Raw genomic sequence first — 72,089 nt, 5'->3', positions numbered from 1 at the left:
CAAAGGGGGGTGTTGAGTCTGCAGATGTCTGTAGTGTTAGCATTAGTAGGAGGCATCCAAAGGTGGCGAGGACCATGGCCATTTTCTATGATTATCTGGAAGACAAAAAAAGAAAAGAAAATGTCTCATGGGAAACTACTTCCTGGAATTGTAATCATGATCCAAGGCACACTGATCATTATTTACTTGTTTAACCAAGCGTTCTGGGAGCCATTGGGCTCCCCCTTCTTATGTATCAAAAATACAAGCAGAGCCCCTGCCCCAAATAAGAAGAGGGTCAGGGCCATTCCACTTAGAAGTGAGGGTATCTCACCATATAGCAGTGGCATAATTTTATTCTGTCTCTGGATGCCAAAAGCGATTGGAAGCAGATGTGCCATAGGCATCTAATTTAAGAAAATTAAGAACAAATAATGCATGATGTAGGATATTTTGAGGAGTGCCTGTGGTAGGGTAAAATTCACTTCTTTTTAGTTTTTGAATGGTAATTTTAATGGTCTCATGGGCTCTCTCAACAATGCCCTATCATTGTGGGTTATATGGTATGGATATAAACCAGTAACATGTTTTATATCTAATTGTAAATAAAAGGATTGGAAATTCTTTCCAATATATCCAAGGCCATTGTCAGTGTTAATAAACTTAGGTCTCCCCATGAAAGAAAGACAATTCAGGACATGGGTGATCACATTTTTGGAAGCTTCTCCAGCATGTAAGGAGGCAAAAATGAATCCACTGAACGTATCAAATAGTAACATGTAAATATTTAAGCTTGCCAAGTTCTGGCAGGTGTGTGACATCCATCTGCCAAATGTCATTAGGGACTAGGCCATGAGGGTTAACTCCCAAATTGGGTGTAGGCAAAAAAGTAAGATAGCCTGGGCATCTTTTAACAATTTGCCATGCCTGGTTCCAGGTAATTTTTAAAAGTGGGTGAAGAGTTTGAGCATTTAGATGATGTAATAAATGAGCCCTTTGAGCCGGCTCCAAGGATTCAATCAAGACTGGGATAGTGGGTCGAGTGGCAGCATCTGCCCGATTGTTGCCGTGGGCATGAGGTCCAGGCAGATTGGAATGAGCTCTAAGGTGACAAATGAAAAAGGGGAGACTCCTAGTAATAACTAAATCTTGTAATTCCTGGAAAAGTGGGGTGACATTGGTAGAGGGTTTAATAAAGGCTACAGTTTCCAGTGAAGGAACTGAAAAAGCAACATATACACTATTAGTATATAAATTAAAAGCATCGTTAGGTAATGTTTTAAACACTTGTATAATGGCAAGTAATTCAACCAGTTGGGCAGACTTATATGGTGTTTTAAAAGTAAAGGTTTGGTTATCTATAACAAGGACAGCTATGTTGGTCAAGAACCATCGGTAAAAACCAAATGAGCATCCTGAAGGGGTTTTGAATGAGTTCTAACGGGAAAAACAATTGAATTTTAGCAATCTGTAACAGTTTGTTTGCATGATAGTGATGATCTATTTCTCCTCTAAAAGAAGGGCAAATGGTCGGCCGATCATCAGTGGTTTGCATCAACCAATCTATTTTTCCCTTTGTAAAGGGAACAATTAGTTTACCAATATCCTTGCCAAAGTATTGGTGGCTCTGTTATCTACCCAATCGAATAAGGGAAGCAACTAAGCATGGAAAGAGGTCTAAAACATGGGAGGGTGAAACAGGGAGATGTATCCACAGGAGAGGCCCCTGTGACTACCAAAATACCCCTGTGGGTGAAAAAGATGTTGCACAAATTATAAACAACAAGGGCTGTTGATAACAGAGGAAACACCACCTCATTGCTGAATGGCAGAATTTATTGTTTCTAGGGCCTTGGCCAGAGGTGTTAAAGTTCGAGAAGTTGGGTCAGTATCACCCTTAAGGATGTCACATAAAGGCTTGAGATCTCTAGTGGTCAATCTCAAGAAATGATGGATCCAATTAATACCTCCCAATAATCTTTGAAAATCATTTAATGTTTTAAAATAATCAACCTTTAAGTGAATTTTTTGAGGAAGTATTTTGGAACTTCTTAACTGAAAGCCCAAATAAAAATAAGGGTCACACAATTGAACCTTATCAGGAGCTATCTGGAGGCCAAGAAGTTGAAGTCTTTTTGCTCAATCTTTATAGCATAATAAAAGGTCTAATGCATTTTGTCTAGGCAAGAGAATATCATCTGTGTAATGTACAATGTATATAGAAGGCCAAGCTCCATGAAGAGGGTCAAAAGCTAAAGCAACATATTTCTGGCAAAGGGAGAGACTGTTAGCCATAACCTGTGGAAGAAAACACCACTAGAACCAGGGCATAGGTCCTTTAAAATTAATTACAGGAATGCTAAAGGCAAAAACGGCGATCACTTGGGTGAAGTGGGATGGGTGAGAAAACAGTCTTTAAGATCAATTATTATTTTATAATTATAAGAAGGAATAGCCACTGGGATGGGCAGGCCAGGTTGTAAGGCCCCCATAGCAACCATAGTTTTATTAATTTCACTCAAATCCTGCAAGAATCTCTACTTTCCTGATTTCTTTTTAATCACAAAGATAGGGGTGTTCCAAGGTTAAGTGGTAGGCTCAGTATGACCTGCATCAAGTTGTTCCTGCACTAACTGAGTACTGGCAGCCAATTTTTCAAAAGATAATGGCCACTGTGCAACCCACACAGGGGCATCATTTTTCCAAGTAATTTTATCTGCATGGGATGCAGGGATGTTAATGGCCATCAGGGTAAAATTTTCATGCCTAAGCCTGCACACCCAGGGTTTTTTACTATTTGAATGGGATCAGTGATGCCCTGAGAGAACTTTCCCAATTCTTGTCCTGGTCTGAACTCCTGTTTCAACATCTATTGAGTCACTACTTCATTAGGGCTATACATCATTACACCCACTTGAGACAACAAGTCACGGCCCCAAAGGTTAATTGGGAGGCCTGGAAAAACACAGGGTCTGACTGAGCCACTGTTCCCTTCGTTATCTGTAGGGAACTGATCATTTCCAAGTAAGAAACTTAGTACTTTGCTGAGGATTAGCAGTTTGGCTGATGCCTTTAAAATGAGTCAAGGATGTGGTTAATGGCCATGTTGAAGGTCATTTATTTAATGAGATAACAGTGGCATCAGCCCCTGTGTCCATAACTCCCTCAAATTCTTTGTCACCAAGTTTAATTTATAAGGACTGTCTTTCTTTAGTAATGGGTTGGATCCTATAAATATCTGATGAACCTAAGCAATCAGTGCCCCTAGCAGTTCTAATAGATGCATTGTCACTGGGAAAAAAGGAAACAAAAGGAACTGAGCAATTCTTTGGCCTTTATGGATGGGAAGGGGTCCCAAGGGGGAAGAAGCCAAAATTTTGATCTCACCTGTATAATCATTGTCTATTATTCCAGGAAAGATGTGAAGTCCCTGTAATGTTAGGTTGTCTCGTCCCAAAACTAATCCTTCCATTTTGGAGGGTAGTGGACCAAAGACTCCTGTGGAGAGTATTTGAACTCTCATTTCTAGAGTCAAAATTATGTCTAAGGAACAGCTGAGGTCCAGTCCTGCACTACCTATGGTTGCCCGGCAGAGGGCAGAGACGGGAAACCTGTCCGTGCCTGTGCCTGCATTTCTGGAACAAACCCAATTCCTCTAGGGCTCATTCCTGAAGTGGGGGCCAGGGTTTGCCCCCGCTGGAAGTTTCCCTACCTCTGAGGAAGAATATTGCCCTGTGCATCTACCCAAAAATGGCATTGAGAGATGCGATGTTTGCCATGTCTACAGCGTGGACAAAAGGCTGCAGGCTGGGGCAGTCCCAGAAAAATGTCCAGGTTGTTTGCAATTGAAACAAAGTCTGGGCCTATCTTGTGTCATATTTTTCTTCAGTGCAACTCCAATGGCTAATCCCATAGTGTGTGCTGAGTCTATTCCACCACAAAATTTGATCTGAAATCTCTACTCTGCTGCTGTGGTGTGGTAGTATAGCAGCTTGACCTGCCAGGTTAGCATTCTTGAAAGCGAGATGCTTTACAAAGGCACTTTCGGTTTGGTTTCATCTTTGCCTACAAGCCATTCAGCAGCAGCATTAAGCCTGCTGATGAAATTGCTGTATGACTAGTCAGGACCCTGTCAATTTTTAGTAAGAGAGGTGGTGGCTGAGCCCTCAGTGGGAAGGTGTTTCAATGCTTTAAGTCCAGCATTTTGTATCTGTGCTAACAGCCCCTGCGGGAAGGTGGGCTTGCACCTCATTGGTGTTATAAGGGTTGCGCCCTAGAAGTTTTTCCTTAGTCAAGGTCTGAGAAGTTTTGCTTTCCTTATTATGGAGCTCAATATCTATACAGTTTTTCACAAAATCAGTCTTCCAAAGAACATAATCTCCACCAGATAACACCACTCTGGCCAAAGAATACCAATCATTGGGACAAGCCATCAGTCACTGATGATTTCCAAAAGGGATAATGTGAAAGGAGCCTTGGGCCCATAATTAGAAACTGCCACCTTTAATTCTTTTACATACTTAAATCCCAATCTGGGGTATTTCTGATCAGTAATTATGTTTAGCTCCTGTTCAGGGAGCCCCTTCCTCAGCTTCAAATCCCCTAGATTCTTTGCCATCCCCTCCTGAAGCCTCTATCTTCTCAGGAGTGTCTTCTTCCTCCCCATCTCCATCAGCCTCTGAGGGGTAATCTCTGTGATCTTTGCTAGTACTATCACAGACTCCTTTAGCCTTACAACAGGTGGCAGGAAAGGAAAGGACTGACTGTTTTTTCTTGGTAGTCTTTTTTAGCCATCTTAGGAGGGTCTTTAGATGATCCCTCAGCCGACAAGGTTGTTAATTCTAAATCTAGTGCCCTAAGTTCTTTAATAAGTTGAAGGTGTTCTCTATTTTTCTCTAACAACATTCATAAAGAAGCTGTATCAGTTGAATGTTGGGATTTTGCTTGAGAAATTAAATCTTGACCCAAACTGGGCTGAAGCACTGGTACTGCCAATGAGTTTGCAGGGGAAGCAGAAGGCAATGGAGGAAGAAAAGTCTTAAAGGTAGGAGGTGGGGTCCAGTCAGGAGTGGCCTCAGCAGGCAGCAAGGGCTCATCCATTTTTAGCAAAGGATAAATCTGGGGCAGTGATTTGCTTTGTGTAAAATTTTCAGGGGGAATTGGAGTAGGTAATTTATAAGGAAGTTCTTGGCCAGGCTGTATGGGGAAATCTTTATTACCAGTGTCAGGAATCTCAATAGCCACTGAAGAACAACGTGAGGTGGGGGGGCGGGTAAAGAAGTCTCAACAAGGACACTTTCTCCCTCAGTAACTACTTTTTTTAAAGATCAGAATGATGATTAAAGATTTTTAAAACATCATCAATAAAGTTCTAATAAGAAAAGGCCTGAACTTGAATGCTCTTGTGACCAAAGGTAGCATAATAGTCTTGTAAGGCACCAACAAGCTTCCAGCGTCCCTCACTAATGGTGGCTTCTTGAGGAAACCAGGGGCAGACATCAGAAATTAAAAACAAAAAAATTTGCATAGTTCTTTCTTTTTAACCATTATTTCCCTCGTCTTGAGGGCCTCCTTGAGATCATTAAGAAAAGCCTCATGCTTATCTAATACCTGTCCCATAATGCATCACCTGACTTACTCCAGATCTCCCACAGATGGGTGTTTCTGTGGTGACCAACTATCAAAGATCTCCCACAAACAATCAGCTCAGTGGTGGCCAATTACCCTAGATCACCCACACGGGACAAGCGTATCCATGGTGACCCATTATCCTAGATCACCCACTGACAAGCATTTCTGTGTTGACCAGTTACCTCAGATCTCCCACAAGTGAGTGCTTCCGTGGTGACCAACCATGACCTGAAAAGTCAGTGGTTCCAGAAGATGAGTGGCTGCTCCTTTAAGACAACTTCCCTGTGATCCTTAATCAGGAAGGGGTCCCAAGTTGGGCAACAGTTGCCCTGGCCTGCCGGCCTACCAGGTTTTTCGACAGGGAACCCTAAGAGAAAAGGGCAGAGAAACAGAGGCAAGAGACACAAAGTGTAGCCACCCGCGGCCACATGTGAACTGGATACCTGGAAAAGAATTCTGGGGATAAACGGGAAGGGGACGAAAGGGAATTGAGTCAAGACGACAGTTGCCGATAGAGACTGACTTTACTATTATTTAGCCAATATATATAGTCTTTAGAAAACAACCCTGCCCCCCAAATGGCCGCGCATTCCTTGGTTCTTCTTCTCAGCGGGTCGCCTGCTTCCAGTCACGTAGGTTTCTGCTGGTCTCCAGGTGAGACTGCCCTGAGGCAGCCTTGAAAGTTAAGGTGAAAGCGGCTGTATTGTTCCCAATGGAACAAGGGCCGGAGATAAAACCAGGGGAAGGGTGGAGGCTGCCGGCCATGAATGTCACAGCTAAATGCTGTGGGGGAAGGGACAATTCCCCCTTAATATTTAATTTTTAACAACTCTGGATATAAATATATTCATCCATTGGATGATGGGCTTTTACCAGTGAGGGAAAACAGAGGTCTGACCGCCTTAAACATTAAACGACATCTTTTTCAGGGGAGGGGGAAATAGACTGCCTTAATAATTTAAGGACAGTCTCTCAATGTCAAACCCTATGCAGCCGGATGTGCTTTTCAGGGAAATTTGGAAGCAGGATTTTTTCCTTTTCCCTTGTAGTGCCTTGCCTCGCACCTCAAACTGATGCCCATGTTTGTTATATTAACAAACATGCATAGTTCCGAATACTATGCAGCCTCATTTTTGAGGATCCACTGGTAAAGTAAATGCTCTGTGAATATGAGCTGGCTGGCTGGCCTTTATAACCACCCATCCTTGTCCTGGTGGCCAATGCTGTAGAGGCTGATCTTCTGAGTGTTGAATCTGAGAGATACCTGCTTGAAGCACACAAGATTAAGAGAAAAAAAACCTGTCTGGTCAGTATCAAAAGGCCCAAGGCAGTCAATTTGATTGCAAATTTGTGGCTCAGGCAGGAGGCCTGGCTTGCAAATTAAATGTAAGAACACAAAGGAACCTTTCTTCCCAAGTAAGTGAGAAGTGGCTTAGGGAATGCCTTTGTGAATAAATTATACTTACCAGCATCTTTAGGGTGTGTTTACCTGTCTTACAAATCTCTCTGGCAGACAACGTGCTCCATCTTCTCCTTGAGAAAAAATACAAACTGACCCTCTCCCCCAAATTAAAACAGGGTCTGGACCATTCCATGTATTAGTTAAAGGGTCCCACCACTTAACCATGGCATAGGAATTGGAACTGGTGGGGTGCCAGTGCCTGTCTGGTGCAGATAGACGATTCCTTGACCCATTGGGTTATAAGGAATTCTACTTTTATGTTTAATACCAAATTCTTTACAAAATGAGATAAAGTTCTTACCAGAATAGGCTGGTCCATTTTCTGTCTTAATGACCTTGGGTAATCCCATGGTATTAAAGGCTTGTAAACAATGATCGATTACATTTTTAGTGGCTTCGCCCGAATGTAGGGAGGCAAAAAGAAGTCCTGAGCAAGTATCAATGCAAACATGTCTACATTTTAAGTTTCCAAATTCTGCATAGTGAGTTACATCCATTTGCCAAATTTGATTGGGCATAAGGCCATGTGGATTAACCCCTAAATGGGGAACTGGTGCTAAAGTAAGGCAATTTGGGCATTGTTTTACAATCATTCTTGCTTGCTCCTTTGTTATCTTATGACGGAGTCTTAATGTGTGGCTAGAAAGATGAAATTTATCATGATCACATTTAGCCATTTTTACAGGTTCTAAAACTAAAGCCTCTCCTATAAGAGCTCTGTCAATGCACTCATTGCCCTGAGCCAAAGGTCCAGGAAGACCGGAGTGAGCTCGCAATTGTGAAAACAAGGATCCAGCTGGCGTATTAAAATTAAATGTGCCACAGGTTTCTAATAAGGGGACAGATTCGGCAACATACAAACTGTCTGTAAAAAGATTAAAAGTACTATCTACAGATTGAAAGACACTTAATATCGCTGTCAGCTCTGATAACTGAGCAGAAAGCCCAGGGGTCTCTATAACCACCTGTTGATTATTAATAAGATATCCAGCTCTTCCTTTGGAAGAGCCGTCTGTGAAAATTAAAAGAGCATTATGCAACGGCTGTAAAGGTGTCATTTTAGGAAGTACAACCTCATGCATATTTAAAAACTTTATCAATTTGTCTTGAGGATAATGATTATCTATAGTCCCTTCAAAGCCTATCTGAGCAAGCAACCAATCTGTGCTATGATGTTTTAACCAAGCATCTTGATCTATGTTATAAGGCTGAAAAATAACGTCTGGTTCTTTGCCAAAATAGGTTAGCGCCTGCTTTCTTCCAAGCACAATTACTTGGGCTACTGCCTCATAATATGGCAAGATATTACGCCTTGAAGACTCCCTCAAATGAATCCACATCAGAGGAGCCTTTTGCCATAATAAACCTGTAGGCAAGTGAGTCGTATTCAAAATTAGCAGATACAAAGGTAAAGAATAATCTATATAGGTAACAAACTGATTTTCAATAGCTTTCTCTACTATCTGTAAAGCCAAAAGTCCTTCTGAAGTTAATAATCTAGGGGATGTAGGATCAGTATTCCCCTATAGAATATCAAATAAATGTCGTAATTCTCCTGTAGTAAGCTTTAAATATGGCCGAAGCCAGTTAATGTCACCCAATAACTTCTGAAAATCATTTAAAGTTTTTAAATTGTCCCTGTGAATAATTATCTTCTGGGAAAAATTAGCTTGATCTGTAAGATTGAAACCCAGATAATTATACAGATCCTGGGTTTGTACTTTTTCTGGAGCTATTTTCAATCCTTTAGTGGCTATAGCTTGCTGTAAATCCTTAAAACATAAAAGCAAAGTCTGAGGATTTTTTCCAGCAACAAGAAAGTCATCTGTGATAAAGGTCTCTCCCCCACACTTAGGACAGTTTTCTGGGGAGCAAACTGATTGCCCACTTATAGCACCCCTGTTATTAGGGCAATCACTTTTAAAATGACCTAGACTACAACATTTAAAACACCTTTTATTTCCTCGTCTCTGCAAGAGTATTCCCTGGATGGTGGTTCCCTGCAATGCTGCAGCCATTGCTAGACCCTGATTATAAGAGGGGCCAATTTCAGAGCAGAGACGAATATAAACAGCCAAGTCTGTCTTCCCCCTGTGAGGTCTGATGGCCTTGCGGCAGGCTGCATTAGCATTTTCATAAGCTAGCTGAGTAACCAACGGATTTTCTGCCTGAGAATTTCCAAAAATTCTGTTAGCTATTTTTAACAATCTATCCACAAAATTCTGAAAAAGCTCATCAGGAGCCTGTTTGACACCTGTTAAGTTTCCACTAAGATCTCCCTTTGATGGTAAAAGATTCCAAGCACAGCGGGCAGCCATCACAATCTGCGCATATATTGCAATGGGAAACCCAATCTGATTAGTATTTCCTGCATATACACCTTCTCCCAGTAACATATCTGCATTCCATGCTGGATGGCCTGCCTGAGTTTTTACTGTGGCAGTTCTTTTGCTAGCCTTACACCATTCACAACTCCAAAGCAAGAAATCTCCTCCTGACAAAGTAACCTTACACAAAGTTCTCCAATCCTGTGGAGTTAAATTTGACTCTATCACAGTATCTAATAAAGCTTGTGTAAAAGGGGCTGTAGGGCCATATTGAGCTACAGCTACCTTTAATTCTTTTATCACTTTGAATTCCAATGTCTGATATTGTCTAATCCTATTCTCCTGGTCTTCGATCTCAAGGACAGGAAAAGCTAAGAGTTCTGACGTATCCTGCCCTTCTCCACGAGCCTGGCTTATTGCTCTTTCTAGTGGCGATTGGCACGACTTGAGATCATCGTTCTCTCTAGTATTTGATACCCTTTTTAGCTCCTGTAATTCATTAGTCAATTTCTGAAATTTAATTTCAAACTCCAACTTTTGTAACTGCATATCTCTCTTAATCTCGTCTCCTGCCATCAAGGTCATAGGCAGAGCAGATGGCACAATAGGGGCCCATTTTTCCCCATGAAATTTAGCTGTTCTCTTTTTGGGATGAGCTGCCTTTTCTATAATTAGCTCATCAGCACTATCTCCGCGTTTTTGTAACTTAGGGTGGGGAGTCAAACCCTTTCCCTTTTGCCTGAAGCAGCCCTAGGATGCTGCAGGGCACTAGTTTCCGCGCGAACTTTCCTATCCCATTTTTCCCTATCTATCTATCCCAAGCAGCTACTATGCCGGGCCAGCACAATTCTGCTTGCCTAGCCGTATCCATCTGCACCCACAACAATAGTTTCAAAGGATAAAATTTTACACTAGCGCTAGCATTTAACTCCTATATTTGTTTACCGTGCAGATACCATCTTCTTTCCAATTTTTCTGCTAAGCTTTACCAGATAGGGTCACCTCAGGAAATTCTCCCGTATCAGGACTGTCTGTGTTCAAGGCGCCACTATGTAGCCGCCCGTGGCCACATGTGAACTAGATACCTGGAAAAGAATTCTGGTGATAAACGGGAAGGAGACGAAAGGGAATTGAGTCAAGACGACAGTTGCCGATAGAGACTGACTTTACTATTATTTACCCAATATATATAGTCTTTAGAAAGCAACCCTGCCCCCCAAATGGCCGTGAATTCCTTGGTTCTTCTCAGCGGGTCACCTGCTTCCAGTAACATAGGTGTCTGCTGGTCTCCAGGTGAGACTGCCCTGAGGCAGCCTTGGTAGTTAAGGTGAAAGTGGCTGTATTGTTCCCGGAGATAACACCAGGGGAAGGGTGGAGGCTGCAGGCCATGAATGTCACAGCTAAATGCTGTGGGGGAAGGGACAACAAAAAAGAAGGCCAAGACCAACTTTGTTCTAGGCCCCCAAAACTGTATTTTCTCAAACAACTTATACAGGCAGGGAAAAAATTAAGGCAAGTGGGATTCTTCACTTAGCCCAGGTGTTCAGCCAAGGTGAATCTTTGACAGCTTCAAGATGTTTTCTTCTTCTGGCAGGGCACCATTGACCACTCGATTTCTCCAAGGTCTGTAGCTAAGGAGAACTCAAAACCTAAGCATATTTTTAAAATGAACTCTAACAGAAAGTAAGATCAGTTTGGCTCCTGGCACCTCTGTTCAATTTCCTGATCCTCTATACATCTTCTCTATCTCTTCCCATACCTGATGCTTCCTCTCTTTTTCACCTCTCCCTCTTTGCTTCCTAACAAGTCCCTCTTACCATCTACTTCCCATGATTATGTTGTTCCCCCTTCTAACTTGGACGGAAGCATCGACTCTTTGGTCTTCCTGTTAACCTTCATGTGGTTCAAGAGTTGGATCATGGCTATTCCATGCTCTTTGTCTAGTATCCAATTATCAGCAAGTATTTGCCATGTTTGTTCTTTTGTGATTGAGTTACCTCACCTAGGATGATATTTTCCTGATCCATCCTTTTGCCATTAAATTTCATAAAATCATTGTTTTTAATAGCTGGGTAGTATTCCATTGTGTAAATGAACCACATTTTCTGTATCCATTACTCTGTTGAAGGCCATCTATGATGTTTCTAGCTTATGGTTATTATAAAAATGGCTTCTGATGATACCAAGTAACCATGGTTTTGTTAGCTTATGTTGATGTCCTTGCCTCTTGCCATCTGGTTAACTCTGGTGTTAGCTGGTCTTATGTTTCTGATTGTAGCTTGTCCCTCCAGTAATCCTGTGCTTTAGCCTTCCTGGGAGACCAATTCCTTCTGGGAGGAATTCGGGTATGGAGAGCTATGGCACATGATTAACTCTGGGGCACAGAAGTAAACCAGAAGGATCCCGATCCTGCCTGTTCCTTGGTTCTTCTGTTCTGATGGCTTTGGGAAGGTCCCTCTTTGGCCTGGCATTTGAGCAGAAGTGGTGGTCTCACCAGCATGTGCTATCATTTGATTTTTTAATCTTAGCAATTCTGACCAGTGTAAGACAGAATTTCATAGTTGTTTGGATTTGCATTTTTCTGGTGACAAAGGATTTTAAAAGTTTCTTTAACATGTTCATGGCCATTTGAGACTCTTCTGTTGAGGATTATGTCTCATTTTTTAATTGGGTTATTTGTGTTGATTAACTTCTTGAGTTCTTTGTAAATTTTGGAGATTAGCTTTCTGTTAGATGTAGGAGTGGTAAAAAGACACTTTGCTGAATGTTGGCTACCATTTTATCCTATCAACAGTGTCCTTTGCCTTACAGAAACCTTGCATTTATATTAGTTTCCATTTATCAATTTGTGATCTTAGAGCCTGAGTCATTGTTGTTCTGTTCAGGAAATTGTCTCCTGTACCAATTCATTCAATGGTACTTCTCAATTTCTTTTCTATGTGATTTAGTGTATCTGGTTTATGTTGAGGTCCTTCATCCACTTGAATGTGGATTTTTTGCAGGATGGTAAGTATGAATCTGCTTTCATTCTTCTAGAAATAGACATATATTTAGAACAGCACTATTTAATAAAGACGCTTTCCATTGTATGGCTTGATGTTGTTCATTGTATGGCTTGAGGTTCTTCATCAAATTTCAAGTGTGATAGGAATATTGGTTTATTTTTGGTTCTGTGATTTGATTACCTTGATCAATGTATCTGTCTGTGTACCAATACCAGGCAGTTTTGTTAAAATCAATATTGCTCTGTAGTATTTGAGATCATGGATTGTAATTTTTCTTTATGTTTTTTATTGTTCAAGATTGTTTTGGCTTTCTTCAGTTAATTATTTTTCAATGTGAAATTAAGAGTTCTTTTTATAAGGTCTATAAAAAATTGGGGTGATATTTTGATGGGAATGGTATTGAATCTGAAGATTACTTTTGTTAGGATGGTCATTTTCATTCTTAATCCTACCAATACATGATGATGGGAGATCTTTACATCTTCTGGTATTTCCTTCCATTTCTTTCCCCTGGGACTTAAAGTTCTTATCATACAGATTATTCACTTGTGTGGTTAGAGTTACACCAAGATATTTTATAATATTCATGGTTTTTGTTAAGGGTGTTATTCCCAAATTTTGTTCTCAGTCAGTTTATTATTTGTATAAAGAGAGATACTGATTTCTTTAACCTATTTTTGTATCCAGTTACTTTGCTGAAGCTACTTATACGCTGGTGTTCTCTGGTGTTGTTTTGGGGTCACTCACATATACTTTCTTATCATCCACAAATAGTGATCAATTGATTTGTTCTTTTACAATTTGTATCCCCTTGATTTCTTTTAGTTGCCTTATTACTCTAACTAGGACTTTAAGTACTTTATTGAATAGATAGAATGTCAATGGGAAGCTTTGTCTTCTCCCTGAATTTAGTAGAATTGCTTTAAATTTCTCTCCATTTTGCTTGGTGTTGGCTATTGGCTTACTATTACTTTCCTTATGGTTAGGTATGTGCCTTATATCCCTGATGTCTCTGATATTTTTAACCTGAAGTTGTGTTGACTTTTTTCAAAGGCTCTTTCAATATTAGTAATGAGATATTCATGTAAAATTTTATTTCACATTTTTTATATGTTGGATTATTCATGGATTTTTCATACACTGAATAATCCCTGAATCCCTGGAATGAAGCCTACTTTATGATGATGGATGATGTTGTTTTTTGTTTTTTATAAAATACGTCCTGGATTTGGTTTGCTAGTATGTTATTGAGTATTTTTCCATCGATGTTCATAAGAAAAATTGATCTGGCATTCTCTTTCTTTGTTGAGTCTTTGTGTGGGTTTAATGTTAGGGTGACTATGGCTTCATAAAAAGTTTGGCAGTGTTCCTTCTGTTTCCATTTGATGGAATAATTTGAGGAGTACTAGAATTATCTCTTCTTTACAAGTCTGGTAGAATTCTGTGTTAAAACCATCTAAATCCCTGCTGTTTTGGGGGGGGTTGGGGGAATTTTAATGACTGATTCTTTTACTTTGGTGGTTATAGGGCTATTTCAGTAGTTTACCTGATCTAGATTTAAAATTGGTAAGTGGTATTTATTTAGAAAATTATCCATTTCATTAAGATTTTTCCAGTTTTTAGATTACAGTCTTTTGGGATAAGAACTAATGATTCTTTCAATTGTTTCATTAAAAATTGTTATGTATCTCTTCTCATTTGTAATTTTGTTTAATTGGATTTTGGCTCCGTGTATCTTGGTTAGTTTGGTTAAGCATTTCACTATCTTGTTGATTTTTTTTTTTTGTTTCATTGATTCTTTGTATTGTTTTCTTTGTTTCTATCTAATTGATTTCAGCCCTGATTTTGATTATTTCCTGGCTTCTACTCCTATTTGGCCTGATAGCTTCTATTTTCTACAGCTTTCAGGTGTACTTTTAAACTGCTGGTATTTGACATTTCTAACTTCCATTTTGGAGTACTTTATAGTTACTATGAAGTTTCCTCTCAGTACTGCTTTCCTTTTAAATGTTCCATTAAGTTAGGTATCTTATGCCTTCATTTTCTTTTTTCTAACGTGTTTTTACTTTTTTCCTTTTTGAATTAATTATTCAATTTATTTACAACTCAAATAATATCTAGCTTACTGGTTTCTCCTACTCAAACCCCCAACCCACATGTGCCCTCTTCCCCCCTCCTCTTTGTCTCAATGAGGGTTTTCTCCTACCCACCCACATTCTCACTCTTTAATGCTCCAGTATGGACCTATGATGGGGCATCAAATCTCCACAGGACCAAGGGCATCCCCTCCCATTGCTGTCTGACAAGGCTATCCTCTTCCATATATGTGTCTGAATCTATGGATCCCTCTCTGTATTGTCCTTTGTTGGTGGTTTATTCCCTGGGATCACAGGGTGTTCAGTCAGCAGTGTTCTTCCTATGGGCTTGCAATCTCCCTCTGCTCCTCCAGTCCTCTGCCAGTTCCCCTACCATAGTCCCTTAGCTTACTGTGAATGTTGGCTCCAAGCATGCACAATTTCAATGGATATTTCCTGGAGTACCCTCGAAGGAACAGTCATACCATGTTCCTGTCAGAAAGTGCCACTTGGCAACAGCACCTGTGCTGGCCTTTGGTGTCTGCAGAAAAGATGAATCCCCAGGTTGGGCAATCCCTTGATGACACTTTCTTTAGTCTCTGCTCTACTTTTTCCCCCTTCCTTTCCTTTGGACAGTCACATTTATGGGTTAAAAACTTTGAGATTGGTGGGTGGCCCCTTCCCTTGACCTATCTACTGCAGGTGGTCTCTACAGGTTCTCTCTCCCATTTTCTGTGCATTTCAGGTATAGTGATCAACTTTGGGTGGGGAGCCTCTAAATTCTCTGGCGTCTGTGATCCTCCAGTGTTCTGCATTCATTGAATGCTAGAATGTCTTTAAGTTCCTTATTTTTCACCTGAACAAGGGATAATGAGTAGATAGTTGTTTAATTTTTCTGAGTGTGTAGGATTTTTTGTGTTTCTGTTGTTCTTGAAATTCAGCTTTAACCCTAGATGATCTTATAATCTACAAGGCAATGTTTCAATTTTCTTCTCTCTGTTGAGGTTTGCTTTGTAACTATGAGGTCAGTTTTGGAGAAGGAACCATGAGGTGTTGAGAGGTATATGTGTGAAATTTTCTGTAGATATCTGTTAGGTCCATTTGATTCATACTATCTGTTAGTTTCATTATTTCTGTTTATTTTTGTCTAGATGACCTGTTAATTGGTGAGAGTGGGGAGTTGAAATCTCCCACCATTAATGTGTGGAGTTCAATGTGCAACTTAAGCTTCATCAATGTTTCTTTTAAAATGTAGGTGTCCTTGTGGTTGGGGTTTCAGGGTTTAGTATTGAGAGTTCATTTTGGTAGATTTTTCCTCTGATAAGTATGATGTGTTCTTCTCTGACTCTTTTGACTAATATTGGTTCAAAGTCTATTTTCTTAAATATTATAATAGCTACTCCAGCTTGCTTCATGTGTCCATCTGCTTAGAAAATTTTGCTGTAGCCCTTTACTCTGAGGTAATGTCTATATTTATTGCTGAGGTATATTTCTTATATGCCAGAGAATAAATCCTTGTTTTCATATCCATTCTAGTCGCCTCTATCTTTACTGGGAAATTAAGTTCATTAGTGTTGAGAGATATTAATGACCAGTGATTGTTATTTTCTCTAATTATGATGGTTTTGGTGGCTGTGGTGCCGGTGCTGCTGCTGATTGTGGTAGTGCTGTGTGTGTGTGTATGTGTGTGTGTGTGTGTGTGTGTGTGTGTGTGTATGTATGTTTCTTTATGTTTTGCTTCCCTTGGTTTTGCTGGTATAAAATTACTTATTTACTGGGTTTTCCTGGATACAGTTATCTTCCTTTGGTTAGAGTTTTCCTTCTAGTATTTTCTGCAGTGCTCATTTGTGGATAGATACTCCTTGAACTTAGATTTGTCTTGAAATATCCTGTTTTCTCCAATATATGGTGATTGAGAGTTTTGCTGGATATAGTATTCTATGTAGTCCCTGCCATTTTTTAGAGGTTGCAAAATATCTGTTTAGATCCTTCTAGTTTTTAGAAGCTCTGTTGAATAGTTAGGTAAAATTCTGATAAGTCTGCCTTGTATGAAAGCAGCCCTTTTTCCCTTGCTGCCTCTGATGGCATAGGTTTAAACTTGACCAGTCATTGGTTGGCACCTCCCATAATTTCTGTGCCATGCTTATGCTAGCCCATCTTCCAGACAGGATAAATTGTAATTTGAAAGTTTTGTGGCTATGTTGGTGTTCCATTCCTCCCATGGAAGTCTTGATTGGTTATAGGAAATAACCAATCAAGGTTTCATATCTCCCATTGATAAAAATCTTAGCCAGGGTTACCCTCATTGAGTCCTGGGATTTTCCATTGCTCTTGGCTTCTTTCTTGACTCAGAGACACCCCTCCCACCATTTTTACTCTCTCATTTACTATCTACTTCCCTCCTAACACATGGTCCCTTGTATTCCCCTTAAACAGAAAATTATTAAATTCCTTAAATATATCCAGCAAAATACTAATAGGTGAAGGAAATTAATAAGATTTCCAAAACCTGAAAGTGGATATAAAAACAATAAAAACCCCCACACAAAGTGGAAGAATACTTGAAATGTAAAATCATGATGACCAAACAAAAATTTCAGATACAAACATTACCAACAGATTCAACAAATGGAATATAGAATCTAAAGCATAGAAGGTATGATAAAAAAAAAATTGGAACATTGGTCAAAGGCATTGTTGAACATAAAATGTTTCTGACACAATTTCCTGAAAATCTAGGACAAAATGAAAAGACAAAATATAAGAATAATAAGAAGACAACTTGGAAAGATTCCCAAATAAAAGCCCAGAATATATTTTCAATAAAATCATGGAAGAAAATTCCCCTTAGGGCCCATGCCCTACATGGGGATTACAACAGGGAGTGACTCCCTGCCACCATCTCTGCTCCCTGACAGAGCAGAAAGGCAGCACCAGGTACTGATATATCCGGAGTTTAAGATCTCTGGGGTCACAAACCACCCAGAGGCTTGTGCACAGGACCTGGGCAGATAGGCAGTTCGTCTGTGTGCCAGCTTGTCTTGGGGCCTGCTTCCTACGTGGTGATCGGCATTTGTAGTGACTCCGCACCACCATCTTTGCTCCATGCCAGAGCAAATAGGGAACACCAGGTTCACTGAGACAACCCAAGGATAACATTGCTTGGGGCAAGACACAGCAGGGATCCAATGGCACACAAGAGGAGGGCAGCACATCAGCAATCTGTTCCAGGGGAAACCAAGTCATTCAGTGTTGTGGAAATAGCCTTACAGGCTCACAGGCAGTTGAAGTACCAGACAGTAACAAAAAGACCAACTAACACCAATGAGAACTAGATGGCTAAAGGCAAATGTAGGAATGTAACTAACAGAAATCAAGGCAATATGGCAGCATCTGAACTCAATTCTCCAACAACAGCAAATCCTGGATACCCCAAAACACCAGAAAAACAAGATTTGAATTTAAAAGCACTGGTCATGATGCGGTTAGAGGAACACATGAAGGACATAAATAAATCTCTTAAAGAAATTCAGGATAAAATGAATTAAAAGATAGAAGCCATTACAAGGGCAACACAAAAATCATTTAAAGAAATTCAGGAGAATATGGGTCAAAAGATAGAAGCCAATAAGGAGGAAATGCAAAAATCACTTACATACAGGAGAACTTTAGTCAAGAGGCAGAAGCCATGAAAGGAAATACAAAAATCTCTTAAAGAATTACAGGAAAACACAAACAAGCAAGTGAAGGAACTGAGAAAAACCATTCAGGATCTAAAAACAGAAATAGAAACAACTAAGAAATCACAAAGGGAGACAACTTTGGACATAGAAAACCTTGGGAAGAAATCAGGCGCCATAGATGCAGATATCAACAACAGAATACGAGAGATAGGAGAAAGAATCTCAGAGCTACAGATACCATAGAAACCATGGACTCAACAGTCTAAGAAAATGTAAAATGCAAAAAGCTTTTAACCCAAAACATCCACGAAATCCAGGACACAATAAGAAGACCACACCTAAAGATTATAGGCATAGATGAGAGTGAGGGTTTACAACTTAAAGGGCCAGCAAATATCTTCAACAAAATTATGAAAGAAAACTTCCTTAACCTAAACAGAGAGATGCACATGAATATACAAGAAGCCTACAGAACTCCAAACAGACTTGACCAAAACAGAAATACCTCCTGTCACATAATAATCAAAACGCCGAATGTACTAAACAAAGAAAGAATATTAAAGGCAGTGAGAGAAAAAGTACAAGTAACATATAAAGGAAGACCTCTAAGAATTACACCAGACTTCTCACCAGAGACCATGAAAGATAAAAGATCCTGGGCATATCTCATGCAGACTCTAATAGAACACAAATGCCAGCCAACACTACTATTGCCAGCAAAACTCTCAATCACTAGAGATGGAGAAAACAAGATATTCCAGGACAAAACCAAATTTACACAATATCTTTCTACAAACCCAGCCCTACAAAGGATAATAAGGGGAAAAACACCAATACAAGGAGGGAAACTCTATTCTGGAAAAAGCAAGATCGTAATCTTCTTTCATCAAACCCAAAAGAAGATAACCACTCAAATATAAAATTAGCATCAAAAAATGACAGGAAGCAATAATCACTACTCCTAAATGTCTCTTAATATCAATGGACTCAATTTTCCAATAAAAAGACATAGACTAACAGACTGAATACAAAAACAGGAACCTACATTTTGCTGCATACAGGAAACACAGCTCAGTGTCAAAGACAAAAACTACCTTATAGTAAACGGATGGAAGACAATTCTACAAGCAAATGGTCTCAGGAAACAAGCCAGAGTAGCCATTCTAATATCAGATAAAATTGACCTTAAGTCATCAAAAGAGACAAGGAAGGACACTTCTTGCTAGTCAAAGGAAAAATCTACCAAGAACTCTCAATTCTGAACATATATGCTCCAAATGCAAGGGCACTCTCATTTATAAAAGAAACTTTACTAAAGCTCAAACACACATTGCATCTAACACAATAATTGTGGGTGTCTTCAATACTCCACTCTCCTCAATGGACTGATCAGGAAAACAGAAACTAAACAGGGACACAGTAAACTAACTGAAGCTTTGGACTAACTGGATTTAACAGATATATAGAACATTTCATCCCAAAGCAAAAGAATATACCTTTTCTCAGCACCTCTTGGTACCTTCTCCAAAATCAATCATATAATTTGTCACAAGACAGACCTCAACAAATATAAGAAGATCGAAATAAACCCATGACGCCTATCAGATCACTACGGAGTAAAATAGTCTTCAATAGCAACAAAAACAACAGAAAGCCCACATACACATGGAAACTTAACAATATGTTACTCAATGAAACCTTTGTCAAGGAAGAAATAAAATAGAAATCAGACTTTAAAATTTAACAAAAATGAAGGCACAACATACCCAAATTTATGGGACCTAATGAAAGCAGTGCTAAGAGGAAAACTCATAGCCCTGAGTGCCTCCAAAATAAAAATGGAGAGAGCATACACTAGCAGCTTAATGACACAACTGAAAGCCCTGGAACAAAAAAAAGCTAATTCACACAGGAGGAGAAGACAGGAAATCATCAAACTCAGGGCTGAAATCAATCAAGTAGAAACAAAGAGAACCATACACGAATCAACGAAACCAGGAGCTGGTTCTTTGAGAAAATCAACAAGATCAATAAATCCTTAGCCAGACTAACCAAAGACCACAGAGACAATATCCAAATTAACAAAATTAGAAATGAAAAGGGAGATATAACAACAGAAACTGAGGAAATTCAAAAAATTATCAGATCCTACTATAGTCAACACAACTGGAGAATCTGGAGGAAATGGACAATTTCTTAGACATATACCAAATACCAAAATTAAATCATGATCAAATAGATCATCTAAACAGTCTCATAACCCCTTAGGTCATAGAAGGCCTTTCAACCAAAAAAAAAAAGCACCGTACTAGATGGTTTTAGTGTAGAATTCTATCAGACCTTCAAAGAAGACTTAACACCAATACTCTTCAAACTATTCCACAAAATAGAGACAGAAGGAACACTACCAATCTCATTCTATGAAGCCACAATTACACTGATACCAAAACCACACAAAGATCCAACAAAGAAAGAGAATTTCAGAGCAATTTCCCTTATGAATATAGATGCAAATATACTCAATAAAATTCTTGCCCACCGAATCCAAGAACACATCAAAACAATCACCCACCATGATCAAGTAGGCTTCATCTCAGGGATGCAGGGATGGTTCAATATCCAGAAATCCATCATTGCTATCCCTACATAAACAAACTCAAAGACATCTTTACAGATTCTCTAAAGGACAGAATGACCTGGAAAAGAGTCATTCAGATTCTAAGAGACCACCCGTGTTAGTCAAGACTCAAAATTTTCAACCACCACAATTGGAGAACAGAAAAAAAATTTCATGAAAAATCTAAAATTAAACATCCATCTAAAAAAACCATCCTTTCAGAATGCACAAGAAGGAAAACTCTAATCCAAGGACATTAACTACGTGCATGAAAATGCAGGAAATAGATAATTGCATGCTAGCAAAACCAAAATGAAAAAATCATGAAAGTACACACACACACACACACACACACACACACACACGCATGCATGCACATGCACGCACACATACACACACGCACACACTCATATACAAATCTGCACACTATCACAACAAACATCACAATAAGATGTAACAATCACCAAATGCAGATACTATTGTGGATGCCACGAAGCACATGCTGACAGGAGCTGATATAGCTGTCTCTTGAGAGGCTCTGCCAGAGTTTGACATGTAAAGAGGTGGATACTCACAGCCAACAATTGTACTAATCACAGGGTCCCTAATGGAGGAGTTAGAGAAAAGACTGAAAAAGCTAAAGGGGTTTGCAACCCCATAGGAAGAACAACAATAAAAACCAGCCAGACTCCCTAGAGCTCTCAGGGACAAAACCATCCAGCAAGGAGCACACATGAAGGGACTCATTGTTCCAACTGCATATGTACCAGATGATGACATTGTCTGGTATCAATGGGAAAAAAAAGGTCCTTGGCCTAGAGATAGCTTGATTCTCCAGTGTAGTGGAATGACAGGTCAGTGAGTGGGAGTGGGTGGGTCAGTACACTCATAGAAGCATGGGGTGAGGGAATGGGATAGGACAGATCTGGAGAGGAATCTGGGAAAGGGGAAAGCATTTAAACTGTAAATACATAAAATAGTCAATAAAAAATACACAAGTGGATATTTGACCCAATATAGTAATCAGAAATAATGTTTTCTAATGTAAGCCTTTTTCTTTTCCTTACAGAAATACACTAGCATGATACTGATGTTAAATAATTAAGAGTCCATTCCTTCTCCTCACAAACACTGAGCCCTTTGATGCCTCCTTCAGATGACTCTTCATGACTTAATTTTGTTTACTCTGGTTAGTCTCTCTTTACCCTGAGAACTGGACAAGTCTCAACTCAGTGAGTGTATATACCCCAAAGGTGTTTTACAAGACTTCACCTTTTTCTTAAGTGTGTGTTTTCCTGGGAATCAGGATTCCCAGGTGCCAAGAGAGAGGTTCCTGAGCCCTTGGAGACTCACAGTGACTCTGTGAAGGGGACATAATCTAGGGCTAAGAAAGTATAAAACAGATTGGACTCCAGGGAACCGAGGGAGTGTTTGGATACTGGTGGGCCTGGACCAGGGCAAAACGATGCTTTATAACCTTGATCCACATGGATCAGCCAGACATCTTTTACCAGTTTGTTGATGTGCTCCCAGGGATGATTAGTCCAAGATTCTCAACTGAATAGATATCTGGATATTATCAATTATTTATTAATGCAATTATGAAATTACTCATTGCTTTCTCTCTCCTGATTTTTCTCATTGTATTCCAGGAACAAATTTCTTGTTTCTCCTTAAGTATACCTGCTTCACTTGGTTACTATCAAGATGGGCATTTTGTTATTGGAGGACTCTTTTCCCTCAGAGTGACTGCTAGAGACAGTAGAATTAAATTTGGCTTTAATGATGCAATGAATATACCTGAAGCTGTTTTGTAAGTGCTTGGCTTCTCTTTTTTAAAAAAATATTGTTTCAGGATTTCATAGATGTAAACAACATATCTTGATCTCACCCTACTCTACTGCTTCCCTTCCAATGTCTCCTGCCTTCATCTTCATGGGGTCTTTCTGTCTGTCTGTCTTTCTTTCTCTCAGTCTCTCTCAAACTTTAACGTATTGAGTTCTTTTAGGCATGCCAATACTGCAGGAGTATAGTGCATTATCTAGAGTCTAGGCAAGCTACTAGACAAACCTCCTAATGAAACTGACTGTCCCTTCCCCAATAGCCACCAAATGCCAATAGCTACTCAGCCATGACTGTGTGTCTCTCCTGTACACACACTGAATTATCTTAAACATGTAAGAAGTTTTTGAAAGCACTTTGGTTGTAAAAACAATTTTTTTTTTTAGTTGTTTAGTGTATTGTATTGAGAAGATTTTACTTTTCCTGTTTTTAGTTACGTTTGATTCTAGTTTTTTTTTTTTTCAGTTGCTATTGGTGATCAAGTGCTATGTATTTTCCTGAGGTTTATTCTATTCTTTGTAGACTGCATGAAAAACTAAGATTTAATGTTTGCTATTTCCCACATGCTTTACTCTTCCATTTTATTTCTCAGACACAGATTCTACAGTAAATATTGAAAAATGTATATTTGATAGTATGTGGTGGTACAAAACTTTAAACTCAAAACTTAAGAAGCAGAGGCAGGTAGATCTTTGTGAGCCTGAGTTTAACCTAGAATACATAAGGAGTATAAATTAAACCTTCTTTGAATAAGTGAGACACTGCCTCAAAAAATTCAAAAACAAAAATAATGGATTTAATAACAAGTTGTACTATGAATATTCTTTTTAGCACAATTTTCTCCATATTTTTAATATTAAATATATTTACTGTTTCTTGGAATAGCATGTACAATTTTTGTATGAATTACATGGTTATAAATAAAAATGCAGAATTTGAGAGGTAGAATGGGAGGAGCTACATAGAGAAAAGAGAGGGAGGTAAAGAATGTAATTACATTTTAATTACTTTATTAAAATATAGGAATTAATATAAGTAATAATATTATATAAATTAATATAAAGTACACAAATTAATTAAAATAATTAATATTATTAATTAATATAAGATGAACACAAAAAATGATCTTTCCAATTTTTCCTCCCAGCAATCTCACCAAAAATTATCAGCATCTGTTGGCAATGGTTTTTGGTATAGAAAAAATCAACAAGGACCCAAATATTCTATTCAATATGTCCCTGGGATTCTATCTCTTCAATGTTGACTTTTTTGAAACAAAAGCCATGGAAAGTTCTATGGCTTTGCTCTCAGGAGAGAGTCCCCCAATTCCTAACTACAGCTGCAGGCCTGAGAAGACTGATAAGCTGGTTGCAGTGATAGGAGGCATTTCAACAGGAATATCAACTCAGATCTCCCGAGTTCTAAGTCTCTACAATATCCCACAGGTACTAAATGCTAATTAATCCAGTTATTGATTATTTATGAGGTACGTGACTGCTTAATAATTTACTATTTTGTTATAATTCTTAACTCTGAAGAATAATTTCTTAAGATAAAATAATATTTGTAAAATAAATTTAATTTCAAAACCTTTAAAATTAAAAAAAATAAGTAAAAGTAATAGCAACCTGTATTCTTACCACTCCAAGAATATTTCTTTTGCTATTTACCATTTTCATTACTGTCTTTCTTTTGTCCAGTTTTAGAGCATCACAAAGCATGAGAGCTATAATAATTCTATGCAAATATGTACACATTAACTACTAGGAACATATTCCTGATTATTTTACTGTGGTATCAGCTCATATTGCCACAGAAGATTCGTTTGTAATAAGAACCATTTGTCCTGTTTGTCATTTTCTCCTGTTGATAGGAAAGTGTTTAATTTTGTCTTTGTTTAAAAATCTTTCTGTTGATCAATTATGATTTCTTATAAAAAAAAGGCTACAGAGGTAACATTTATAAGTCAATTCCATCTTAGTCATAAACTTGGAAAAATTTACTTAGAAATAAATTAGCAGATAACAGTGATCCAGTGGTTAATGTTTCCTACTACCCTCAGTGAAATAACATAAATCTTAGTAAAATGAATGAGGCTACCATGCTGTTTCATTTTTATTATTAATTTTTACTTAGTTGCTTATTTTTGAGGCATTCTCACTATGAAAATTTGCCCAGTCTTGAACTTTCTTTGTAGCCCAAGGTAGCATTAGAGAGATCCTCACGCCTTAGCTTACCCAGGACTGGGTTTAAAATCAGACCCCATCATGCTTGACTAGATTTTTATTTTTATAAGATTTTATGAGTTATTTTTTGAATATTTGTCTTTTTATTTATTTACATTTCAAATGTTTTCTCCCTTACCAGTCTCACCTCCCCAAACCCTCCACAGCATCCCCCTTCCCCTTTGTCTCTAAGAGGGTTATTCTGCAACCACCCACCCACTCTGCCCTCACTCCTCTAGCATCCTCCTTTACTTGGACAACAAGCCACCACAGGACCAAGTGTCACCCCTCTGTTTGGTGCCAGATAAGGCATTTCTCTGATACATATGTAGTAGAAGCCATGGAACCACCCATGTATGTAGCTGTGTCCATGGGATCTCTCCAGGGTCCAGTTAGTTGATATTGTTCTTCTTATTGGGTTGCCATCCCTTTCAGCTCCTTCAGTGCTTCCCCTACTTCTTCCACTGGGGTCCCCAGGTTCAATCCAATGCTTGGCAGCGAGGTTCTGCATCTGTCTCCACCAGGTGCTGGCAGAACCTCTCAGAGGACAGCTGTACTAGCTCCTGTCTGTAAGCATTTGGCATCAGCAATAGTGTCAGGTTTTGGTGTCTGCAGATGTGATGGATTCCAAGGTGAAGCAATCTCTGAATGGACTTTGCTTCAGTCTCTGCTCCATTTTTACTTTTTTGCCCCAAGTTTGCTTCATACAAAAGGATTCTGCATTAAATATTTTGAGATGGGTGAGTGGTCCCAGGTCCCATCCCTCAACTGTTAGCCATACCTATCTTCTGGAGGTAGTGTCCTCAGGATCAATCACCCCTCCTTTGGGTATTGTAGATAATGTCATCTCAATTGGGTCTTAGGAGCCTTTCAAATCCCTGGAATTTGAGACTCTGGTGGTTTTTCCCACCTGCCTGTTCCCTACCATGGAATATTCTGAATTTTGGGGCTAATATTTATTTATCAGTGTGTGTATACCATGCATGTACTTTTGGGTCTGGGTTACTTTACAGAGGATGATATTTTCTAGTTCCACCCATTTGCTTGCATAATTTGTGAAGTCATCATTATTAAGAGCTGAGCAGTATTACATTTTGTAAATGTACTACAGTTTCTGCATCCATTCTTTAATTGAAAGACATTATGGTACTTTCCTGCTTATGGCTATTATAAATATGGCTGCTATAAAAATAATGGAGCATGTCCTTGTTATATGTTGGGGCATCTTTGGGGTATATGCCTAGCAGTAATATAGCTGTGACTTCAGGAAGTTTATTTCTTCTTTTGAATATATTATTTTTGAAATATGTTTATTATGACATAATAAATACAATTATTTATAAGAAATGTGTATATAACTGTACTTTGCTCATTTTGGTCACAGATTTATTTACATTCTAAATGTTTTCCTGGTCTCCCTCCCAGAATTTTTAACCCCATTCCCCCTACCCTTGGCCTCTGAGATTGTGCTTATCCATTCCTACCACCCACAACCTGTGCCCCATCATCTCCTTTCCCTCCAGCATCCAGTCTCTACAGGAATAAGAACATCATCTCCCACTGAGACCAGAGTGGGCAGTTCTCTGTTACATATTGGATATGGGTCCCTAGACCAACACATGTATTCTCTTGGGTTGGCAGCCTAGTCTCTGGGAGTTCCCCGGGATCTGGGTTAGTTATACTTTTACTCTTCCTATGTTGTTGTCATCTACTTCAGCTCTTTCAGTCTTATTCCTATCCCCTCCATAGGGTTCTTCAACCTCAATCCAATGGGTGGCTGTAAGTATCTGAGTCTGTCTCAGTTATCTACTGAGAGTCTCTCAGTGGATAGCCATGCTAGATTCCTGTCTGCAAGTACAACAAAACATCACTAATATTGTTACAGTTTGGAGGCCAACTGTGTGATGGATCCCTTGTTGCCAAATCACTGACTGGCCTTTCCTTCACTCTCTGTTGCATTTTGACCCTGCCTTTGTTTTAGACAAGAACAATTCTTAGTCAAAAAATTTAAGGGTAGTTCAGTGATGCCATTCCTCTACTTGGGACCCTGTCTATTTGGCTAATTCTAATTCGAAGTAATTCTGTACTTTTTGGCTAATATCTACTTATCACTTGGTATACACCTTTTAAGTATATTCTATTGGGTCTGGGTTACCTCAACCAGGGTGATATTTTCTCGTTCAATTCATCGTCTTGTAAAAGTCATGATGTCCTCCTTTTTTTTATTCAATATATTTTTTATTTACATTTCAAATGATTTCCCCTTTTCTGGCCCCCCACTCCCCGAAAGTCACATAAGCCCCCTTCTCTCCCCTTGTTCTCCCACCCACCCCTTCCCACTTCCCTGTTCTGGTTTTGCCTTATACTGCTACACTGAGTCTTTCCAGAACCAGGGGCCACTCCTCCATTCTTCTTGTACCTCATTTGATGTGTGGATTATGTTTTGGGTATTCCAGTTTTCCAGGCTAATATCCTCTTATTAGTAAGTGCATACCATGATTGATCTTTTGAGACTGGGTTACCTCACTTAGTATGATGTTCTACAGCTCCATCTATTTGTCTAAGAATTTCATGAATTCATTGTTTCTAATGGCTGAATAGTACTCCATTGTGCATATATGCCACATTTTTTGCATCCATACTTCTAAACAACCTCAGCAAAGTGGCTGGTTATAAAATCAACTCAAGCAAATCAGTAGCCTTCCTATACTCAAAAGATATTCAGGCAGAGAAAGAAATTAGGGAAATGACACCCTTCACAATAGCCACAAACAGTATAAATTACCTTGGGGTTACTCTTACCAAACATGTGAAAGAGCTGTATGACAAGAACTTCAAGCCTCTGCAGAAGGAAATGGAAGAAGACCTCAAAAAATGGAAAAACCTCCCATGCTCATGTATTGGAAGGATTAATATAGTTAAAATGGCTATTTTCCCAAAAGCAATATACAGATTCAACACAATACCCATCAAGATCCCAACTCAATTCTTCATAGAGCTAGAAAGAGCAATTCTCAAATTCAACTGGAATAACAAATACCCAGGATAGCTAAAACTATTCTCAACAACAAAAGAAATTCTGGGGGAATCAGTATCCCTGACCTCAAGCAATACTACCGAGCAATAGTGATAAAAACTCCATAGTATTAGTACAGTGACAGGCAGGCAGATCAATGGAACAGGATTGAAGGTCCAGAAATGAACCCACACACCTATGGCAACTTAATCCCCGACAAAGGGGCTGAAAACATCTAATGGAAAAAATGATAGCCTTTTCAACAAATGGTGTTGTTTCAACTGGAGGTCAGAATGCAGAAGAATTTGAATCTATCCATCCTTGTCTCCTTGTACTAAGCTCAACACCAAATGGATCAAGGACCTCCACATAAAGCCAGACACTCTGAAGCTAATAGAAAAGAAACTGGGGAAGACCCTTGAGGACATTGGTACAGGGGGAAAGTTCCTGAACAGAACACCAATAGCTTATGCTCTAAGGATCAATAATTGACAAATGGGACCTCATAGAATTACAAAGTTTCTGTAAAGCAAAGGACACCATCAAAAGGACAAATCGGCAACCAACAAATTGGGAAAAGATCTTCCCCAACCCTACATCAGATAGAGGGCTAATATCCGATATATACAAAGAACTCAAGAAGTTAGACCCCAGAAAACCAAATAACCCTATTAAAAATGGTGTACAGAGTTAAACAAAGAGTTCTTACCTGAAGAACTTTGGATTGTTGGGAAACATCTTAAAAAAATGCTCAACTTCATTAGTCATCACAGAAATGCAAATCAAAACAACCCTGAGATTTCACCTTACACCAGTCAGAATGGCTAAGCCTAAAATCTCAGGAGACAGCAGATGTTGGCGAGGATGTGGAGAAAGAGGAACACTCCTCCACTGCTGGTGGGATTGCAAGTTGGTACAACTACTCTGGAAATCAGTCTGGCATTTCCTCAGAAAACGGCATGTCACTTCTGAAAGATCCTGCTGAACTACTCCTTAGCATATACCCAGAGGATTCCCCAGCAGGTAATACGGATATATGCTCCACTATGTTCATAGCAGCCCTATTTATAATAGCCAGAAGATGGTAAGATGTCCTCCTTTTTAATAGCTAAAATTCAAATTTTTCTTTTCCAATGATGGCTACCTGGCTGCCTGTGACTATGAAACTTAGGCACGTAGCCTAACATAAGTTCAATATAATCACAATGTCCTGAGACATTTTTTATAATTTCTTTTAAATGAGTAATCCACTCATACTTCTTAAGCATGAACTGTGGAGCTGGCAGTGCTGTATTGTAGACCATATTCTATTCATGTTTCTTTTCTAGTATCATATTGGCATTTTTGTTAGTGTTTTTCTGTGTAGAATAAGTACACCGTCTTTAGTGTATGTAAATGAATCCCTAGTATATATAAACATTTCCAACTTTACCTGTGATAGATAATCCCTTCTTTCAATTTCTTGTCTTCTCCAGCCTAAGTGCTGTATGTCTGTTCTCAACTAGTTCTGGGTGTTAGGTCCTCTGTATGCTGAGTCTTACATCTTTCTTTCTTGATTAGTTTTCAGTTTCAGAGCACATTCTTGAGTTAGAAAGGTTGTTCTGCGGTGGGTATTTATTTAACTTACTTGGATAGTACTTTTCAGCAGATTTATTTAGTTACCTATTTTTACTTTCATTTTTTCCCCCACATTTAAAAATTTCTCTAGGAAATGCCTGTTTGCTAAGTTCAATTTAGATTCAGAATTGATTCTCTTATTGCATGTACCTGCTTATGTCAGCATTGTTTATGATGTTTTATGAATATTGGTTACTCTATGCAACAGAGTAACATATGCCATTTTTCTTACTCTCTTTGATTTCTAATACTGACAAATTATGGCCTCATGGTGGTGTCATAGTTGTTTGTTCTGTCTCTCTCTGAGTCTCCCTCTCCTCCTTTCTGTCACTGTCTCAGTCTCTTGTCTCTCTCCTTCAGTGTGTTTGCCTGTGTGTTTGTGTATGTATATATGGCTGTGTGCTTGTGTTTGACCATGGGCATTAATGTTTGTGTGTGTGTGTATGTGTGTGTGCATGCATGCTCGTGTGGGTGTGCATGAGTATATGTGTGTTTGTGTGGTATATGTGGCACATATGATATATGTCAGGAAAGCATAGGTAGGCATGTCAGTACACCTGACATTCTTCCTTCATCACTTTCTCCACTGTTGTTTGAAATCAGGGTTCTGAATCTGAAACTTGAGATTTTGAGCTGACTAGTAAGAAAGCTATAGGGATTTGCCTGTCTCCACCCTACTATGTTAGGATACAAGCAAACACAGGCAAGTCTGACTTGTTATGGGAATGCTGAGGATTTTATTGCAGGCCCTTCTGCTTGTAGAGCAAGCACCTCAAACCCACTTAGCCACCTTTAAGCCTCATGATTATATATATATATATAATGTGTGTGTATATATATATATATACATATATATGTGTGTGTGTGTATGTATGTATAAAATCATACAATATAATGAATTTGTCATAACATCTTCATCCATGTATAGCATTTTATACATTGTTCTTCAGTCTCCTCAGTTCTGGCTTTGGCCTACTGGACTCTAGAGTTATAATATAATGTTGAGGTTAGCTCCTAGACACCAAAACAGTGAACTAAATCTTCCCTTCATAAACTACCTGAGCCAAAACTCTTCTTACCTAACTATTCAGTTTCTTCCATTGTGACCTTCCATTTTGATCCCTTCCTCTGGGGCAACTTCATCCAGGCTTGTTCACTTTCCTGCAGACTCTGTGAGGTGCTGTTACTCAACATTCTCAGCCCCTACAGTAGTTCAGCGTTAGATTATCAGTTCTCTCCTGGGAGGACAGTCTGCCACAGCCTTCTGAGTCATAGAGAGTGACAAAGTATAGCTGTTCATTTTTTTCAACCCATCTCTCTGAGGAACAGCATCTTCTTGAGAGACACACCTGTATTGGAAGCCAAATGTAGCCTGGCCTTGTACTGTGAGCAGGACAACAAATCTCTCCAGCACAGACTCTTGCCATTTTTTTTTAATGTCATCTGTCACAATCCAGACATATTTTTTAAATTTATGGTTTAAAAGTAGTACATTCAGATTTTTAGAAATATGTTGAGTTAACATAATGGATGGAGCTAGAGAACACCATACTCAGTGAGGTAACTCAGTCTCAAAAGATCAATCATGGTATGCACTCACTAATAAGTGGATATTAACCTAGACAACTGGAATACCCAAAACATAATCCACACCTCAAATGAGGTACAAGAAGAATGGAGGAATGGCCCCTTGTTCTTGAAAGACTCAGTGTAGCAGTATAGGGCAAAACCAGAACAGGGAAGTGGGAAGGGGTGTGTGGGAGAACAGGGGGGGAAAGAGGGCTTAGGGAACTTTTGGGAAGGGGAGCCAAAAAAGGGGAAATCATTTGAAATGTAAATAAAAAATATATCAAATAAAAAAATAAAAAAGAAAGCAAAAAAGAAAACATAAATCAAAAGAATTTTATTAAATAATTTGTTTTCGATACTCATTATCTGATTTTATTAATATAAAAAATTTTATTATCATGCTTCATCTATTTAAATTTCTTACTTTCGTGCATTTACTACATATTCAATATTTCTTTATGCTTCTGTTTCCTTCCTCAAATTATTCATATTTTGTTACTCCTCTGTCCCTGTCAATTAATATATATATATATATATATATATATATTGAGTGTGTGTAATCAATTATCATGATTTTGGATTTAATAAAGTGAAATGTTTACTAAATATTTTAACTCAGATGATTGGGGAGAAGTCAGTGTATAGAACCAGTGTATGAACTGTGGTTTAGGGCATGACCTAGTGGGCATCTGACTTTAGGAGATTATTTTTTAGGGAATTTGTGTGGAAAGGAGACTAAGTTCCAGTGTGAGCCATGGATATTCTGATATCACCAGTGTAGAGAGTGATAGAAGATTCAGTAAGTCAGACCAATTGTGTTGGCCAATCCTTGGAGATGCAAAGAATCCTGGAACTCATAATAGAGCACATAATTAGGAAAAGGACTGTTTTATGCCAATATTAGATTAAGGGAAGGGAGTAATTTCATATAGCAGATTAGGTAATTAATGTTCTAGCCTGTCCCCTTTCCAAATGGTAATGCCCTAAATCCTTAGGATGACAGTGTAGACAAATCAACTGAAGTATTCTGGGAAGAAGCATAGCAACATGATGGGTTACCAGAGGGTCCTCTTAAAAGAGACTTTATAACAATCACTGAGGTAGATAGTCAGCCTTCAAACCTAAGCAACCTTATTTTAAGACAGTTGACTACAGATTTAAAAAGGCAAAAGACTTAGGAACTTGAATATTAGACTTTACAATGCTCCATAGATTCCTCTTTATTAGTTCATTATGTTTTTGTGACATCAAGTAAATGGCCTTTATTGTTAATGTTTCTCCACTTCTATTATCAGGAAGAGGAAAGTTTTGAAGTGACAGAGTTGCAAATGGTTGTGTTTTACTGATATTCCCTGAGTGGAGATCAGGTGATAGACACTCTGTGGCCTTTTTTCATATGTTCTATAAAAGCACAAAGGAAAAGGTACATTTTTTTTTTGTATGCAGTGAAGCAAGTGACATAGGTAACAAATTGGTATTATTTGGTAAAGTTCTTTAACTGTTCAATTTTTCCTAGAGTGCATAAGCAGAAAAGGTAAACCAAATCATTTGAAAGTAAATCTAATTGTGTTGACTTATGTAGGAACTTTCTTTCTTTTCAGATCAGCTATGCTCCTTTTGACCCGAGTCTTGGGACCAGAGTCCAGCTCCACTCTCCTTACCAGTTTCCTGTGCACACTGTAGCTCTGTACCAGGGAATTATTCAACTGCTGCTATACTTTACTTGGGTCTGGGTTGGTCTGGTGGTTCCAGATGATATGAGGGGAGAACTCTTCATTAAGGAAATCACAGAGGAGATGAACCACCATGGAATTTGTGTTGCATTTGCAAAAAAAGGTCCAGTATTTCCTTCTGGTGGTGGAGTAGGCTGGCACCAATTAATAGTAAGTCTCATATTGACACGTGTTGTCATTGCATTTGGTGACACTCATGATTTTCTGATGCTTGTCCCTCTCATCATTTGCTGTGCTACTTTTGGTAATATCTGGATCACAACTTCTGATTGGTATACTACCACATTACCATTTAAAAAAAATCAACTTTATACATACCTTGATGGAGCATTATCATTTTTGGTTCAGGAGGATGAAATTCTGGGATTCAAGGATTTTCAAAGACGTGTTCAACCTAGAAAATACCCTCATGATATCTTCATCCAGCATGTGTGGTCAAGTTTATTTGAATGTGCACATTTCTATGAGCATGGAGTCAGGAAACTAAGTCAATGTGAGCAAAATGGCAGCCTGATCACACAATCTCTGAATGGTTGGGATATGAACACCTCACCATTGAGCTACAAAGTCCATGCAGCTGTGTATGCCATTGCCCAGGCACTTCATGAGGAGCTGTCACGCAGTGCGAATGGAGACTCATTTTATAAAGGTGGACTCCAGGCTCTTCTCCCATGGAAGGTACCAATAGCTATGTTTCTGCTCTCCTAGAGTATTGGGACCTGGTTTTTAATTTCTGCATTTTGATTCATGATCTGTCATAGTTAGTGTTAGAAAAACATTTCTTATGCTAACATGCTTCTTTATGCTACTATCTCCTCAAATTATTCATGTTTATTCAAGAGCATAAAGTAGAATAAAAAACAATTAGAAAAGAACATGTCATAGGGTTTAAAGTTGAGCTAACATTTCTATCAGAAAATAATATATGCATGATGTTGAGAAAATGGTATTCCTAGTTTAAGCAAATTCAAACAATAATATTTATATTATTTAATTTTCATATCTTTTATTATTGCTTTCAATATTCTTTGAAGTAATATTAATACACAACAGAAGAGATTTGTGCAAGTATAAATGTGGCATATTTTAAGGATTTTAGGTACATTTGATACCAATAGTTTGTTTTGGTTTGATAAAGAGACTCTAGAAAATATAGCTTTTATAAGACTAGACAATATCATCCATGACTGTTCTCCAGCCTATGGGAGGCTGAGGCAGAAAGATCATGAGTTTGAAGCCAGTCTGGGCTGTACAGGATCCCCTTGGTTGCAAGATGAAATATCTCTGATGAAAACCAGACTAGGAACTGCTCTATGACTATAGCAGAATATCCTTAGAATTCTGTTCTTTGACTTCTTGCTGTTTTGTGGTCTATTGTATTTGGTTCTACCTTAGGTCTCTGAGCCACCCAGCCTCAGATTCCTGGCAATCTAGGCAGTGTCTTTCATGGCTTGCCTCTCATGTCTTGAGCCTCAAGTTAAAGCAGTCATTGGTTGGTCTGCCCCACACATTCTGAGCCACTATTGCCCCGGTATATCTTGTGGTCAGGACACATTGTGAGTCCAAGGTTTGGTGAATGAGTTGTTGTCCCACATGCACCACTAGAAGCCTTGCCTGGTTACAAAAGATGGCCAGGTCAGGTTCCATAACCTCCATTACTAAGTTCTCACTAAGGTGACCCTCATAGGTTTCAGGAAGTGTCATTTCCTTAGGTTTGACATTGACTCTAAATGCTCCAGTATTCCATCTCTCTCTGGGTCTCTCTGTTCATACCCTCTCACTGTTTACCTATGTTCCCAAATTTTTTCCTTCTTGTTCCCATCTCCACACACACTCTCCTACCCAACAAATCTTTTGCATTCCCAGGGATATTCATTTTACCTGTCTACCCCCCAGCCAAAGAACCAACCTTGTTATTTATACTCTCTGGAGTAGTAATCCATTACTTTAATGTAGCACATTTTCGTTATCCATTCTTCCATTGAGAAACATCTACTTTTTATCTAGTTTCTTGATATTTTAAACAAAGACACTATGAACTAATTGAGCATGTATCCTTGTGGTAAGATGTAGTTTCCTTTGCATATATGCTCACGAAAGGTATGGCTAGGTCTTGAGGTAGATAGATCCCCAATTTTCTGAGGATCCATCATAAATATTTCTATAGTGGCTATAAAAGTTTGTACTCCCCTAATCAATGTAATTGTGTTCCCCTTACTCCATTTCCTTGCCATCATAAGCTCTCACTTTTATCACTAATTTTAGGCATATTGACATGTGTACAATAGAAGCTCAAAGTAATTTTGTTTTGCATTTCCCTAATGGGTAAGGATGTTGAATATTATTTTTATATGTTTCTCATACCTTTGAGATTCCTCTATTGAGAATTCTCTTTTTAACTCCATAACTAAATTTAAAAATTAGATTGGTGGTATGTTGATGCCTTGTGTCTTCAGTTCTTTATATATTTTGTGAATGATATCTCTGTAAGAATTGGAGTTGGTAAAAAATCCTTTTTTCAATATGTTGACTGCCCTTTTGTCCTATTGATGTTGTTCTTTGCTTATGAGAGGCTGTTTGCTGTTATGAGGTCTTATCTGTGTTCTGTTTTAAAAGTTTCCCCTGTGCTAGGATGTGTAGAATTAAATAATTAAATAAGCTTTCGCAGCACATTCCATACTACATTCGCTAGAGCTCTGGGTTCTCAAATGAAAGACATATACTCAGCATTTATAATTTAATATGCTTAAAACATCTCAATGGTAGAGCCACTTCCTAACCTCCGTTTGGCTTATCAGCCTCCCTCTGATAATCCAGAGTTATCAATGTTCACTACTTTTTCTTCCATCAAGGTTTGGTTTCCAGCAGCTATGTGCATGTAAATTTTCTCAATTAAAGTTTTTTTTTTCAAGAATACAACATTTTCAATGCAAATCCCTATTTATCTTCCATAAGATTCAGTGTTCCATTAAGTGGGTTTTAATGTTGTGATCATCATTTAGCCTTGGTTTTTGAACAGGGCTAATATGGATCTAGTAGTATTCTTCAACAAGAAGATAGCTAGTTAGATAAGCACCATTTTAAAATATACTTTCTTTTTTTTTCCTAATATGTGTTAAGTGATCTTTATAAAAAAAATAAGGTGCCCATACATGTGTGGATTTATGTCTGGGTTTACAATTGGATTCCATTGCTCACCATGTCTGTTTTTCTGAAAATGGTTTGTGGTTTTCATTACTATAGCACTGTGGTACACTTTAAAATTGGGGATGGTGTTTCCTCTGGAAGTTCTTTTACAGTTTATTATGTTATTCTACTGATCCATGAGCATGGGAGATCTTTCCATCTTCTGATATGTTCCTCATTTTCCTTCACAGACTTAAACATTTTTCATTCTTAACTTTTGCTTCCTTGATTTTGCTACCCCAACCTGGTTTATATACTTTGTGTTTATTGTGAAGAGTGTTTTTTCCCTGATTTTTCACCATATGTCATTTGTATGTAGGAAGGGTACTAATTATTTCTTTGAGTTAATCTTGTATCCAGGCACACTGCTGAAAGTGATCTCAGCCATACAAGTTCCCTGTAGAATTTTGGGGTTTGCTTATGTATACTATCACATTATCTCTAATAATGATATGTTGAATTTTTATTTTCTTGCTTTTATCCTTTGATCTCCTTCAGCAAACTTACTGTGTAAGTCCAATTTAGTAATAACATTTCGTAGCTCCGGTATTTATTGAGTTTTTGTCTGGTTGACTCATGCATTTGTGATAGTGGGGTATTATAGTCTCTCACTATCAATATGTGAGTTCCATGCGTGATTTGAGATTTCCTGGTTTTTCTTTAACAGACTTACATTTAGATGTTTGTGGCATAGTTGTTGATAATTGGGATGTCATCTTGTGGATTTGTCATTTGATGAGTATGAATGTTCTTTCCCATTTCTTTTGAGTAAATTTCATTTGAAGTCTATTTTGTCAGATATTAGAAAATCTCTACTGTACCTTAACTTTTAGGTCCATTTGCTTAGGAATCCTTTCCCCAACCCTTTACTCTGAGTTAACAACTATCTTGATTTTCAGCTGTGTTTCATATATGCTTTGAAAGGTTGGATCTTGTTTTCAGATCCATTCTGTTAGCCTTTTGGTTTTTCTGCTGTGCGGTTATGTATTTCCTATGTTTTCACTGGCATATTTTTTTCCACTAGGGTTGGAGTTTTCGTTTTAGCACCATCTTTAGCAATGAATTTCTGCATAGACATTATTTCAATTTGTGTTTATCACAGAATATCTTGTTTTCTCCATCAATGGTGATTGAAAGTTTTGCTGGGTATAGTAATCTGGGCATCTGTGGTATCTTAGAGTCTACAATGTAATTGCCTTGAACTTTCTAGCTTTTAATGTCTCCACTGAAATGTTTGTGCAATTTGAATAGGTCTACCTGTATATATTACTTGGCTTTTCTCCTTGAAATGTTAAGCATTCTTTCTATGTTCGATATGATCAGTGTTCTGATTATTGTATAGCAGAGTGAGTTTATTTTCTGATCCAATCTATTTATTATTCTATATAATTCTTGTACCTTTATAAGCATTTTTTGGGGAATTAGGTAATTTTTATTTTATGAGTGTGTTAAATATTGCCCTTCGGGCTAGGATCTTCTTGTTCTATTCCCATTATATTGATTTTTATTTTTATTAAATTTGTTTTTTCTCAATTCTCCATATTTCCTGCATGCTTTGTATCAGGAACACAGACTCTCCCTGTGGATTTTATGTTAACTAGCACACTGTCAAGTCTTGACAACTTTTTGTTTGTCTAGTTGAGTATAGTGTTTTACTCTAATTTGCTTCTGTTTTAAATTCATGCATTTAGTGAGCTCACCTTAAATTCACTATTAATCTTCTTAATAATGTCTATCATGTGAGAATTTTCTATATGGAGCAGTTGACCTCTTTTGTTCATTAATTATCTGACTTCTTTAGATTCAATCGAATATGTTCCATTTGACTTTTTCTCTAAGAATATCAGTTATACTTAAAATATTCTAGTGGCTTTCAAAAAGGTTTAAGACACATTTGCAAGTACTGCTTATCAGTAATGCTGACACATTCAGTAACTCTTCTGCTTCTTCTTTTCCATCTGTTGCAGTAGCGTTGTCAAGTGTTTCATTCATCAAAAGACATACCCAGGTAGTATTCCATTCACTCTGTGCTTTTGAGCAGATTATAGCCTACAACAAAGAAATAGAAGATAAAATGCTCAATTTAACTGTGTTATTATGCTTCTTTGCTGTTCTTGTCTCTATGTCAGTTTAATTTTCTAGATAACAAAATTTCCCTTTTCTATAAAAGTTTCCTTTAACTTTTCTACAAGGGAGGAACAGAATAAAATTTTACTCCTGAGTATTTTTTAAATGCGATCATATTAATTTTCCCTTCACTTGAAGAGGAGAGAATTTTGCTGATTCAACCTTAAAAGTAAATCATCCTCCTCTCTAAGGAAGGGATTTTTTTACTTAATTCTTCAGAGAATTGGTTTTTTGTTTGTTTTAGTTTAAACTATTAGGTTAGATGTAGTTGTTTGTATGTCTACCATATATAGTCTATTAAAATAATGTATTCTTTGACAGCTACAACAAGCATACAAATACATAATGCTTTTCTTCATACTCACTTCTCTCGATCTCTCAACTCTCTGCATACTCACAGATCCTCCAGTCTCCCACTATCTCCCTATTCTATATTCATGTCTTTGATTTGTTTTTTCTTTCATGACCCACCCATGAGTCATGGATTTATGACTCACAGGACCTTCCATATGGGCATCAATATGCAGATGCACAATGAGGCAGAAGGAAATCAAAAGTGTTGGCATTTCTTACTACAATGACTTCCTCTCCTTTAGAATCTTTTAAATTCTTACATTGCTCATGTGATGGGCTTGACCTCATAGCCTCTTCCCTCATCTGAGGTTATACATTTTTATGGGCTCAATCTTGTTCTGTTTCTGTACAGGCAAACTTAGCTACCATGAGGTCCTGAGTACCATGATCATGTCACACCTAAATGACAGTATTTCATGGAACTCATACCAAGAATCTGATTTGTGCATTCTCTCCATCTTTCCTAATGGTTTCCATGATTTGGGAATCCTCTCTTTGCTGTCCTATTTCAATATGAACAATTGATAGTCATTTTTTTCTCAAGCACTGATATTCTTGGCATACAGAAATTCTCTGATATAATCTGACAATGGCAGGATTCTATGTATATAAATATTTGGGAGAAAATTTAATAATGTGACTTCTTAGCCAAACAGAAATAGTAGGCACACCCATAGGACTTCTGATCTCCCAAGACATTGATCTTAAATAGGTTTGTAGTAACAGGCATTAGTCCCTCTTATAAGGGCATCCTCAAATACCATGAGCAAGAAGTTGTTTATTCCCATAACAGTTGTGCCAGTATTTCCCCAGTATGCACATCATGTCTGGAAAGTCAATATTATAGAATGCAAGGTTGACATTTGGGAAAGGCCTCTGCTGGATTTACTTCTTCAGAGGCTTGTAGTTCAGCTTCTGCCAGACTGAAAAGTGGCAGACAGACAGACAGACAGACAGACAAGCAGAATAGACAACAGGGAGAAAGTTTTCACATTAGTTCTAGCCTCACTGTTGTGTTCTGTAGCAAAGCTTTGTGGTGTCTTCATCAGTATGGTCTTACCATCTTATTCTTATATGTAACCAAAGGCAATGATCATAACCTGCATTGTCTTTTGGGTACATCTTAACTGCCACAAGGCTATTTTATAAATAATAATTTATAATACCTCTGTTTACTTTCTTTTTAAATTGCATGTTCTTGTAAATAGCTTAAAGTATTAGCTAAATATGTCTTCTTTATAATCTTTGAGTTTGGTTAACTTACCCTACTCTATTCTCTCTGACACCCATCCACCTTTACAGCTCTCCATCTCATGTTCCTATACATTTCTGTACCATAGATGTTCTTTTTCGCCTCCTTCCTTATTTACAAATTTCATATTTTAAAATCTGAAAATTTTATTTTATTTAAACTTTCTTCAGTTATTTATAGTGCTAAAAATTGTGTTTTACTGAAAAACTGTTATGCAAACGTTTAAAACACCTCATTCAAATTGTTTTTATTTTTCATAATTTTTCAAATTGTAATTTCCAAAGTTTAGAATTTTGATTGCCAGAGTCATCACTGAGTAACTGAGAAATGTTCAGAAATCATATCTGAATAGTGGTGATAGAGTTGGTGAAAATCATATATCTATGTTAATGTCTTCTTATAGCCCTACATGTACTAGCCTTGATAAATGTTTGATAAATGAAACAAAAATCAAATCTACAGAAACAAACAGTGAGTAAAAGTGAGAGCAGTTAAAGTAATCAAGTTTATTTCAGTGAGTTATACTGCAATCTCTGACAGTTATTTTCTCTTTTAGCTCCATCCATTTTTACAAAGGGGCCAAGTTGGGAGAAACATCAATGAGAAGAATGTTGTGAACCAAGAACTTTCAGCAACCAAGATCAACATCTTTAATTACCAGTCTCTGCAGAGTGGTACCAAAGCTCAAGTGAAAGTTGGCGAGTTTGTCTTTGGATCTCACAGTGTTCAGCATTTTTCCCTAAATAACAAACTAATAAATTTGGGTGAACACCACAATCAGGTGAATATCTTTAAAGTCAGCACTTGTGGGAAAAAATGAAGGAGAGTCTGCAGGCAACAGTGGCAGCAGGTCCTTCATAAGAGAACTCTGGCACACAGGTCCTGAAGGGATAGGAAAACCAGCAGGACCAAACATATAAAGGGTCCACAGGACAAGAGCTGCAGAGCTGGCTAGCACAGCCCTGAATACCTGTTATGAGTGAAGCTGCTTAGCTGTGAGGGGGCTCTGCAGGCTGAGAGGAGGCTGGCATGGACCCTTTCCCATGGCGGCTGGAAATGCTGAGACTTGCTCCTTTCTTTTATGTGGCACATTTAATAAAAGAGACAGTTTATAGTTTTATGCTTTGTTATTGAAAGAATAAAATGAGAAAAGGAGAAAGAGAAGATAGAGAGATGAGAGATGACCATGACCATGTGAAAGAGAGAATGAGAGAGAGAGAGAGAATGAGAGAGAGAGAGACAGAGAGAGAGAGAGAGAGAGAGAGAGAGAGAGAGAGAGAGAGAGAGAGAGGGAGGGAGGGAGGGAGGGAAAGAGGGAGGGAGGAAAGGAGAGAGAGGGAGGGAGAGAGAGATGGGAGGGAGATAAAAGAGAGCTAGGAGGGGCAGGAAGTATTCATTTATACTAAGCTGGGTTATGAGCTGTTGCCAAGTAACTAAGGGGCAGAAAAAGTGGGGTTGTAGCCAGGTGACTGCAGAGGTGGAGTCCAACTAGAACACTAGGGAGTGGGTCATGCCACATGTGACTGATGGCCACAGGATTATGGAGTTGAGTCTCCAGAGTGACCTTGTCCAGTCAAGCTACACACACCAAGGTCCCACAAGCACTGTGTGCTGTGCTCAGAGTGTAATTCCTCATGGAACAGGGTTAAGGGAATGTTGAGTGCCATCAGGCTGAGAGTGCCCTTATTTTGTCCTTTCTAATGGTGAATACCAGAACTTCCTGCCTACAAATCACTGTAAGAATTACTGATTCATTTTGGATTAATTCTTCAGATGGTTTCATTCTTGTAATGATCAGATACACAAATGGCTTACCTAGGAAGAAAAAAAAAGAAAAAAGAAACAACATCTTGAACAGCTATTTGGATGGATCATAGGGGTCAAGGCTTTAGTGGAAGTAACAGCCTTCAGTAAATAAATAAAATAAACACATGTGGATGAAACCAGTCTCCACAATGAAAGGCTTACAAATGTAACTTTGATATTTATGAAGTTAATTGTCATCTCAGAGGCTTACTGCCACCATCTGCTATCCTAATCCTAGTTCAGGATGCTTCTAGACTCCTATAGTCTATTCTAGTTCTAGAGCATTTATAGCTTTTGAGATTTAAAGCTGAAGAAGTTTCCCATCTCTACCTCTTTCTGAGTTCTGACTGGCTGGTTCAACTCAGGTATTCTGGCTCAATTTCTTCTTCAAGCTGACTGTTTCAATCTTACTTCTCTCAGTTTCTAACTAAATTTGTTCTGTTTTGTTCCATACTAAGTTTGGCAATATGTTCTAATCTTTTGGCTCCTTCTCAAGTTCTCCTGGTTCTGTCATTACCTGTGTCTAGCTTGTACTCTCTACAATCTGTCTCCGTAAAACTGTGCAAGTAAAACTCATTGCCATCCCACCCCAACCCTCATGCATTATTCCTTTATATTTCTAACAGAAGCCATCTAGGAAATGCTATGAAAAGTGAGTAAAATTTCTGGAACAGTTTTTAGTGGTTGTAATGGGTGCACTTTGAAAGGCAAAGATCTGAGAGTCTTTGACTTAGATATTGCTCCTCTTTCTTCACAGTATTAAGTAGTTTAATGATTCCCTTTGTATTTACCCATTTTACTGGGTACATTTCCTTCACAATCATTATGAATATGTATTTTCATAGAATAATGCTGTTTTGATGAATTGATGATTTTCTAATTGTTGATCATGATTTTAAAGGGTTCCTAAATTGATACAAGTAATCTCAAGTGTCCTATAAAATAAAAGTTGCAAATAAAGCTGTGTATACCTTCATGTTTCTTGGACTAAGAGTGCTAGGGAAAAAACAGGATTGGAAAAAATTTATGATCAATGAGAAGACATTTATTCAATGATAGATCCAAGAAATATACCACAGTTGTTCACTCTGGAAACACAAGGCCATATGAAACTCTGGCTTTTAACTCATAATGAACTGATACAATTAAAAACTGCTTTGAATTTATAATATTCTTTCTGCTGTAATTCCCTTTTTTAAATATTTTATGTATGAGGTGTTTTTACATAGATTTTTATAACTAAAAAGTTATAAAAAATGATGCAAAAATAAAGGCTTAGAGTAGCCTCTTTCTGCTTTTCCCAATGTGTGTTTGTCTATATGAGCCCCTTACTTTGACTTTCTTCTTTCTTTTCTTTTCTTTTTTCCTTCCTTCCTTCCTTCCTTCCTTCCTTCCTTCCTTCCTTCCTTCCTTCCTTCCTTCCTTAATTACTTCTTCCTTTTTCCTTTCGTTTTCCTTCCCTCATTTCCCTTTCCTTCCTTCCTTTGTTTCTTCCTTTGTTCCTTCCTTCCTTCCTTTGTTTCCTCTATCTCTCCCTCCCTCTGCCTCTCTCACTTCTCTCTCTCTCTCTCTCTCTCTCTCTCTCTCTCTCTCTCTCTCTCTTTCTCTTCCTGTTTTTTCCTTCTTTCTTTCTGGTTAGGGAAGAGTTATCCAATTTTGAGCCTCTTGCCTGGCTAGGTGATAAACTTTCTAAACAGAAAAGAGATAGCACCTCATAACAGCAAAAAGGTTCTGAGAGTAAAAGCCCAACATCTGTAGGACAAATAGACAGTCTACAGAATGGAAAAGGACTTTTTACCAACTCTAAATCTGACAGAGATAAAATTCCTTCCTTCCTGTCCTCCCTCCCTCCCCCCTCCTCCCTCCCTCCCTCCTTTCTTTCTTTCTTTCTTTCTTTCTTTCTTTCTTTCTTTCTTTCTTTCTTTCTTTCTTTCTTTCTTTCCTTCCTTCCTTCCTTGCTTCCATCTTTCTTTCTTTCTTTCTTTCTTTCTTTCTTTCTTTCTTTCTTTCTTTCTTTCTTTCTTTCTTTCTTTCTTTCTTTCTTTCTTTCTTTCTTTCTTTCTTTCTTTCTTTCCTTTCCTTTCCTTTCCTTTCCTTTCCTTTCCTTTCCTTCTTTCATTCTGGCCAGGAAAGAGTTATTCAAATTTGAGCCTCTTGCCTGCCTAACAAGGGATCCCTGAGTCAATGTCTAATGAGCCCAACTAAGTTTCTTTTCTTAATCACCTCCAGCTGCAGCAGGAGTCAGTTGCAAAAATTCATTAGTTTTTGGCCCAGGATAAGCAAAACCAAGTTAATTACCAAAAGCCATCAGCTTCTACCACCAGAATAGAGAGAATTAAATAGCCAGAAGCCATCAGTTTCTGGGCACCAGAACAGGAAGAGAGTTTTAATAGCCAGAGGTCTTCATTCTTTGTCCTTCATCTGTCACTGTGTCCCACCTCTGAACCTAATTGTAGAAGCTAGGACCCTAGCAAATTGCTTCTCTTTTCTGTCTATTCTAAAGAGAGTTGGGTGTTTCCTATCTCTGACTCATTCTGTCAAAACTTTCTCTGATTTGTCACTTTGTCTCCCCCTCAATTAGAAATTACTTTCAATCGTGGGTGCTTTATTATTTAACTCTACCTTCTTTAGTTGAGATTAAGGACATATTCTGGGACTGAGCCATATCACAACTAGTAGGATTCTTCAGTAAATAACACGATCTCAGGGTTCAAAGTGTGATTAAATATCATGTGACAGATATTTCTGGATTTGAATGTAAAATTATATGCACACTCATATCCTCATTTTTGTAACTGTTCACAATGAACATCTCTGTGATATGATAAAAATAGGTGATATGTAGTAAAGTGGAAAATTATGGTCCTCAAGAGACCTGATAAGTTTTTTCCAATGCAAAACACTGGGTACATCAAACACCCGAAGGCAGGTCTCATATCCAGGAGTAGATGGGCAGCACAAGAAGGGAATCCACAATATATACATACTTTTATTTGGTTACAGTTTTGTTTTGCTTTCTTTTTATTTTTGTGCTGCTATATTTTATTTCAATGTTTGGATGCTTAGTTGAGTTTTGGGGAATTCAGTCTTTTTTTTGAGAAAGAACTCAAATATGGGCAGGTTGGGAGAGGGAGAGGACATGGACAGAGATGGGAGAAGGGAAGGATATGATCAAAATATATGAAATAAATAAAATGCAATAAATGAAAGCAAGAAAATCAATCAATGAAATAAAATAAAGCAAGAGCTCAAAAAGAGAATTAGAGAAAGAGAGAAAACAGGCACTTTGGCTTCATACTTTCTAAAACCATGGTACGTCATGGCTTTTACAGTACACAGATGTCCTGCTGAAATTTATCATCTCAATGCTAATACTGAATGTCATGAGCTAACTGCCTTCACTTCCCTCATGTCTCCTATACAGATTGCTTTTTCTGTTTGCAACCGAAGTTGTCTGCTTGGATTTAAGAGAACACAAGTTGATGGGAATACATTCTGTTGTTATGATTGTGTGCCATGTCCAGATGGAGAGGTTACAAATGAAACAGGTATTTATAAAATGATTCTGAATTTGGAAATTTCTAGAAATGGCTCTGAATGTCGAAATGAGGCACCACAAGATAGTGGTGATAACAGAACACCTGAAGACACAGTTATATTTATGTATCTCAATAATTTAAAACAAATTAATGCTGGGTGGAGGTGGCAAAGTTCTTAATGCCAACCCTCAGTATGTGGATCTCTGAGTTCAAGGCAATCCCGATGCACAGAGTGAGTTCCAGGACAGTCAGGGCTGAACTGAGAAACCCTGTCTTGAAAAACAAAACAAAAGAACAACCAAAAACCTTGATCTCAACCCAGTCATTTTTTGTTACAGATGTTTATCTGTTTGTTTTATCTGCTGTGCTGTGTGTATTGATCTCAAACTTCTGGGTTCCAGCAATCCTCCAGGCTGAGCCCCCTGGGTGACTCTGACCATGGGAGTGTTCTCCTGTATCTGATCCAGCTTTGTCATCTGCACATCTGCTTTGAGTTTAAGTTTCTTTTCTTTGGTTCACTACTGGTTCTATTACAGCTAGAGCTGTATTAATGAGTAAGGTTAGCACTCTCTGTATACTATAAACAGTTAGTGTTCCATGTATACCCTAAACTGTGAGATGCATAATAGAGTATGACCTTATGTCATGCTTACGATAAATATTAATATAAGCAATATTTTTTACATGGAAATTGGATTTCCGAGAAATCATATAAATTGTTAAGTCATAAAACCTAGAAACAGCTGAGACAAAATACAGACTTGTCAAGTGATAGGAACTGCTAAAAAGAATGTGTCAGATGACATTGATGGCCGACACAGCAGTCCTTTTCTGGAACTCTGGGACACTGGGATACTGGGACCCAGGGACCCAGGGACCACTTCCTATGGTTTATTGTAGAAACTCCATAAGCATTTGTTTGTGATTAAATAAGTATTTCTTGTGTTATTTAAGAGTTTCTTTTTTAAATACTTTGATTCTTGTCTCTCATTATGCATTCCCTGTTATGATAAGCCAGCATGAGGCCACTGTATAACCAATCACTGAGAGATCCTAGGGGATGAATGATGTGCAGGGCTCTGAGTGATGTGCAGGGCTCTGAGTGATGTGCAGGACTGTAAGTGATGTGCAGGGAGGGCTGTGAGTGATGTGCAAGTTTACATTTACTGAAAATCAGAATTTTAATTGGATGATATGATTCTAGTTTACTAAATAATTCTGAGAAAAATATTTCTGTCATCATCATGCATTTAACACATTTTTGTGCTGGGAATAAACCCTAAAGCCTAATATGCAGCCCTAGACTCAGATGTATCCACAGATCATGCCATTGTCACCATAAAAATTTTTCCAGTGATAAACTTCTAATCAGAGTTCAGTCCAGGATATTAAGGAACTCATCCAAAACAAGTGTTTTTCACCCTAAAAAAAAACTATTCACCTAAAATGTATTGTCTTCAGCATTATTTCTAGAACAGTGATACATCCTTGGATAAAAAACAAAATGAAAGAATCAAAAGAAAATATCACTGTTCCTAAACATAGAAGTCAGTAAATGTTAAAAAGTTTTAGTTTCTAGATGTTCCTGTTAGAGACCTGCTCTGAAAGTCTAGTTCTCTCTTAGACATAGCTGAGGTGGTAAAGAGTTGGGTGGTGGTGGATGGAGAGCAAGTCTTGGTCTTGTGAGATATTTATAGATGCTTTTCAATTATAAAACATTTACCTGGCATAAGTCTAAGTTACTTTGCAGTAGTACCTGGCCTGCCTCTCTTCTAGGGGCCAGAAACTGTAGCCTCTGGCATTTAGCATCCCTTAGTAAAACAGCTGGGGATGAAGTAAAGTAGCTTTTGTTCTTATCTCTGCAGGAACTTGGGGGCTGGACTCACAGCCTGCTAAGGAAAATGTCTAGAAGAAACTGGGACACTCTGAAAATTATTTTAATATTTATTTCTAAGTTCTTCTCCAAATAATTTTCTACTCCTAAAACTCTCTCTTTAAATGTTTTTCCCAGTTTCTAAGTTCCCTTTTAATTTCTAAGTTCCCTTATAATTTCATAGTTATTCTACTGTGCTGTTTTTTTCCTTCCTTTTTTGTTCTCACCTCCTGCTTTGATGTAGTATTGGCCTTCAAGGTATTCATTCCTAGTGTTTTGCACTGTTTTTAGGCAAATAGAGCACATGATTTTTTTCAACAAAGTATTTTTTTACAGAAGTTCATTAAAGTACAAACATAAGTTCAAATCTCCATTTGAATAAGAAGTTTACAACAGATTGTTTACAAATGTATACATTAAAATGCAACATATTTTATTTGTCATTAGCATTATGCGTTCATTGAAATTTAAAATCCATAATTTTCATTAGCTATATTATTTATTTTCATTTCAAATGTTGTCCCCTTTTCTGTTTCTCCTCTCACCTGAAAATCCCATAAGCTATCTCCTCTTCCCCAGACAATCCTCCCTTGCTTCCCTGTCCTGGTATTCCTCTACACTAAGGTATCAACTCTTTCCAGGACCAGGGCCTCTCCTCCTTTTGGTGTCTAACAAGACCATCCTCTGCTGGCTATGTTTCTGGAGCCGTGGGTACCTCCATTTATACTCTTTGGTTGATGGTTTTCTCCCAGGTTGCTCTGGGAGTACTGGATGGCTCATATTGTTGCTCGTCCTGTGGCACTGTAAACCCCTTCTGCTCCTTGGGTCCTTTCTCCATCTCCCCCATTGGGGACCCTGTGCTCAATTCAATGGCTGGCTGAGAGTGTCCCTTTCTGTATTTGTCAGTCACTATAAGAGCCTCCTAGGTGATAACTATATCCTGCTCTGGTCAGCCAGCACTTGTGGGCATCCACAATAGTGTCTGGGTTTTTTCACTATATATAGGATGGATCCCTGGGTGGGATAGTCTCTGGATGGTCTTTCCCTCAGAGTCTGCTCCAACTTTTGTCTCTGTATCTCCTTCTGTGGGTACTTTTCCCCCTTTTTACAAAGGACCCAAGGATCCACACTTTGTTCTTCCTCCTTCTTGGACATGATTTGATATGTGAAATGTGTATTGGGTACTCCAAGTTTCTGGGCTAATATCCATTTATCAGTAAATGCATTCCATGTGTATTTTTTTGTGATTGGGTCACCTCACTTAAGAGGATATTTTCCAGTTCCATTCATTTGTCTAAGAATTTAATGAGTTCATTGTTTTTAATGGCTGAATAGTACTCCATTGTGTATACATACCACATTTTCTGCATCCATTCCTCCATTGAGGGACATGTGGGTTCATTCCAGCTTCTAGCTATTATAAATAGGGCTGCTATGAACATAGTGGAGCATGTTTTCTTATTCCATGATGAAGAATCCTCTAGGTATATCCAGGAGTGGTATAGCAGGGTCCTCCAGTAGTATTATGCCCAGATTTTGAGGAACCAACAAACTAATTTCCCGAGTAGTTATGCCACCTTACAATTGCACCAGCAGTAGAGGAGTGTTCCTTTTTCTCCACAACCTCTCCAGCACTTGCTGTCCCCTGAGTTTTTGATCTTAGCCATTCTGACCAGTGTGAGGTTAAATCTCAGGGTTGTTTTGATTTGCATTTCAGTGATGACTAAGGATGTTGAATACTTCTTTAGGTGCTCCTCAGCCAAATAATATTCCTCAGTTGAAAATTCTTTGTTTAGCTCTTTACCACATTTTTAACAGTGTTATTTGGTTCTCTGGACTCTATCATCTTGAATTCTTTACATATATTGGATATTAGCCCTCGTCGAATGTAAGGTTGGTAAAGATCTTTGTTAATTTGTATACTGTCTCTGTGCCCTCTGGATAGTCCGACTTACAGTTTATCTATCTTGTTCATTTTCCCAAAGAACCAGCTCCTAGTTTTGTTGATTCTTTGTATGGTTCTTTTTGTTTCAACTTGATTGATTTCGGCCCTGAGTTAGATGATTTCCTCCCTTCTACTCCTGGGTGTATTAGCTTCTTTGTGTTCCAAATCTTTCAGGTATACCATTAAGCAGCTAGTTTATACTCTCTCCAGTTTCTTTTTGGAGGCACTCAGGGTTATAAGTTTTCCTCTTAGCACTGCTTTCATTGTGTCCCATAAGTTTGGGAATGTTTTGTCTTCATTTTCATTAAATTCTAAAACGTCTTTTATTTCTCTCCTTATTTCTTTGTTGACCAAGATATCATTGAGTAGAGCTACTCAATCTCATATTCTACATTTATATGTGCATTCTCTTATTTTTGATGATATTGAATACCAGCCTTAATCTGTAGTTATCTGATAAGAAGCATGGGATTACTTCACTCTTCTCATATCTGTTGGCGTCTGTTTTGTGAACAATTACATGGTCAATTTTGGAGAAGGTACCATGTGGTACTGAGAAGAAGGTATATTCTTTTGGTTTAGGATGAAATGTTCTATAGATATCTATTAAATCTATTTGATCAAAAACTTCAATTTGTTTCACTGTGTCTCTGTTTAGTTTGTGTTTCCCTGAGCGGTCCATTGAAGAGAGTGGAGTGTTGAAGTTACCCACAATTATTGTGAGAGGTGCAATGTATGTTTGGGCTTTAGTAAAGTTTCTTTTACAACAGAGTGTACCCTTGTATTTGGAGCATATAAGTTGAGAATTGAGAGTTCTTTTTGGTAGATTTTTCCATTGATGAGTATCAAGTGTCCTTCCGTGTCTTTTTTGATGTTGTTTCAGTGCCTTTAGGTTGAAAGTCGATTTGATCCAATATTGGAATGGCTATTCCAGCTTGTTTCTTTGGACCATTTTCTTGGAAAATTATTTTCCAGCCTTTTACTTCGAGGTAGTGTTTGTCTTTGACAATATGGTATGTTTCCTGTTTGCCACAAAATTCTGGGTCCTGTTTATGAATCCAGTCTATGTCTTTTTATTGGGGAATTGGGTCCATTGATGCTAACAGATATTAAGGAATAGTGATTGTTGCTTCCTGTTATTTATGATGTTATTTTTATGAGTGATTATCTTCTTTTGGGTTTGTTGAAAGAAGTGTACTATCTTGCTTTTTCTAGGGTGTAGATTCTCTCCTTTTGTGAGTGTTATTTTCTATCTATTATCCTTGTTTAGAGCTGAATTTGTGGGAAGATTTTGTGTAAATTTGTTTTTATCATTGACTATCTTGGTTTCTCCATCTATGGTGGTTGAGAGTTTTGCTGGGTATAGTAGTCTGGGCTGGCATTTGTGTTCTCCTAGCGTTTGTATGAGATCTGCCCAGAATCTTCTGGTTTTCACAGTCTATTGTGAAAAGTCTGGTATAATTCTGATAGGTCTTCCTTTATATGCTACTTGACCTTTTTCTCTTACAGCTTTTAATATTCTTTCTTTGTTTAGGACATTTGGTGTTTTGATTATTATGTGAAGGGAGGTATTACAGTTCTGGTCCAGTCTGTTTGGAGTTCTGCAAGCTTTTAGTCTGTCCATGGGTTTCTTTCTCTTTAGATTGGGGGAGTTTTCTTCTTTAATTTTGTTTAAGATTTTTACTGGCCCTTTAAGTTGTACATCTTCACTCTCTTCTATACCTATAATTCTTAGGTTTGGTTTTCTTGTTGTGTCTTGGATTTCCTGGATGTTTTGGGTTGCAAGCTTTTGCATTTTGAAATTTCTTTGACTGCTGAGTTAAGGTTTTCTATGGAACTTCAGCACCTGACATTCTTTCTTTTATCTCTTGTATTCTGTTGTTGATGTTTGCATCTATGACACCTGATTTCTTTCCAAGGTTTTCTATCTCCAGAGTTGTCTCCCTTTGTCATTTCTTAGATGTTTCTACTTCCTTTTTAGATCCTGGATGGTTTTGCTCACTTCCTTGACTTGCTTCTTTGCATTTTCCTGTAATTCTTAAGGGGTTTTTGTGTTTCCTTTTTCAGGACTTCTGCCTGTTGACCCTTGTTCTCCTGTATGTCTTTAGGTGATTTTTGTGTTTCCTCTTTATGGGCTTCTATCTGTTGCCCCATATTCTCTTGTATTTCTTTACGCGATTTTTGTGTTTCCTTTTTAAGGTCTTCTACCTGTTGACCCATGCTCTCCTGGTCTTCTTTAATGGACTTATTTATGTCCTTCTTGAAATCTTCTATCAGCATCATCTGTTTGTTTCAAATATGTGGTTCTGCCCATGTTATGGTCAATGTCATATTGATATGTATTCAGGCTATCAGAAATGAACTCAGTGGGGAAAAAACAAAACAAAACAGAAATAAAGTTGGGAGAAAAAATTATTGAAGGGAAAGAGAGAAGGAGTTGAGGGGGAAGAAATTGAGGTAGAGCTCATTAAAATGCATGATATGCATATATGATGTTCTCAAGTAATAAACAATATTTGATAAGCAAATGGAACAGAGAAAAAATAGTAAAATCTTCAAAGTCAACTTTCTCTATCATAAGTCATCAAATATAATTTTCATATTGTTTGATTTCCCCTCAACATCATTTCAACATTTTTCATTTTCTCATATTGTTCAAGTCCACTCAGTTTCTGAGTATATTATGAATACAGTGTATCGGCTGGGCAGTGGTGGCACATGCCTATAATCCCAGCACTCTGGGAGGCAGAGGCAGGTGGATTTCTGAGTTCAAGGCCAGACTGGTCTACAGAGTGAGTTGCAGGACATTGAGGGCGATACAGAGAAATCCTGTCTCAGGGGAAAATAAAAGAATATAGTGTATCTCTATTTTTCTCTCAGAAAAAAAATTTACTCATTTATTGTTTTTCAATATCATTGTTCAGTGAATATATCCATAAACAGTTTCTTGAGAATTCAACAAATTCTCTGTGCAAGATATAGTTCTCAAAGGTACATTTGGAAATTTACTGGTTGAATACAATAAAACAATTTGCCTCATTTTCAGATTTGGATCAATGCTTCAAGTGTCCTGAAGATCAGTATGCAAATAAGCTGAGGGATCAATGTCTCCCTAAAATTATATCATTTTTGTCCCATGAAGATACTCTGGGAGCTGTTTTGGTCTCCATGGCCATTAGTTTATCTGCCTTTTCAGCCATGATTTTAGGATTATTCATTTGCTATCGAGACACACCCATTGTCAGAGCAAATAACAGAAATCTCAGTTATGTCCTCCTTGTTTCTTTAATACTCTGTTTCTTTTGCTCATTGATATTCATTGGCCAACCTAGAACAGTCACTTGTATCTTGAGACAAATGATTTTTGGGGTTGTATTTTCTATTGCCGTTTCTGCTATCTTGGCAAAGACCTTCATTGTGGTTGTGGCCTTCAAAGCCATCAAACCAGGAAGCACCTTACACATGTGGATGGTGACCCGACTCTCAAATGCTATAGTCTGCTGTGGTTCCATCATTCAAGTGTGCATCTGTGCAATCTGGCTGGGAACATATCCTCCCTTCCCTGACATTGACATGCAGTCAGAGTATGAGCAAATCATCCTCTTGTGTAATGAGGGGTCCACCCTTGCTTTCTATTGTGTTCTGGGGTACTTGGGCTTTCTGGCCAGCCTCAGCTTGCTTATTGCTTTTTTGGCTAGAAGGCTACCGGACACCTTCAATGAGGCAAAAACAATCACATTCAGTATGATGGTTTTCTGTAGTGTGTGGATTTCTTTTATACCCACTTACCTGAGCTCCACAGGCAAAACAATGGTTGCTGTGGAAATCTTTTCAATTTTGGCTTCCAGTGCTGGTTTACTGGGTTTTATGTTTCTTCCCAAATGCTATGTGATCCTACTGAGGTCAGGTGGCCATACCAGAAAGAAGTTCTTTAAATTAATTCTTTAATTTAATGTTATTTGTATAAAATGAATCATGTCAGAATATTCAAAAGAGTGGTATGAAGCCAATGCTTTTCACCAAATAATGGCATCTGCAATTTAATCACTAGTTCCTGCAATTCTTAGAGCCAACTAGACACAATGAACCCAGCCATCAAAGGTTAGATATTTGTCTACTAGAGGTGACTTTAGTTGTGCCTAATAGATGTTTCTTTAAATCACTTTTTTCCCCATTTTTTAAACAATGTAACAGGACTGGGAATGTTAAGTTTAGGAATGAGAGCACATCATTTGTGTGGAAACAAAAGTAACAGATGTTTTTAAATTCTTCTCTGTTAGTCATATGCAGGCTGACTGTTTATGTTCAATACAAATTAATTTCAATGTAAGCATGAGTTCTGTAACAGAAATTTTATGGTCCCTGTTTCTTCCTTCTGGAGGACCTGACAAATAGCACAATTTATCATGTAAGTTTCACAGTCTTAGGATGCTTTTGTGGTCTTCTCTATGCTCTGGTGGAACAACATGGATGCAAGTTTGGGAAGAGTCACAAGGAAAACACAGATAGTTCTACCCTGAAGATATTCAAAAGAACAATGGATAGAGTCTCCTGAGAGAATAAACAGCCTCCATGGGAAGTGCTTTTCTCTGTCAGAGTTAGGAGTTTCACATAGTCTTCATAGAGTGAAAGCTGATATCTTTTACAACCATTGGAATCTACTCTCAAGGAGATACTGTATCTGATGGTAAATGTGGGTGTCGAGAAGAGGTATAAGGCCAGGGATTCAACAGGACATGGAGAATCATAGAATTTTATATCCTAGACCATGTAGGTTTTCAGGTATTTTCTTTAACTAAGGTCTTGTTTTAAACATGATTACCAGACCATGCCCAGGTCAACCTAAAGTTGGACCTTGCAACATTGGGAGAAATTATTGCACAACAATTCTCAAAAACCAGCACAGAAAAGACTATTTGTCCAAAGTGGTTTTCATTATGTTTTGGAACAAGGCTAATTTATGTCTTCCTTAGTGTTTTAATCAAGAGTGTGTTTGCACACTGTAATGTTGGATACATTACCATTGTAAGATCAAGAAACATTTAGGGTATTTCAAGTCTACCTTGTTTCAGTTATTGCTTATCTTTTACTTATAAAAATCTATGTCATATTAGATGGAGTTGTTTTTATTTAGCCATAAAAGCAGCACAGAAGTTCTCATTGGAGTTGTCTTTGTTATAGGTATAGTAAAGTTTATTCCAAAGATATTACTTGATGGACATAGAAATACTTGGATTCAAAGTGTCTGAAACTTGGCCACTCATTTACTACCTTAAAGAGGACATCCCACTCTGAAAACCTGCCAGGCATATGGATACCATAAGTATAAAGAAATCCCTGTTTCCTAGAGCCAGTTTCTTTTGAAGCCATGTACCATGGTGTTATAAGCCAAGCACAGCCTAGGTGCAGTTTCAAGTAGATGGCAAGAAGCTCCCATCCTGGTTGGAGTTATCTGAAAGGATATATAACTGTTCATCAAATATATTTTGCTAAATAAATCTTTAGACATTCAAGAATGTTATAAATTGTTACATTGTGTCAATCACTGTATGGTTAGTGGAGTCTACTCATTATCCACTAATTTCTTAAAACCAATTAAATTTACTGCTTAATTTTGACATATAAGTACATGGAGGAATAATGTCTTAACATCTCATAAATTCTTTAGAGAATTTTCATTATATAAACAATCATTTCGCACCACTTTCCTTAAGAATTTTTATAATGTTTTAAACCCACTTTTTCCCTTCTTCAAGTATGTTCTCTTACTTGAAGTTCTCCAGAGGGAAGCCTCAGTGTAAGCTTTGTTTTGATTCCTTTGCTGTGCCTTAAGCAATTATTTCCTTGCCTACGTTATACATTGTAAAGTTGTCAGTTTTCTTTTTATGTATATGTGGCATACTTTATGTATTAACTGATTTACAGCTTTTCTTATGACAGCTTTAGGAGTTTAAAAATGTAATCGTCTATAATGTACCTATATTCAGTCTTTTCCACTGATGAGTATTAAATCTCTCTACATAAAATTATTTCAATAAGCACCAGATTCTCTTCATCATAGAAATTGCAACTTTTATTACCTTGCTATAGACAGTAAAGTTTCTTCTATTTCTAGATTAGTACTGGTATATACCCATCCAGATTATCTAGAATTTTACTTTATATTTTTTTTATAGTGAGAAATTTTAATTTGTCATCACCTACCAAATTATTTTCTAAATTGTATTTGAAAAATTGGGTCCTAAATAAAGTCTTTAAAAGATGCAATTTGTACCTAGTCTTTGTTACTCTTAACTTCCTCCACATTGTGATTGTGAAATGATATTATAATACATTTTGTTTTAATTTATACTGACATGGTGAATAATCAGGTTGCAATTTATAACTTATTGGGAAATTCTACAGTGGCACAATGATATGAAAATAGTTTTCTTTATTCATCCCATCTAGGATTTTCTGGGCTTCTTCATCTCAAATAGTGTACTCTTTTCATGGCTGTTCTCTGACTTCATTCTTCAACATTTTCTTTTCCTGTCTCTCTATTGCTACCTCACAGGATGTAACAATACAATGCTTAATGTCTCTTAAATTATACTTTATATTTTATTAGAAGGAAAGAGCACACGATTATCTCTATGAATAACGTGAGCCTCCTAGTTTCTTAACACAGTAGAATATTGAGTCTTAATAATAAAAGTGTTTGGAAAATATGACTTGGTGTTTTTAAACATCATCTGCTATTTTAGTGGGAACCCATATGAATTTCAGGTGGAGTTCAAGTACTGGGTACATATGTTCTGTATTTCCATTGCTCCTTAATTCTGAATTAGAGACAGGAGCCACTGCATCCCTTGTGTTTTTACAATCTTCATATAAGTACATACTTCATGTTGAACACATCTTAACTTCTCTGCCCATTAGTCCTTTAGTTTTTCTGGCCAGATTTGACTCTACTTTCACCATTTAGGTCTTACAATTTCCAAAATATTATTTCATATACAGTACTAATTCCTATATTTTAATACTACTTTTATTTTAATGTTTCTAGTTCTGATGTTGTGAAGGATGTCACTGGAATTTTTATTGGGTTACATTGAAGCTGTAGATTACTTTTGCTACAATAAATTTTTTACAATAGTATTTCCTCCAATACATGAGTATAGGAGGACTTTTCAAATTCTGGTTCCTTCCTTAATTCCATTTTTTTCAATGCTTTAAAGCAGTTATTATTGAAGTCTTTCACTTTCTTGATTAGGTTCAGACCAATAAATGTGTTTTTTAGGAATTTATTTTTAAGGAGTATTTTCCTGATTTATTTTTTAGTATATTTGTTATTGGTTACAGGTGATATCAATTTTTAAAATATTATATTTGTATCTTGATACTTTGCTAGACTTTTTAGAACATCTAAATCGGGTGTACTTTTAGGATCTGGCATTCAGAGTAGCATGCCAGTTGCAAGTAAGGACATGCTGGCATCTAACTTCACTGTATTCTTTCTATTGCTTCCCCTTGTTTTATTCATAAGGTTCTATATTCATTGGGAGTAGAGAAGACAGACACCCATTTTTTATTCCTGATTTTATGAGAAATGCTTGAAGTTCCCCCCATTCAGTATGATGTATAGATGATTAGCTTTGTCATTATTATTCTTAGCCTTTACGTTGCTGAGAATTTTTCTTTCTCTTTTGAGGGTCTTCAGAGGTTTTATCTTGAAGGAGTGTTGTATTTTATCCAAACCTTTTTTTTTTATAAATAATTATTTGATTATAGGATTTCTGTGCTTGAGTTCATTTACTCCAGTTGCTGGATATCTGACACACTCTTCTTGCCTCTGTGGCTCTGTGGGAATTGGACAAGGGATAGGCAAAATACACACACACACACACACACACAGAGAGAGAGAGAGAGAGAGAGAGAGAGAGAGAGAGAGAGAGAGAGAGAGAGAAAGAGATTAAAAATAAATTAAGATCAGCAAAAAAACAAATTTCAAGGTATGGTGGTGAATATCTTGTACCCCAGCACTTTGGAAGAAAATATACATGGATCTCTATGAATTTGTGCCCAGCCTAGTCTACATAGTGAGTTATAGGACAGCCAATCTGAACATGAAATTTAGTGCGATATTTGGGCATCAACCCCATTTTTTTGTAACTTTTCCTAGTTTAAGCCCTGCTACATAGCAAACAATGCCAGTATGGAGACTGCTTGCTTGAAAGCTCATCAGTGTAGTTTTTAAAAGGAGAAAAAACATTTTTCAGACAGTGTATTGCCATAGTGAGTATCTTTGGCTACCCTGGAACTCACTATATAGAACAAGCTGGCCTTAAACTCACAGATACCTTCCTGCCTCTGCCTGCCAAGTGCTGGGATTGAAAGCATTTATTGTGAAGAAATAAAATGCCAAGAAGCTTTAAATAATGCTTTAAATATCTAATAAAAAATAAAATGAAAATATCATAAAAATACCTAAAATCCTAATAATTACAAAAGAAGATACAGAAATATGTCTGCTGCTGAATTATATAAAAAATCATCTGGAAAATTCCAACATAAACTGTGGTAAGACAATCAACAATGGGATACAAAATGTAAAAAAAAAAAAATCAAGTATCTCTATTTCCACTTGATAGGATAGTATAAAATTGAGTCTCCAAATATTCTCCAAAAGAACAGAGATAGCTGATAAACACCTGTAGCCTATTGGCTGGAAATAACAGTCAACTCTAAGAAACAGCTGGGTTTTCTTTTTTAATACAAATGATAAACTGATTGAGGAAGAAATATGGAAAGCAACTCAATTTATAACAGCCAAAAATAACATAAAATATCTTTGGGAACTCTAGCCAAGCAAGTAAAAGATATGCATAACAAGAACTCTAATCCCTTTAGAAAGAAATCAGAGAAGATATCAGAAGATGGAAAGTTCTCTTGTGCACTTGGATAGGTAGGATAACATAGTGGAAATGACCATCTTAGCAAAGCCATCTATTGATTCAGTACAACCCCCATTAAAATTCCAATACAATATTTTATAGACCTTTAAGGGGGAATTCTTAATTTCTTATGCAAAAACAATACAAAGAAAAAGAGAAAGAAAGAAAGAAAAATTCAGGAAGTCTGAAGCAATCCTGAACAAGAAAAGAATTTCAGAAGAAATTACAAACTCTCATCTCAAGTTGTACTACAGAACAATAGTGACAAAAACTGCATGGTTTGGTATAGATAAACATATCTTGATCAATAGAATTGAATCAAAATTCAAGAAATAAACCCACACATATATGGACGCATGAGTTTTGATAAAAAAAGCCAAAAACAAACAATTGGGGAGGGGAAAGCATGTTCCACAAATGATACTGCTCTAACTTGATGTTTCCATGTAGAAGAATGAAAATAGATTCAGGTTTATCATGCTTCACAAAACTCAAGTCCAAGTGAGTGAATGATCTTAAAATAAAACTGGATACATCAAATCCCATAGACAAGTGACATACCTATATAGAATTGGTAAGGAGGCAATTTATTTTGAGTAGAACACTAATGGCTCTGGATCTAAGATAATCAATTGACTAATATAAAGAAGGCTGCTATTTACATAGTGGAGAATGTGTCCTTACTACAAATTGGAGCATCTTTTGGGTATATGCCCAGTACTGGTACAGCTACGTCTTCTGGTAGTACTATGTCCAATTTTCTGGGAACAGCCAGTCTTCCAGAGCAGTTTTCCCAGCATGCAATGCCACCATCAGTGGAGGTGTGTTCCTCTTTCTCCACATCCTCACCAGCACTATTTTCACCTGAGTTTTTAATCTCAGTCAGTTTTTAAAATTTTCTATATTCTTTGTTTACATTCCAAATGCTTTCCCCTTTCCAGGTTCCCCCCTCCATCAGTCTCATAAGCCCTCTTCCCCTTCGCCCATATCCCAATCACCCCCCTCCCATTTCTCTGTCCTGGTACTACCCTACAATGCTGGATCAAGTCTTTTCAGAACCAGGGCCCTCTCTTTCCCTCTCCTTGGGTGTCATTTGATGTGCTAATTGTGTCTTGAGAATTCAGAGCTTCTGGCCTAATTAATATCCACTTATCTATGATTGCATTCCATGTGTATTCTTTTGTGATTGGGTTACCACACTCAGGATGATATTTTCCAGTTCCAACCATTTGCCTAAGAATTTCATGAATTCATTGTTTTCAATTGCTGAGTAGTATTCCATTGTGTAAATATACCACATTTTCTGTATCCATTCTTCCATTGAGGGACATCTGTCTTCTTTCCAGCTTCTGGCTATTATAAATAAGTCTGCTATGAACATAGTGGAGCATGTGTCCTTATTTAATGCAGGGGAATCCTCTGGGTATATGCCCAGGAGAGATATACCAGGGTCCTCCGGAAGTGTCATGTCCAGTTTTCTGAGGAACAGCCAGACTGATTTCCAAAGTGGTTGTACCATCTTGCAATCCCACCAGCAGTACAGGAGTGTTCCTCTTTCTCCACATCCTTGGGTCTGAGGGTTTTTTTTGGGCTTTGTATTTGTTTGTTTGTTTGTTTGTTTGTTTGTTTGTTTGTTTGTTTGTTTTTGAGACAGGGTTTCTCTGTATAGCCCTGGCTGTCCTGGAACTCATTCTGTAGACCAAGCTGACCTCGAACTCAGAGATCTGCCTGCCTCTGCCTCCCAGTGTGCTGGGATTACAGGCGTGCACCACCACTGCCTGGCTCCTGAGGTTTTAACCATAGCAATTCTGACTGGTGTGAAGTGAAATCTCAGGGTTGTTTTGATTTGCATTTCCCTAATGATTAATGATGTTGAACATTTCTTAAGGTGCTTCTCAGCCATCCGAAGTTCTTCAGGTGAAACTTCTTTGTTTAGCTCTGTACCCCATTTTTAATAGAGTTATTTGGTTCTCTGGGATCTAACTTCTTGAGTTCTTTGTATATATTGGATATTAGCCCTCTGTCAGATTTAGAAGAAGGAAGAACAAAGTATGGATACTTTGTTCCTTCTTAGAAGGGGGAGCAAAGTACCCATGGAAGGAGATACAGAGACAATGTGTGAGGAGAGGCCCTTGGTCCTATAAAGGCTCAATGCCCCAGTGTAAGGGAATTTTAGGACCAGGCAGTAAGAGTGGGTGGATTGGTGAGCAGGGGTATGGGGGATGACATAGGGTGTTTTCAGAGGGGAATCCAGGAAAGGGGATAACATTTGCAATGTAAATAATAAAAATGTCTATATAAAAATCACCAATTGATAAATGGGTCCTCTTGAAATTGCAAATCTTCTGTAAGGCAAAAGACACTGTTAATAGAATAAAAGAGCAGTCTACAGACTGAGAAAGAGTCTTCACCAAACCTACATCTGACAGGGAGCTAACATGTAAAATTTACAAAGAACTCAAGTAGATAGATACCAATAAGCCAAATAACCAAATATAAAAAAATGGGGCAGAGAACTAAACAGAGACTCTCCACAGAGGAATCACAAATGGTCTAGAGGCACTTAAAGAAATGCTCAAATTTCTTAATTATCCTGGAAATGTAAATCAAAACCAACTTTAGAGCCAGGCATTGGTGGCACACACCTTTAATCCTAGCACTTGGGAGGCAGAGGCAGGCCGATCTCTGAGTTCAAGGCCAGCCTGGTCTAAAAAATGAGTCCCAGGGTAGCCAGGGCTACAAAGAGAAACCCTGTCTCTGAATAGCAAAAAAAAAAAAAAAATAGGGTTTAAATTTACACCCATTAGAATGACTAAGTTCAAAAACTCAGGAGATACCACATGACTGTGAGGATGTGGAGCAAGAGGAATACTTCTTCATTGTTGGTGGGAGTACAAAGTTGAATAACCACTTCACAAATTATTTGTGGGTTTCTCAGAAAACTGATAAAAGTTCTACCTCATGACCCAACTATACCACTCCTGGCCATATACCCATAAGGTATTCCATCAGCATACCAATATACTGGCTTAAGTATGTTTGTAGCAGCTTTATCTGTAATAGTCGGAAAGTGGAAACAATGTAGATGTCTCTCAACTGAAGCATGAATAAAGAAAATGTGGTTACTCAGTCCAACTTGAGATCCATCCTATGGGCAAAAACTAGTCCATGACATTATTAATGATACTCTCTTGTGCTGGCAGGAAGAGTTTAGAATGCTATCCTCTGAGAGACATGACTTCCTATATTGTGGGTCATCAGTGTCTAAGAAAATTCTATCTGTTTCTCACTCCCTTCCTTCTCCTTTTCTCCCTCCCTCCCTGACTCCCTTCATCTTTCCACCCCTTATTCCCTCCCTGAATTCTTTCCTGATAACCTTTCCCTCTTCTGTATCATGCTGTTCTAACTGGCAGTATGTATGTTGAAGAATGGAAAGTGATTCAGTTTATACCATTGTATAAAGTTCAAGTCCAAGTGGATCAAGGACCTCCACATAAAAAAAAAAATATATATATATATACTGAATCTATTAGAAGAAAAAATGGGTAAGAGCCTCAAAAACACATCCACAGAAGAAAATTTCCTGAACAGCACACCAATCGCTCAGGATCTAAGATCAGTATATGACAAAGGGGACCTCTTGAATCTGAAAGGCATCTTTAAGGCAAAGAACACTGTCAATAAGACAAAAAGGCAAACTACAGATTGGGCAAAGATCTTTACTAACCCTATGTTTGATAGAGGGGTAATATCCAAAATATACAAGAACTCAAGATATTACACCAATATCATTAGGAATCATTTTATTGACTTTGGTTTTTGTTATTGTTTTGGTTGTTGTGATTTCTTGGTTTTGCCATTTATATTTGTTCTACTGTGGGACTCTGGGCTATACAGTTTCTAAATCTTGGCCTTCCAGGAAGTGTCAGGAATGGCTCAAGCTCATGGTATAGGATCTTAACCTGGATCAGTGTAACAGAGTTTTCACCAAAATTAATTTAAATATTAATTCAACAAGAAGCCTGTTATTGGGCAGTTGAAAAGGAAGGTGGGCAGAGATCTTTTTAGAGACAGGACAGAGAGAACAGGAAGAACTGGGAAGGAAGATGGAGGAAGAAAAAGACAATTCAGATTCTGTGTGGCTTTAAATCGCCACATGTAGCTATGAAAATCTTATAAGGGATGAATAATTACAGGACAATTTGTGTTGTTTAGGAGGGCAATTTATATCAATATCAGTTGGCTCTGAGTTTATTGTGTAGGTGTTCTGTGAGGTGAGAATTTACTGATATAAATCTGAAATTACAAGTCTCTAAAGTTTTGATTTTAGTGGGTTACTGGGACTTGGGACCACTGACTACAGGAGTGTCTGGCTGGGAATGTGAGCAGAATCCACAGCAAGTGAACCTCAAGATGGGTGGTTGCTGCTTGGGGCTACACATGGACGGAGCATGGCTGCTAGTGCCAGAGAGTAGCCAGTGATAGTGCATAATGGTGCATTTGTTAATATTTCCCACAATAGGTGGTGTGTTGAGATAAAAAATTTTAAGTTGGCTCAACCCTCGAAATAGCATTGGAATATGAACTTATGAACCTGTCAGGAAGCCGAGGTAGAAACTAACTTAGAAAAACATTTCCCAGGACTGCAGCTGTGTGTGTGTGTGCCAGATAAAGACAATGACTAATGGGCCATGCTGGACCTCCTGGGGCCTGTCAGTCAGGAGAGTTACAGCCTGGAATGCAGCCCGGAAAGGCCCTAACCACTGCACCCCCTCCCTTTCTGCAGTTTTTGCCTTTATAAGCTTATGTGATTTTGGGTTCTTCTCCTTCCCTCATGCGTGAGGTGTGAGTCGAGGCCCAGCAAGCTGGATTCTGAATAAAGTCTCTTGGTGTGTTGCATCAAGTGCCGACTTCTGTGGTCTGTGGTACGATCGCCATTCCCCAAGACTTGAGTGGGGGTATCCCCACTTGGGGGTCTACAAGGTGGACCAATGTATTGGTCAAGAATCCACTAGAAATTTAAGATTATTAGCCTGAGAGTTAGAGTTTTATTATCTAAGTGAGCGAAAGGTGGCACTGGGACATGTTATATGGATTAAGATGTATGGAACCTTGAAACAGAGAAAGAAGGCCCTGAGGGCTCGTGCTGTGGAAAGAGACAAGATTGTTACTCTGAGTCAGAGAACTATAAACCCTGCTATACAATTCCTGAGCATGTGCCTAAGGAATGACACTGTTCATCGCAGTTTTATTCATAATAGCCCCAAATTGGGACTCATAAATGTCCCTCAGCTGAATAATGGATAAAAGCAAATATGGTATATTTATAAAGCAAATAATGGAATATTACTCACCTGCTAACAGCAATGGCAAGACATTTGCATGCAAATATATGGAGCTAGAAATATCGCTTTGAGTGAGGTAACCCAGACCCAGAAAGACAAATGTGGTATGAGGTCACTTATATCTGGGTATTAGCTGTAAAATAAAGGATAACCATGCTGCAATCCACAGACCCAAAGAAATAAGCTGAGGATAAGGTGTGATTCATATTCTAAGCAACAAAGCCTCTGTACACATTCTTCCCTACATATTTTTACCCTCTTAAGGGCTTTGATGAAGTGGATTTAATATGATTTGAAAGAAACAAATGACTTTATCTCTTTATACATCTGAATTTGTTATTACAAATATGTATTTATTCATGTCAAAATATGTTAACAGTTAGGTTTGGTGATACATACCTGTAACATTGACTGATCAGATGATTAACACCAGAGGGTCACAAATTCAAGGACAACCTGGGAAACTTAGTCCTTTAAAGATTTATAAAGGCTAAGGATGTGACACTGTGGTAGAGTACTTGCCTAGCATGCCCCATGCTCTCGGTTTTCACATCTACAGTGTCCACACCAAAAATGAATGAATGAATGAGTGAAAGAAAGTAAGAAAGAAAGAAAGAAAGAAAGAAAAAAAGAAAGAAAGAAAGAAAAAAGCAAGTAAGCAAACAAGAAAGAAATAAACCAAGAAAGAAAGAGAAAAAAGATTACAGGGGGGGCAGTGGAAGAGGTATTGGATGGGATGTAGTATTGAGAAGGATGATGAAGTCTGGACTGTAAAAAAAGGATTAAAGAGTCAACAAAATAAAGAAAAAACAAAAACAAAAAGAAAATCAAAAATCTACCCATTGAACCTCATACACAATTGACATTTTTTAAAGCTAGTGATATCCTTTGATTTACTTTCTTTGAAGTACATTATTTTGATATTGTGCCAGTGCTTGAAAAAAATCTATGTGAATTAAAAATGCATACTTAATTTCCACAATGTATATGTGTAGGTACCGAGATCTGTGAGGCTTGCGACTTCATACAAGTGACAATTAAGACAATGTATAGGTCTGTTGCCAAGGCAACAGCCACAGTTTACTCAGAATTCCATAGCTCACCTTTACTTGTAACTACATCATCACCCATATAAACTGGGCAGCGTTTCTCCCCTGTCCTCTTTTCGTTTCTTTTCTTTCTCTCCTTCCTTCTCACCTGCTACCCCTTCCCTATTTTAAATAAGTCCCACATGGAACTGTTTGGCCTGGTGTATCTCATTGCTGCCCATTGTCTCCACTGCATCCCCTTGGCCTGCGAGGTGCGTGCGCTGAGCAGGCAGGACCTTTTGCGCAGAAACCAACAATATGTATTTCCAAACATTGTCTTCATAATCATATACATTGTAAGGTGTTAAAAATACAAAAGTTGATAATTGACCCTATAAAGTGAGCAGGAATACTGTTTTCTAATGTAAGGCTTTGTGTTACAGAAATACTCTAACATGACAGTGATGGTAAATGATTCAGAGTCTATCCCTTCCCCACTTTGATGCCTCCTTCAGATGACCCCTCCTGACTTAATTATGCTTCCACTGGTTAGTCTTTCTTTACCCTGAGACCTTGAGAAGTCTCAGTTCACTGAGTGTACACAACCCACAGGTGTTTTAGAGGACTTCACATTTGTTCTTAATTGTGTGTTTTCCTGCTGAGACTCAGGATTCCCAGGCTCCAAGTCAGAGAGGTTCCTGAGCCCTTGGGGACTCATGTGACTCTGTGAAGGTGACTTAATCTGGGGCTAAGTAGATGCAAAGCAGATTATACTGCCAGGAGATGAGGGAGTGTTTGGATACTGGTGGTCATGTATCAGGAAAAAACAATGCTTTATAAACTTGATCCATACTGACAAGACAGACACATGTTTTATTTGTTTATCAAAGTTGATTAGCCCAAGATTCTCAACTGAACAGATATCTGGGTCTTATCAATTATTTATCAATGTTAGTATGAAATTACTCATTGCTTTTCTCTCCCCTGATTTTTCTCATTGTATTCCAGGAACAAATTTTTTGTTTCTACTTCACTAAATCTGCTTCTTCTGGCTTCTACCAAGATGGGGATTTTGTTACTGGAGGGCTCTTTTCCCTTAGAGTGACTACTGGAGACATTAACAATAGATTTGACTTCAAAATTAAAATTGACACGCTGGATTTTGTTTATGCGTAAGTACTTGGCTTCTCTCTTTAAAAAAAATGTTTCAGGATTTCATACAAGTATGAAATATATGTTGATCACACCCTACTCTACTGCTTCCCTTCCAATGTCTCTGTGACTTTCTGTCTCTCTGACTCTGACTCTATCTCTGTCTCTGTCTCTGTCTCTCTCTCTATCCCTCTCACTTTTTATTCTACTATGTTCATTTAGACATGCCAATATACTGCAGAAGTATAGGACAACTTCTAGAGTCTAGACAAGCTTCTAGGACAAACCTCCTAAGGAAACTGACTGTCCCCTCTCCAGAAGCCACCAAAAGCCTTTAGCTACTCAGCCATGACTGTGTTTCTGTCTGTCTCTCCACTACTCACATTGAATTCTCTTAAATATGTAAGAAGGTGTTGAAAACACTTTTCAGCCTAAAACAATTTTTTGTTTTTATTTAGTGTATTGCAGTGAGAACATTTTTTTTCCTGTTTAAATTTACTTGACCCTACTTTTTCAATTGCTATGTTTGATCAAGCACTGAGGTTTATCCTAGTTTTGAAGACCACAGTAAATACTAAGTTTTAATGTCTACTAGTTCCCCAATTCATTATGCCTCCACTTTAACTTCTCAGACACAAATTGTACAGTTACAAGTTGGATATTTGAAAGTATGGAGTGGTACAAAGTTGTTAAACTTGAGAAGCATAGGCAGTTGGTTCTCTGTGAACCCGAGGTTAACCTAGTCTACATAAGAAGTTTAAATTCAGCCTGGGCTGAATAAGAGAGATTCTGTCTCAAAAAAAATTCAAAACCAAAAATTGTGAATTTGATAAGTTGTACTACAAGTCTTCTTTTATATGACTATTTTCTCCACATTTTAAATATAGAATAACCTGCTTTCTTTTTTTGGATTATCATATACATTTTTTGTATAACTTTGATTGTTATAAACAAAAATACAGAATTTGAGTGGTAGCATGGGTGGAGCTGCATGGAGAAAAGAGAAGGAAGTAAAGGATATAATTATATTTTAATCAAAATTAATATTAAAAAGAATGCAAAAAATGATCTTTCCAATTATTTCTCCTATGGACCTCACTAAACATCAGCACATGCTGGCAATTTTTTTTTTTTGCTGTAGAAAAAATCAACGAGAACCCAAATATTCTATTCAATATGTCCTTGGAATTCTATCTCTTCAATGTTGACTTTTCTGAAACAAAGGCCATGGAAAGTTCTATGGATTTGCTCTCAGGAGAGAGTCCCCCAATTCCTAACTACAGCTGCAGGCCTGAGAAGACTGATAAGCTGGTTGCAGTGATAGGAGGCATTTCAACAGGAATATCAGCTCAGATCTTCCAAGTTCTAAGTCTCTACAACATCCCACAGGTACACAAGCATCCTGATTCTTATGTGAAACATAGTATTATAGTAATAAATACTAATTAATCCAGTTATTATTTATTGATGAGATATGTGACTGCTTAATAATTTATGGTTTTGTTATCATTTTAACTCTGAAGAATAATTTATTCTTAAGATGAATTGGTTTGTAAAATAAATTTAATTTCAAAACCTTTAAAATTGAAAAAAATATAAATAAAGGTAATGACAGTCTGTATTCTTACCACTGCAAGAAAATTTCTTTTGCTATTTACCATTGTTAATACTGTCTTTCTTTTGTATCCAGTTTTAGAGCATCACAAAGCATGAGGATATAATAATTCTACTCATGTAATTTCACTGTAATAACTATGGGTATAGTCCTCATTATTTTACTGTGGTAACAGCTCAGATTGCCACATAAGATTCATTTTTACTAAGAACCATGGGTCAGACTTACTCTGGCTGGATATATGTGCTGTTTGTAATTTTCCTCTGTTGGCAGGGAAGTTTTTATTATTGTTCTCTTGAATATTCTTGCTGTTTATCAGTAATGATTTCTTATAAATAATACTATAGATATAGAATTTTAAGTCAATGCATCTTAATTAGAAATAAACTTGAAAAGGGTTACTTAGAAATATAATAGTTTGCAAATAAAGGTGATCCAATGCTTAATGTTTCCTACTATTCTCAGTGAAGTAACTTAAATCTTAGATAAAATGAATTAGGTTACCATGTTGGTATATTTTTTAAAATTTTTACCTATTTATTTATTTTTGAGACATGGTCTCACTATGTCAACTTTCCCAGACTTGCACTTCCTATGTAGCCTAGGATAGCCTCACAGAACTCCTCCTTCCTTTGCCCAGGGATGGATTAAATGCACTTGTCAATGTGCCCAAACATACTTTTATTTTTATGATATTTTGTAACTGTATTCTAAAATATTCATTATTTTAATTAATTACATTTCAAATGTTGTCTCCCTTCCCAGTCTCACTTCACAAATCCTCAAACCCTTCCCTGCCTCAACTTTGACTCTAAACGGGTACTTCCCCAACCATTCCAAATGTTGTCCCTCTTTCCAGTCTCCCTCCCAGATTTCTTAGCACAATCCCCCCCTACCCTTTTCCTCTAAGATTGTACTCTGCCACCACTAACACTCACAACATAGCCCAGCATTCCCCTTTGCTGTGGCATCCAGTCTTGTCAAGATTAGGCACAATACCTCCCATGGAGGAAAGACAAATCGTTCTCAGCCACATATGTGCTGGGGGGATCACAGACTAGCCCATGTGTGATCTTTGCTTTGTGGCTTAGTCTCTGAGTTCCCAGGGATCCAAACTAGCTGATATTGTTGGTCTTCCTATGGGTTGCAATTGCCTTCAGCTCTTTTAGTCCTTTTCCTAACTCTTCCATAAGGTTCCCTGACCTCAGTCTAATGAGTGGCTTTTAAGTATCTGCATCTGTCTCAGTCAGCTGCTGGTAGAGCTTCTCAGAGGACAGCTATGTTAGACTCCTGTCTGCAAGCACAACTTGCTATTGCTAATAGTGTTATGGTTCAGTGCCCAACCATGGGATGTATTCCAAATTGGGCCAATCACCGGATAACCTTCCCTTTACTCTCTGCTCAATTTTTGTCCCTGCATTTCTTTTAGGCAAGAACAATTCTGGGTCATAATTTCTAAGATTATTTAAGTGACATCATCCCTCCACTGAGGGCCATGTCTTTTTGGATAATTCTAATTAAAAGTAATTCTGTACTTTCTGGCTAATATCCACTTATCAATGAGTACATGCCTTTTGGGTATGTCCTCTTCGGTCTGGGTTACCTCACTCAGGGTGATGTTTTCTAGTTTCATCCATTTGACCAAAAAATCATTATGTCCTCATTTTTAATAGCTGAAATTCAAAATTTTCTCTTCAACCTGTGTCCAGCTGGCTGCCTGTGGCCACTAATATTTATGCACATGGCCTAACACAACTTCAATTTACTCACAATGTCCTGAGGTATTTTGTCATTTCTTTTAGTAATTCCCTCACAAACTTCTTAAGCATGAACTGTGGAGCTGGTAGTGCTGTACTGAAGATAACATTCTATACATGTTTCCTTTCCTTTACCATGCGGGCATTTTTGTTTGTGTTTTTCTGTGTAGAATAAGTAAACCATCTCTAGTGTGCGTAAATGAATTCCTAATATATACAAATCTTTCCTACTTTACATGTGAGAGATAACCCTTTCTTTCCATTTCTCCTCTCTGCCAGACTAAGTACAGTGAATTTTCTCAACCACTTCTGTGTATTAGGTCCTCTATTTGGTACGTCTCACATCTTTTCTTTCTTGACTCACTTTCATATTTTCCAGAGCACATCCTTGAGTTGAAGAAAATTTACAAAGGTTTTTCTGTGGTGGTTTTTCATTTGACTGACTTTGATTTTAATTTTCAGCAAGTTTATTTGTTTTTTTTTTCAGATTTTTCTTTCACATTTTAAAATAAATCCATCAAATGTTTGTTTGCTACGTTCTCTTTAGATTCAGAATTGGTCTCCTTTTTTATTGAAGTTATTTATTCACATTAAATTCCAGTATCAGTTCTTCTTCTCCACTCAGTACCAACTCATACAATTCTAACACCATTCCCTCTAGAGGCACAACTCCTTGTCTGTTGAATGTAGGATTAGTGAAGGTTTTCCTAATTGATAAACATCCTGAAAATGGTGTCATTTGACTTTCATAAGTTTTTTTTTATTAGATATATTCTTTATTTACAATTCAAATGATTTCCCCTTTCCTGGTCCCCCTTCCCTGAAAGTCCCATAAGCTCTCTTCCCTTGCCCTGTACCCCAATCAACCCCTTTCTGCTTCCTTGTACTTGTATTCCCCTACACTACTACATTGAACCTTTCAAAGACCAGGGACCTCTCCTTCCTTCTTCTTGGACATCATTTGATTTGTGAATTGTTTTTTGGGCATTCCAAGCTTCTGGACTAACATAGGCTTATCAGTGAGTGTATACCATGTCTGTTCTTTTGTGATTGGGTTACCTCACTCAGGATGACATTCTCCAGTTCCATCCACTTGCCTAAGAATTTCGTGAATTCATTGTTTTTAATAGCTAATTAAAAACATTGTTTTTAATTTACACTAGTATTCCATAGAGTAAATATACCACATTTTCTGTATTCATTCCTCTATTGATGGACATCTGGGTTCTATCCTGCTTCTGGCTATTATAAATAGTGCTGCTATGAACATAATGGAGCATGTGTCCTTATTACATGCTAGGGAATCCTCTAGGTATATGCCCAAAAGTGGCATAATTAGATGTTATTGTAGTATTATGTCCAGTTTTCTGAGGAAACACCAGACTGATCTCCAGAGTGGTTAACCAGCTTGCAGCCCCACCAGCAGTAGAAGAGTGTTTTTCTTTCTCCACATACTCCCCAGCACCTGTTTTCTCCTGAGTTTTTGATCTTATCCATTCTAACTGGTATGAGGTAAAATCTCAGGGTTGTTTTGATTTGCATTTCCCTGATGACTAAGGATGTTGAACAATTCTTTAGGTGCTTCTCAGCGATTTGATATTCCTCAAGTGAAAATTCTGTATTTATCTCTGTACCCCATTTTTTAATAGGGTTATTTGGCTCTCTGGAGTCTACCTTCTTGAGTTCATTGTACATCTTGGATATTAACCCTCTGTCAGATGTAGGTTTGGTAAAGATCTTTTCCCAATTTGTTGGTTGCCGATTTGTCTTTTTGATAGTGTCCTTTGCCTTACAGAAACTTTGTAATTTTATGAGGTCCCATTTGTCCATTCTTAATCTTAGAGCATAAGCTATTGCTGTTCTGTTCAGGAACTTTCCCCCTGTACCAATGTCCTCAAGGGTCTTCCCCAGTTTCTTTTCTATTAGTTTCAGTGTGTCTGGTTTATGAGGAGGACCTTGATCCACTTGGACTTGAGCTTAGTACAAGGAGATATGAATGGATCGATTTGCATTCTTCTACATGCTGACCTCCAGTTGAATGAGCGCCATTTGTTGAAAAGGCTATCCCTTTTCACTGGATGGTTGTAGTTCCCTTGTCAAAGATCAAGTGACCATAGGTGTGTGTGTTCATTTCTGGGTCTTCAATTCTATTCCATTGATCTACTTGTCTGTCACTGTACCAATACATAGTTTTGTACCAAGCAATAGTTTTTTAACACTATTGCTCTGTAGTACCGCTTGAGGTTGGTGATACTGATTCCCCCAGCAGTTCTTTTACAATTGAGGATAGTTTTAGGTATCCTGGGTTTCGGTTATTCCAGATGAATTTGAGAATTGCTCTTTCTAACTCTGTGAAGAATTGAGTTGGGATTTTTATGGGGATTGCAATTAATCTGTAGATTGCCTTTGGCAAGATGGCCATTTTTAGTATATTAATCCTGCTAATACATGAGCATGGAAGATTTTTCTTTCATCTGAGGTCTTCTTCGATTTCTTTCTGCAAAGACTTGAAGTTCATACAGATCTTTCACTTGTTTGGTTATGACACACCAAGATACTTTATATTGTTTGTGGCTATTGTGAAGGGTATCATTTCCCTAATTTCTTTCTCAGCCTCTTTATCCTTTGAGTAAAGGAAGGCTACTGATTTGCTTAAGTTAAATTTATATCCATCCACTTTGCTGAAGTTGTTTATCAGGTGTAGGAGTTCTCTGGTGGAGTTTTTTAGGTTGCTTAAGTATACTATCATATCATCTGCAAATAGTGATACTTTGACTTCTTCCTTTCAAACTTGTATCCCTTTGACCTCCTTTTGTTGTCTAATTGTTCTAGCTAGAACTTCAAGTGCTTTATTGAATAAATATGGAGAGAGAGGGCAGCCTTGTCTAGTCCCAGATTTTAATGGGATTGTTTAAAATTTCTCTCCATTTAGTTTGATGTTGGCTACTGGCTTGCTGTATATTGCTTTTACTATTTTTAGGTATGGTCCTTGAATTCCTGTACTTTCCAAGACCTTTAAAATGAAAGGAAGCTGAAATTTCTCAAATGCTTTTTCAGTATCTAATGAAATGACCATGTGCTTTTTTTTTTTGTTTCTTTTTTTTTTGAGTTTGTTTTGTAGAGGATTACATTGATGGATTTACATATATTGAACCATCCCTGCATTCCTGGGATAAAGTCTACTTGATCATGATGATTGATCATTTTGTTGTGTACTTGGATTCAGTTGGCAAGAATTATATTGAGTATTTTTGCATTGATATTCATAAGGGAAGTTGGGTAAAGTTCTCTTTCTTTGTTGCATCTTTGTATGAATTTGGTATCAGCAAAATTGTGGAATGAAGTGGGTAGTATTTCTTCTGTTTCTATTTTGTGGAATAGTTTGAAGAATAT

At 37.7% G+C, this 72,089-nt stretch overlaps 1 protein-coding gene across 1 annotated transcript; it reads left to right on the top strand.

Moving 5' to 3' along the window:
• Positions 1-22,380: 22,380 nt before the first annotated feature.
• Positions 22,381-52,811, top strand: LOC127678093 (vomeronasal type-2 receptor 26-like). Its single transcript, XM_052172899.1, has 6 exons — positions 22,381-22,592; positions 23,769-24,066; positions 32,650-33,459; positions 40,257-40,481; positions 44,931-45,054; positions 51,910-52,811. Exons 1-6 carry the CDS (start codon positions 22,381-22,383, stop codon positions 52,809-52,811), a joined length of 2,571 nt encoding a protein of 856 aa, XP_052028859.1.
• Positions 52,812-72,089: the final 19,278 nt, after the last annotated feature.

Source organism: Apodemus sylvaticus, chromosome 2, assembly GCF_947179515.1.
Source record: "Apodemus sylvaticus chromosome 2, mApoSyl1.1, whole genome shotgun sequence".
Classification (NCBI taxonomy): Eukaryota; Metazoa; Chordata; class Mammalia; order Rodentia; family Muridae; genus Apodemus; species Apodemus sylvaticus.
Note: the sequence above shows the minus strand (reverse complement) of the source record. Positions and strands in the feature narration are given on the sequence as shown.

Coding starts and splice junctions, on each gene's coding strand:
- LOC127678093 (XM_052172899.1), top strand. CDS start 22,381: ATGAAATTACTCATTGCTTTCTCTCTCCTGATTTTTCTCATTGTATTC. Junction 22,593..23,768: donor AATATACCTGAAGCTGTTTT/GTAAGTGCTTGG, acceptor TTTTCCTCCCAG/CAATCTCACCAAAAATTATC. Junction 24,067..32,649: donor GTCTCTACAATATCCCACAG/GTACTAAATGCT, acceptor CTTTCTTTTCAG/ATCAGCTATGCTCCTTTTGA.